Source organism: Oncorhynchus keta, chromosome 13 (assembly GCF_023373465.1).
Source record: "Oncorhynchus keta strain PuntledgeMale-10-30-2019 chromosome 13, Oket_V2, whole genome shotgun sequence".
In the NCBI taxonomy this organism is placed as follows: domain Eukaryota; kingdom Metazoa; phylum Chordata; class Actinopteri; order Salmoniformes; family Salmonidae; genus Oncorhynchus; species Oncorhynchus keta.
Genome location: NC_068433.1, coordinates 41,141,986 through 41,214,074, shown reverse-complemented (window position 1 = coordinate 41,214,074; position 72,089 = coordinate 41,141,986). Strand labels below are relative to the sequence as shown.

The window sequence follows — 72,089 nt, the reverse complement described above, 5'->3', positions numbered from 1 at the left end:
CTAAATGAGCATCATCAGTGAGCTAGCGGTAATCATTGTTAAAGGATGGAGAAAGGAGGGAGGCACTTCTGTGGTCTATTAGAAAATATATAGCCTTGCTCATGTCAGATCAACTGAACATAGCTCTGGCCTCTCGAGCTCCCCACAGTACTCTCATTATTATGTACTGTAAATGAGAATATGTAGTAGTCATTTCTGTTTTCCAGGGGTTCAATTGGAATTGTTTTAATGACCTAATGAGTCATCTCAATTAAGTTGTGTCTTTAAAAGATCACAAATTCCTACTGTAGACTAGAGTGTGCTGCCTCCCGTCTTCAGGTGGGTGAAATCAGTTTCCCTTCCCAGCTACCCTCTCCGTTCCTTCCTGATTTAACCCCTGGTCGACCCTTCATTCATTACCATGTCAAGTAGACAATGCCTGTCAGGGGGTGTGGGTTGAATAGAGAGAGAGAGCTGAAAGGGTTTTAAGAGAACGTCGGGTCTGCAGTGACTGAGAAAGCTTGTGCCAGTAGTACCAACTTCCTTCCTTTTTGTGTGTATGTGTGTGTATTTGTGTATGTGTGTGTATTTCAACGTGTGTGTGTGCCCGTCACTGTATGTGTGCGTGTCACTATGCCCGCCTCTGTGTATTTGCTTGCTAGGATACAGGTCCGGCCGGCTGGTTCATTTGGACCTCTGTCTCCCACTCTTGTCGCCCCACTCAGGAAACACACTGCAGCCACACTGTCACACAGAAGCCATTGTTCCTTCAGGGCATGTGACTCAGAATGACGTATGTCACCGCCCTTGTCTTTCAGATCATCCAAGGTTAGATACTGTATTGTAGTGTAAGGGGACAAACTGTGACTACTGCAGACAGCACTCTGTTGTCTTTTAAACACTGCTTGAAAACGCTGCTAATTTGCTACTAAAAGCATACAGTATGTACGACTTGAAAATGCTTGACCTGTCACTAAATTGGATGGTTATGACAGTATCAGAATCATACGAAGCGGTTCAGTTGTGCCCATAATCCACATGTGAATCAGATATTATCGTATTATGGTCTGAGATGTCTGAGAGTACGATCTAAAGCTGTCCTTTCAGCTTTCTCTCTTGCCACTCGGGGCTCTGTCTGTGACATACAGCGCCTTGCAAACGTATTCACCCCACTTGGCGTTTTTCCTATTTTGTTGCATTAAAACCTGTAATTTAAATTCATTTTTATTTGGATTTCATATAATGGACATACACAAAATAGTCCAAATTGCTGAAGTGAATTTTGAAGTGTTTCAAAAAATTCTAAAAAATTAAAAATGGAAAAGTGGTGCATGGATATGTATTCACCCCCTTTGCTATGAAGCCCCTAAATAAAATCTGGTGCAACCAATTACCTTCAGAAGTCACATAATTAGTTAAATAAAGTCCAACTGTGTGCAATCTAAGTGTCACATGATCTGTCACATGAGCTCAGTATATACAGTGTGGAGAACAAGTATTTGATACACTGCCGATTTTGCAGGTTTTCCTACTTACAAAGCATGTAGAGTTCTGTAAGTTATATCATAGGTACACTTCAACTGTGAGAGACAGAATCTAAAAATCCAGAAAATCACATTGTATGATTTTTAAGTCATTAATTTGCATTTTATTGCATGACATAAGTATTTGATACATCAGAAAAGAAGAACTTAATATTTGGTAAAAAAAACGTTGTTTTCAATTACAGAGATCATGTGTTTCCTGTAGTTCTTGACCAGGTTTGCACACACTGCAGCAGGTATTTCGGGCCCACTCCTCCATACAGACCTTCTCCAAATCCTTCAGGTTTCGGGGCTGTCGCTGGGCAATACGGACTTTCAGCTCCCTCCAAAGATTTTCTATTGGGTTCAGGTCTGGAGACTGGCTAGGCCACTCCAGGACCTTGAGATGCTTCTTACGGAGCCACTCCTTAGTTGCCCTGGCTGTGTGTTTCAGGTCATTGTCACGCTGGAAGACCCAACCACGACCCATCTTCAATGCTCTTACTTAGGCAAGGAGGTTGTTGGTCAAGTTCTCGCGATACATGGCCCCATCCAGTCGTCATGTCCCCTTTGCAGAAAAGCATCCCCAAAGAATGATGTTTCCACCTCCATGCTTCACGGTTGGGATGGTGTTCTTGGGGTTGTACTCATCCTTCTTCTTCCTCCAAACACGGCGAGTGGAGTTTAGACCAAAAAGCTCTATTTTTGTCTCATCCGACCACATGACCTTCTCCCATTCCTCCTCTGGATCATCCAGATGGTCATTGGCAAAATTCAGACGGGCCTGGACATGCGCTGGCTTGAGCAGGGGGACCTTGCATGCGCTGCAGAATTTTAATCCATGATGGCGTAGTGTGTTACTGATGGTTTTCTTTGAGTCTGTGGACCCAGCTCTCTTCAGGTCATTGACCAGGTCCTGCCGTGTAGTTCTGGGCTGATCCCTCACCGTCCTCATGATCATTGACGCCCCACGAGGTGAGATCTTGCATGGAGCCCCAGACCGAGGGTGATTGACAGTCATCTTGAACTTCTTCCATTTTCTAATAATTGCGCCAACAGTTTTGCCTTCTCACCAAGCTGCTTGCCTATTGTCCTGTAGCCCATCCCAGCCTTGTGCAGGTCTACATTTTTATTCCTGATGTCCTTACACAGCTCTCTGGTCTTGGCCATTGTGGAGAGGTTGGAGTCTGTTTGATTGAGTGTGTGGAAAGGTGTCTTTTATACAGGTAACAAGTTCAAACAGGTGCAGTTAATACAGGTAATGAGTGGAGATCAGGAGGGCTTCTTAAAGAAAAACTAACAGGTATGTGAGAGCCGGAATTCTTACTGGTTGGAGGTGATCAAATACTTACGTCATGCAATAAAATGCATATTCATTACTTAAAAATCATACAATGTGATTTTCTGGATTTTTGTTTTAGATTACTCAAATACTTGTTCTCCCCACTGTATACACCTGTTCTGAAAGGCTCCAGAGTCTGCAACACAACTAAGCAAGGGGCACCACCAAGCAAGCGGCACCATGAAGACCAAGGAGCTCTCCAAACAGGTCAGTGACAAAGTTGTGGAGAAGTACAGATCAGGGTTGGCTTTTAAGTAAATATCTGAATCTTTGAACATCCCACGGAGCACCATTAAATCCATTATTGAAAAAATGGAAAGAATATGGCACCACAACAAACCTGCCAAGAGAGGGCCGTCCACCAAAACTCACAGACCAGACAAGGAGGGCATTAATCAGAGAGGCAACGAAGAGACCAAAGATAACCCTGAAGTAGCTGCAAAGCTCCACAGCGGAGATTGGAGTATCTGTCCATAGGACCACTTTAAGCCGTACACTCCACAGAGCGGGGCTTTACGGAAGAGTGGCCAGAAAAAAAGCCATTGCTTTAAGAATAAAATAAGCAAACACGTTTGGTATTCGCCAAAAGGCCTGTGGGAGACTCCCCAAACATATGGAAGAAGGTCAGATAACACTAAAATTGAGCTTTTTGGCCATCAAGGAAAATGCTATGTCTGGCGCAAACCCAACACCTCTCATCACTCCGAGAACAGTATCCCCACAGTGAAGCATGGTGGTGGCAGCATCATGCTGTGGGGGTGTTTTTCATCGGCAGGGACTGGGAAACTGGTCAGAGTTGAAGGATGGCACTAAATACAGGGAAATTATTGAGGGAAACCTGTTTCAGTCTTCCAGAGATTTGAGAGGTTCACCTTCCAGCGGGACAATGACCCTAAGCAGACTGCTAAAGCAACACTTGAGTTGTTTAAGGGGAAACACTTCAATTTATTGGAATGGCCTAGTCCAAGCCCAGACCTCAATCCAATTGAGAATCTGTGGTATGACTTAAAAATGGCTGTACACCAGCGGAACCTATCCAACTTGAATTAGCTGGAGCAGGTTTGCTTTAAAGAACGGGCAAAAATCCCAGACGTGCCAAGCTTATAGAGACATACCCCATGAGTCTTGCAGTTGTAATTGCTGCAAAAGGTGCCTCTGCAAAGTATTGATTTTGGGGGGTGAATAGTTATGCACTCTCAAGTTTTCAGTTGTTATGTCTTATTTCATGTCTGTTTCACAATAAAAAATATTTTGAATCTTCAACATTTTAATTCCAGGTTGTAAGACAGCAAAATAGAAAAAATGGCAAGGGGGGTGGATACTTTCGCAAGTCACTGTAAGCACTCCCCCAGTTCTTAAGTTTGTTCCTTCAGTACAAATTCTTCCACATGCACAATGCAGTCTGTGTGAGGTCCTATACGGTTCGCATTGTGCTCCAGTGCTGTCTCCGTCATCCATAGGGAACTATTTCCCCTGCTATTCACTGGGTTGGAGTGGGTTTGTCTGCTCTGCTCTCAGCTGTTATCTATGGCCACATCAATCGCCTGTCCAACAACACATCATGTGATTCTGATACAGTGCACTCCTCTCATAAGAACCACGTACGTCAAGGGCCACTACATTTTTTTAAATTTATTCATACATCTGTGGTTCTTAGACATGGAGGGACAATCAATCAAATGTATTTATTTATAAAGCCCTTCTTACAGCAGCTAATGTCACAAAGTGCTGTACAGAAACCCAGCCTAAAACCCTAAACAGCAAGCAATGTAGGTGTAGAAGCACGGCGGCTAGGAAAAACTCCCTAGAAAGGCCAGAACCTATGAAGAAACATAGAGAGGAACCAGGCTATGAGCTGTGACCAGTCCTCTTCTGGCTGTGCCGGGTGGAGATTATAACAGAACATGGCCAAGATGTTCAAATGTTCATAGATGACCAGCAGGGTCAAATAATAATAATCACAGTGGTTGTTGAGGCTGCAAGAATATCTCTACCGCTCCTGCTGTCTCTAGAAAGTTGAAAACAGCAGTTCTGGGACAGGTAGCACGTCTGGTGAACAGGTCAGGGTTCCATAGCCGCAGGCAGAACAATTGAAACTGGAGCAGCAGCACGGCCAGGTGGACTGGGGACAGCAAGGAGTCGTCAGGCCAGGTAGTTCTGAGGCATGATCCTAGGGCTCAGGTCCTCCGAGAGAGACAAAGAAAGAAAGAGAGAAAGAAAGAAAGAGACAAAAAGAGAGAAATAATTAGAAAGAGGATACTTAAATTCAGACAGGACACCGGATAAGACAGGATAAATACTCCAGATATAACAGACTGACTCCAGCCCCCCGACACATAAACTACTGCAGCATAAATACTGGAGGCTGAGACAGGAGGGGTCAGGAGACACTGTGGCCCCGTACAACGATATCCCCCAGACATGGCCGAAAAAGCAGGATATAACCCCATCCACTTTGCCAAAGCACAGCCCCCACACCACTAGAGGGATATCTTCAACCACCAACTTACCATCCTGTGACAAGGCCGAGTATAGCCCACAAAGATCTCCGCCACGTCACAACCCAAGGGGGGGTTGTGCCAATGTACTAAGGAGTACAGCTGATCCCAGTGTCACATACTGTATGGTCTGTTTCTCATCCCCACATCATGTCATTGGGAACCATTTAGTGTCTATGGCACTGTCTGCTCTGATGCTCTAAATATAGTAGGCTAGTATTAGTATTAGACTATATGCCATATTAGCTGTTCTCATGAACTCATCTCGTGGTTCACTACACTTTCTCTTTCCCCTTTCCTTCCTCTTCATATCCCATCCCTCCATTTCTTACCTGACAACAGTGACTCACATCTCCCTACTGCCTATAGGGTAGGACTGAGCCCAGTCAGGCTCGCTAGCCCAGAAGGCTGGGCAAATAAACATGTTGTTTTTTGCTCATGAGGCAGAATTAACACAGCTGACCTTGCACTCTGCACGCAGGTAGTTCTAATCTACTGACCATCTACAGAATATCCTGGGGGATTTATGTGTGTGTGTGTGTATCAGGGCGGGGTAGGGGGAGTCGTGAGTGTGTATGCCTGTCTGTGTGCCTGCCTGACTGTCTGTGTGTCTGTCTGTGTGAGATGATAATTCAGAAGCGAAAATGGGATACAGAACTCCAGCCCCATGGGTATCTGCCATGGGTATCTGTCCTACACCTGAGAGATAGAGGCTCGCCAGTAACGCCACAGAGGAGTTGCTATGGTGATGATGATGCCTCATGGAAAGGGTAATAGAAAGGGTAGATCGAGACATTGTGTGTAGGGGTGTGTGACACAGAGAGAGAGAGAGAGAGAAAGAGAGAAAGAGAGAGAGAGAGAGAGAGAGAGAGAGAGAGAGAGAGGGGGAAGCAACAAAGAGTGTGGGAGAGACAGTATTTGAGTGTGCAGGTTTGTAGGAAAGCAGGTGTGTGAGGGTGTGGGAGTTTGTGTCTGCTTGCGTTAGTGCGTACGTGCACGCTCCCGTGCATGAATGATCCATGAAGGACTCAACTTAATGGGTGTTTTGAGACCATGATCCATTCTGAATAGCCTTGTTCCTCACAACTCCTCTACAGCAATACTAGGTCAAACAGTCTGTGATAAATCCTCATTAAATATGGATAAGCAGCATTTCATTAGCTGGTGTGTGTCTGTGTGTCTGTTCTACTAGCAGCTAGACTCAGAGGGAGGCTTTCCGCCTAACAGCTTGTCAAGGAGGAAACATGTCACACAGCCCCAAAATGTAATTCCTGCTGATGCAACACATAGCCAGTGAAATATTAGAATAATCCCTACAAAGAGAGAGAGAGAGTGTGTGTGTGTGTGTGTGTGTGTGTGTACCTGTGTGTGTGTTTCTCTGTGTGAGAGAGAGCTTAGGGAGGCAGATAATTAAAAGTGGAGGGAGAGAGAAGTTGGTCTTCTTTAGTGCTACAGCAGAATCCACCCGAGACACCCAGATGAGCTTTCACCTAAGCAGTGAACAGAGACAGACATTAGTTCATGGAGCATGAGATTTACACAGGTGATAGAACGGACGAAAGGCTAGCTCCCCTTTCAGCCCTGGTTACCTTAGTCTGCAGTATTGCTAAAAATAAAACCAACCCAAATGGCACCACATTCCCTATATAGTGCACAACATTTGACCAGAGCCCTATGAACCCTGGTCAAAAAGTAGTGCACTATAAAAAGAATATGGTGTCATTTGGACACATCCTCAGACACCTTTTGAAGATCCAGCTTCATGCATTCTCTCTCTCTCTCTCTCTCTCTCTCTCTCTCTCTCTCTCTCTCTCTCTCTCTCTCTCTCTCTCTCTCTCTCTCTCTCTCTCTCTCTCTCTCTCTCTCTCTCTGCGTCCATGAGTTTGTGTGTGTGATGCGGGGTCTCAAGGAGAATGCTTTCAGAAGCGAGAGTTCAGTTTTCATAAACAGACAAGTGGGGGTTTATAGAATAGATGGTTACACACAGAGGCTGCAACTCTCTGCAGCTCTACCTACTTCGCCCAGTAGCAGGCTGGCACACTATGACCTTCAATATCAGATGAGGAAAACCTCAGCCTCTAATGGCGGGCTACTCTATTACTTGTGTTGTTAATGTGTTATTATCGCCTGCTGTATTCATTAAGGCACACATAGCAAACATATCAAATACAAGCATTTCTTATTGGACCATTTCTGGTAGTGCCTCACAGTTTCAGTCTGTTTGACGCCTAATGAATACAACCCCGGTTACTGTATCATCTCTTCCACCTGACCGGGGAACACGTGAAGGAGCACCACAGGGCTATCAGCCCCACTGTTGCATATTCACAGATGTAATGAAACTCTCCCTGCTCTTCTTGCTCTCTCTCTCTCTCTCTCTCTCTCTCTCTCTCTCTCTCTCTCTCTCTCTCTCTCTCTCTCTCTCTCTCTCTCTCTCTCTCTCTCTCTCTCTCTCTCTCTCTCTGACCCTGGCCTGTGAAATGTCAGACAGCTACAGCTTCTCAGCTCTGCAGGCCGTCTGCTTGGTCCAAGGTGCTGCCATTTTGGGATGAGAATCTGAGATATTCGCTGACATTTCCATTGGGTGAGATAGCTCCAAGAGCTGCAGTCGTTGCTGTCTGACTCAGAAACACACACTGTCAGTGGAGGAGCCGAGTGAGGATAGACAGAATGCGACAGAGGCCAGAGGAGAGGTGGAGGGGAGATGGAGCTTTCATCAGCTACTTTTACCAGGGCGACAAGGTCAACATCCCCCATTTACAAAATGCACTACTGATATTAAGAGACACTTTAAAGGGTTGGCCCAGGTACAGGGGAATGACCCCGAAAAAGGCTACTAAAAGGGTTTTAGTTGATTAAAGATCACTCATCCAAATTAAAGTGGAATATTAGCAGTATTGTGGTGTACGGTGCCTTCGGAAAGTATTCAGACCCCGTGACTTTTTCCACATTATGTTACATTACAGCCTTATTCTGAATTGGATTAAATAAAGAATAATCATCACCAATCTACACACAATACCCAATAATGACAAAGCAAAAGCAGATTTTTTTTTTTTTTGCAAGTGTATAAAAAACTAAAACAGAAATACCTTATTTTCATAAATGTTCAGATCCTTTGCTGTGAGACTCGAAATTAAGCTCAGGGGCATTCTGTTTCCATTGATCATCCCCAAGACATTTCTACAACTTTATTGGAGTCCACCTGTGGCAAATTCAATTGGACATGATTTGGAAAGTCACACACCTGTCTATATAAGGTCCCACAGTTGACAGTGCATGTCAGAGCAAAAACCAAGCCATGAGGCCAAAGGAATAGTCCGTAGAGCTCTGAGACAGTGTCAAGGCACAGATCTGGGGAAGGGTACCAAAACATTTCTGCAGCATTGAAGGTCCCCAAGAACACATTGGTCACCATCATTAAATGGAAGAAGTTTGGAACTACCAAGACTCTTCCTAGAGCTGGCCACCAAGCCAAACTGAGCAACTGGAGGAGAAGGGCCTTGGTCAGGGGGGTGACCCAGAACCCGATGGTCACTCTGACAGAGCTCTAGAGTTCCTCTGTGGAGATGGGAGATCCTTCCACAAGGACAACCATCTCTGCAGCACTCCATCAATCAGGCATATATGGAAGAGTGGCGCGACGGAAGCCACTCCTCAGTAAGAGGCACATGCCAGCCCACTTGGAGTTTGCCAAAAGGCACCAAAAGACTCTCAGACCATGAAAAACAAGATTCTCTGGTGATGATGTATCCAAGATTAAACTCTTTTGCCTGAATGCCAAGTGTCACGTTTGGAGGAAACCTGGCACCGTCCCTACGATGAAGCATGGTGGTGGCAACATCATGCTGTGGGGATGTTTTTCAGCGGCAGGGACTGGGAGACTAGCCAGGATCGAGGCAAAGATGAACAGAGCAAAGTACAGAGAGATCCTTGATGAAAACCTGCTCCAGACCGCTCAGGACCTCAGTCTTTGGTGAAGGTTCACCTTCCAACAGAACAACGACCCTAAGCACACAGCCAAGACAATGCAAGAGTGGCTTCGGCACAAGTGTCTGAATGTCCTTGAGTGGCCCAGCCAGAGCACGCACTTGAACCCGATCGAACATCTCTGGAGAGACCTGAAAATAGCTGTGCAGCAACATTCCCCATCCAACCTGATAGAGCTTGAGAGGATCTGCAGAGAAGAATGGGAGAAACTCCCCAAATACAGTTGTGCCGAGGTGGTAGCATCATACCCAAGAAGACTCAAGGCTGTAACTGCTGCCAATGGTGCTTCAACAAAGTACCGAATAAATGGTCTGAATACTTATGTAAATGTGATATTTCAGTTTTTTTTTTCTTATAAATTAGCAAACATTTCTAAAAAACTGTTTTTGCTTTGTTATTACGGGGTATTGTGTGTAGATTGATGATGGCGAAAAACAATTTAACACATTTTAGAATAGGGCTGTAAACGTAACAACATGTGTAAAAAAGTCAAGGGGTCTGAATACTTTCCAAAGGCAATGTATATTTCACATGACTTGGCATATAGTAGAGTACATCATGTATTTTCTGTGGCTGGGTGAGGTTGTTGTTTCTTTGTTGTTTGTACTGCATCTGGGCTGGGAGCCAATTGTCTTTACACCTGACAGAATGCATGTCTTGTGCCAGGTCACTCTGGGAAAGACGGAGAGAGAGGGGTAGAGGAAGAGCAGGGGGATAACGGGAGAGAGAGAAATAAGAAAGGAGAGAGGGATTGAGATGGAGGGAATGAGAGAGAGCTCTGAACCGACAAGAGCCAGTGGCACATTGGTGACGAAGTGAAATGATGTGCTGCCAAGGTCTCCTTAGTGTTAGTCTGATGCATCCCCACAACCTCTTCAATCTGCATCACTGCAAGTGCAACACAGAGGCTGCTGATACCTTATTCACTAGCGCACTACTTGGTTGTACCTACAGAGATCCTATAATTAACTTTGTTCTATTTGATTATGTTATTACACTGGTCTGATCAAAAGTAATGCACTGTATAAGGAATACAAAAGTGCCATTTGAGAGCTGTCTACACAAACAGACAGCAGTGACTAGAATATCCCATCCTGTAGTGTCAGGGTCTTTTCTGTCAGTGCTACTGATACCATCCCTGCTGGATCTGAGTCATCCATCCACCCAGCCTTACCGCCCAGGGGAAATGACTGGCAGGTGACAGTCCAAGCTCCCAGCTCTCTTGATCTCTACAGCAGCGTGACACTTATGTTCTGTTAGAGCAGAGCTCCATGCCATCCGCATTCAGCTCCAGAGGAGGTCCCTGTCGAAGTGGAGCGGAACAATCATAAAACAACCACTGGAAGAGAGGAATATCTCTGTCTCATATAACGCACACAGACACGCACCCACGAACGCACCCACGAACGCACCCACTCACGCACGCACGCACCCACGCACGCACGCACCCACGCACGCACGCACCCACTCACGAACGCACGCACCCACCCACGCACGCACGCACGCACCCACACACACACCCACCCACGCACGCACACACGCACCCACACACACACGTGTAACAGTATAATTTTAAACCGTCCCCTCGCCCATACCCGGGCGCGACCCAGGGACCTTCTGCACACATCAACAACAGTCACCCACGAAGCATCGTTACCCATCGCTCCACAAAGCCGCGGCCCTTGCAGAGCAAGGGGAACTACTACTTCAAGGTCTCAGAGCAAGTGACGTAACCGATTGAAACGCTATTTAGCGTGCACCGCTAACTAAGCTAGCCGTTTCACATCCGTTACACTCACCCCCCTTTTGACCTTCCTCCTTTTTTCCGCAGCAACCAGTAATCCGGGTCAACAGCATCAATGTAACAGTATAATTTTAAACCGTCCCTCGCCCATACCCGGGCGCGAACCAGGGACCTTCTGCACACATCAACAACAGTCACCCACGAAGCATCGTTACCCATCGCTCCACAAAAGCCGCGGCCCTTGCAGAGCAAGGGGAACTACTACTTCAAGGTCTCAGAGCAAGTGACGTAACCGATTGAAACGCTATTTAGCGTGCACCGCTAACTAAGCTAGCCGTTTCACATCCGTTACACACGCACCCACCCACGCACGCACGCACCCACACACGCACCCACACACGCACCCACCCACGCTCACCCACGCACACACACACACACACACACACACACACACACACACACACACACACACACACACACACACACACACACACACACACACACACACACACACACACACACACACACACACACACACACACACACACACAGGACAATGCATTCTGTCATCCAGCCCGTGTGAAATCAAATCAATGTTATCTTATCAGCCAGTGATCCTCAGTTACAGCTCTGTAAAGCTAAACTCCTCCCCGGTAGATACAGTGTGTTATGTGGCTGGGTTGGACACAACAGGAGGAAGAAGGACAGGCAGTGTGCCAGGCAGCTAATAATACACCTCAGCCCACAGAGAAAGGGGACCGGGGATCCTAACTGCCTCCTCCAAATGCAGGCTTTGTGACTTCAGCAATCACCATGGAAATCACCAAGGCAACAGTGTTGAGTCGAGTTGCTTTAGTGACAGTGCTCCATTTTGCCACAGTCACCAGTGCTTAATTGTCATGGAAGATTTCAGCAGATTGTTTGATGAAATTATAGGCATTTGGGCAGAAGGCGGAGGGCATGTTTTTTTTGTTTTGATTAAGAGGTAGAAAAAAATCACTTGAAATAGGAAATTGTCACCTCTTGATGAAATCATGTTTGCTGCAGTACGACTCCTGCATACAAACAAACTCTGGTTTCAATTCAACTCTTAGAGTCACCAGATGTCTCAACCTTAAAGACTAATCAATTAATAAAAAATCTGAATTAAAGTAATTAAAAATAGGATTTGAGGAAAAGGCCCAGATTACAGATTACATTCTCAGTGGATTGAATACCACTGGGTTGAGAGAGTATACAGAATCCAACCTGGCAACTGTTATGGTCCAAATGACCACCAATCTGGCAACCCTTGAGTTGAGCCACCAATCATCTCTCCTTGCTCCCTCTCAACTCCACCCCCCTAAAAGAGGCAGCAGCAGGTGTATTTTCCCCTTTTAATCACACACGCACACACTCCTCCCCTACAAGTCACCTTAGCTCTCAGAACCCTCTTCTGAGTTGAGAGACGAGGAGGGGCAGCTCAGTGGTGTGTGTGTGTCTCTGTGTGTCTGTGTGTGTGTGTGTGTGTGTGTCTCTGTGTGTGTGTGTGTGTGTGTGTGTGTGTGTGTGTGTGTGTGTGTGTGTGTGTGTGTGCGTGCGTGCGTGCATGCGTGCGTATGTGTCCCACCGAAACTACATCACACACCTAATTCCCCTCTGCCACTGCCAGGCAGCGTAGGGAGGAGCAGAGCTGGGCTGCTCTCTTCAACACATCTGACAATCAGTGGGAGCCTCAATTAGTCAATGAGTAGAAACACTGTGGGTAGAAGAAGAGAATCACTTGAAGGGCACATGCTTTATTGTAAGACGTATGACAAATACATATTGTGCTGTTCACAATGCAATCATGAGGAAAATACTTTAAGTGTTAATAAAATTGGGTTGACATACTTTCTGGCAGCATGATGTCTCTGGTTCTTACTTAGAGAGTTGGGCAATGGAAAACATGTTAGAGACAGAACGTGAGTAATGCTACACAGTTTGGAAATGACTATAATTGTAACTGTTGGGAAACATTGCGACAAGCCAGGACTGCTTTTACAGCTCTAGCTGAAGACTCAACCCTGCCCAAACCAGCTTCTCTTCCCCCCCAAATGAGGTAAACCATTTGAATACATACATTCATAATGTACTAATTACTAGGCACTTTATGCTTGGGAAATAATAGCTTGAGAGAGAGAGGCCTGGTGGTGTGTGTTTGTTTGTGTGTGCTTGTGTGTGTGTGTGTGTGTGTGTGTGCGTGTATGTGCGTGTGTGCTTGTGTGCGTGTGTGTGTGTGTGTGTCTCCATTCCCTAACACTCACCCATCAGTGTTTATTGGGATTTGTTCTCTAAACAGTCTTTAATATATCTGCCTAGCAATGAGAGAAAAAAGTGTTTGCGATGCTAGCGCTACAATGTGTTGATGCCAGCCAGAATGCTAGCAAAGGTCAATGGGAGCGATGCTAACAACGCTGGCCAAGCCAAACAATAAGACAGTGATCTGCAGATGCCCATGACCCAAGTTTCCGCCCTGAAGAATATAACGGTTCTTTGAAGAGAATTCATCCAACATCAACAGTGCATTAACAAAACTGCAAAGGGTCATGGGAGATAGAAAGAGAGAGAAATTTATATATATATATCTCTCTCTCTCTCTCTCTCTCTCTCTCTCTCTATATATATATATATATATATATATATATATATAGAGAGAGAGAGAGAGAGAGAGAGAGAGAGAGAGAGAGAGAGAGAGAGAGAGAGAGAGAGAGAGAGAGAGAGAGAGAGAGAGAGAGAGAGAGAGAGAGAGAGAGAGAGAGAGAGAGAGAGAGAGAGAGAGAGAGAGAGAGAGAGAGAGAATAGCAGCTGAAGCATGGCACCCTTTCAGGACAGTGAAGTGAAGGCTCTTACAAGGTCTACTGCAGCCTCTTCACCTCTCAGAGACACAGAAAGAGATTCTTCAGTGAGCACATCTTAAATGCACCCAACCATTCAGCACTGGCACTGACCTGGAAATGAATGGCTGGCCACCAAAAGCCGGAGAGACAATCACAAAAAAAAAGAAAAAACACTTACCAAATCAAATCAAACGTTATTGGTCACACACTCATATTTAGCAGATGTTATTGATGTGTAGCAAAATGCTTGTGTTCCTAGCTCCAAAAGTGCAGTAGTGTCTTGCAGTTCACAACAATACACACTAATCTAAAAGTAAAAGAATGGAATTAAGAAATATATAAATATTAGATTGAGCAATGTCGGAGTGGCTTTGACTAAAATACAGTAGAATAGAATACAGTATGTAAACATTATTTAAGCATTATTAAAGTGACTAGTGTTCCATTATTAAAGTGGCCAATGATTCCAAGGATATGTATATAGGGCAGCAGCCTCTGGTGCAGGATTACAAAACCGGGTGGAAGCCGGCTAGTGATGGCTATTTAACAGTCTGATGGCCTTGAGATAGAAGCTGTTTATCAGTCTCTCGGTCACAGCTTTGATGCACCTGTACTGACCTCACCTTCTGGATGATAACGGGGTGAACAGGCCGTGGCTCGGGTGGTTGATGTCCTTGATGATCTTTTTGTCCTTAAAGTGACATCAGGTGCTGTAGGTGTCCTGGAGTGCAGGTAGTTTGTCGCCGGTGATGCGTTGGGCAGATCGCACCACCCTCTGGAGAGCCTTGCGGTTGCGGCCGCTGCTTGTGGTTGCGGGCGCTGTTTCAGTACCAGGCGGTACAGCCCGACAGGATGCTCTCAATTGTGTATCTTTAAAAGTTTGTGACGGTTTTAGGGACCAAGCCAAATTTCTTCCCCAAGGCAGCCGATTGTTTGGTCAGTCGGCAGTATCAGATATCTGGGATGCTCATATCTACGCTTATAGAAAAGCTCTCACAGATTTAGGGCTCTATTCGATCAGATCTGCTTTAGCCGACATCCGCCCAGCGTTTGTTTTGGTCGGTGGAACTACATTAGATCGGTACAATTCACAAGCGGCTCCTGGCAATATAGGCTTGTGACAAGGCCCATATTTTTTTAGATACCCCTACCCGAGGTAGAACAAAACACAACCATGTTTTTTTAGATACCCCTACCCGAGGTAGAACAAAACACGACCATGTTTTTTTAGATACCCCTACCCGAGGTAGAACAAAACACGACCATGTTTTTTTAGATACCCCTACCCGAGGTAGAACAAAACACGACCATGTTTTTTTAGATACCCCTACCCGAGGTAGAACAAAACACGACCATGTTTTTTTAGATACCCCTACCCGAGGTAGAACAAAACACGACCATGTTTTTTTAGATACCCCTACCCGAGGTAGAACAAAACACGACCATGTTTTTTTAGATACCCCTACCCGAGGTAGAACAAAACACGACCATGTTTTTTTCACATTCCTACTGTCTCCTATATATAAAATGGATGGTTGTGTAAAAATCTTGTACCGCAAAAGTTGTTCAATTTATAGATATCGTGACACAACCTCTAAACTCAAAGTTCAGAATAATGCCTCGTTGGAGGGGTGGGGGGGCACATAAGCTCATGTAACCCAATATTGCAAGCTCTGATATTGCTAGAATTTGGAATACAAGTTGTCAGTTGTTTGCCCTACATACACAAACTAACAGCATTAGGATATCTTAATGAATATTCTAAATATATAACTGTAAACACAGAGACTCAATAAGCTTTACTTTTTGGTAGCTGATTTATAGACAACTTTGCAAGTCAAATTTGCTCACACTCAGTGCTGTATGGTCCTGCTTGACTAAAATACATTCAGTTACACATGTTATTTTATATTGTGGTTAGTGGAATATGCTCTAAGGAAATCAAGTCGGCACAGACATTGGAATTAGATGTATTTGGGTCCAGGGTTCCTTAAAAGATGTTGTATATTTTGCCCCTACCTACTCTTGTAATTAAGTCAGGGACCATCACATTTTATCTTTGGGGCCACCATGGATTTAGCCTCAAATCCAATATGGCTGCCGTAATTCCATTTGATGGAGGTTAAATCACCTGTAAATATACATTTTGTACAGAAATGTGTACAACACTCATGCCCTTAAAGACTGTTTTGGTGTAAATCAATTTGATTCGGAATCCAATATGGCCAATACACTCAAACACCTTCACCAGCATATAAATTACCCATGTTTATTTTGTATTGAATGTGTTATTCTGTCTTTAAAAGGATTTCATAAGGCTCCTGGTATATCTAGGATTATGAGTGGCACTGCCATGCCTCTGCTGTGTTTGAATACCTGAATCCAAATAGCTTTTCAATGTTTGTTCGTGTTTAAATCTCGTCCACACACTTACAGCATAGCAACAATGGACAATTTGTCACACCCTGACCATAGTTTGCTTTCTATGTTTCTATGTTTTGTTTGGTCAGGGTGTGATCTGAGTGGGCATTCTATGTTGTGTGTCTAGTTTGTCTGTTTCTGTGTTTGGCCTGATATGGTTCTCAATCAGAGGCAGGTGTTAGTCATTGTCTCTGATTGGGAAACATATTTAGGTAGCCTGTTTGGTGTTGGGTTTTGTGGGTGATTGTCTCCTGTGTCAGTGTTTGTACCACACGGGACTGGTTTGGGGGGGGGTTTTCACATTTATTGTTTTGTAGTTTGTTCATGTATAGTTTTTCTTATTAAAAAACCATGAACTTCAACCACGCTGCGTATTGGTCCGCCTCTCCTTCGACAGAAGAACCCCGTGACTCAGTTCCACGAAGAAATAATATAATAACAAGCCTTTCACAACACAAGCACATAGTAGCGTAACCAGGTTACAGGAAAGAAACATGGTATGCAACGGTCAGCTACTCTAGTAGCCTAAATGCACAGCTCTGACCTTTCCCCTCTTTTCCCCAAGTGCAAGGCTGATTGAGTGCCTTTTGAGATGGCAGGAAATAAGTGTGTTCTAAAAGGGTGAGGAGACAACGTAGCCAGTGGTGGTTGTAGTTCTGGTGACTGACCAGCTCGCACAGCTAACTGGTCATTCTGGGCAAGAGACAGTGACAAGGGCGGTATCTTTCCAGTGTGACTGGTGGGGTATTAGGGCTGTGTGGTGAGCAGGATCCAATTCTACAACAGTTGGGTGCAGACACTCAGGAGATGCTGCTTGCATGCCAACTAGACCCATTGACTAATCTCAGCCTGAACGATGCTGGGCATACTTCAGTAGTGGAATGGTTAGTTGTCTGGTTGTGAAAGAGAGTCTGTGAAAGGGCTGTCACAAACAGATCTGCCCTTAGATCTTTCCAACGCCTAATTGACCCGCGGGAGGATTTTTAAAATGTTGAATGTGGAACAAATCCTGTAGGTCAAGTGCTTCATATTCCTTTTGATAGTTGGGTAGAATGATAATTTAAAGCTGATATTAACTGTGGGTGGTTGGCTGTGATTACGGTCTGGGGCAGGCCCAGCAGGAGATGAGGTGGTGAGGAGAGTGACAGAACCGGTGAGGTTGACCTCAGGTCAACAAGAGGTTACTTAAAGTATATCTCATAGACTATGACCTAGGACAGTGGTATTTTGGCTGTTGAATGGCCTACTGACAGTCTGTATTCCAGTTCCTTGGTGTCTGTCTGTAGTTACTGCCAGAGGGGTGGACTGAAGGTGGAGGGGGCTATCATGGACCATTCTGGGAGATTCAGGATGGCATTGATATTGGAGAGCTGCAATTCCTCTGACATGTGAAGGCCCACTAAGTTGATGGCATTTCTTGTCAATGGGTGTCAGGTTGTGTTAGTTCATCGTAGTGAACACCAGCCTTATATTCTTGTCGTCATGCGTGGTTGCATTCTCCCCATACACCATAATGTCACCAAGTCAACAGATACAGCAACTCCAGGGCAGTCAACCATGACGGTGCACTTGATTTTCTGTAAAAAGCAATGTGCCAGCTCAACCTGAACAGCCGAAGAGTGCACCGCACCACGAATGCAGTGAGCCAGCGGAAGGTCATGTTGGATCCAGGCAGCCATATTGGGACTAGCTATGACTCAAAGCTCACTTCTTAATGATAAGGAGGTGACTTAAGAGCCTAATTCTGGAGGTACAAGTTATACCACAGTGGGGGCAAGTTATAGAGCTAGGGAGAGGGTGTCACGGTTGGATTCTCTTTCCTTTCGTTGGAGCCTCCCAGTTGCCTCATTGATCCTCAAAGAGGCTCGTGACTTGGAACACTATGTGTTGCCATGACAAGCAGTCTGGTTGCTGTTTCTATATCCACCAAAAGGTGTTTGAGTGTAATTACGAACAGGCATATTGTATTCCCAATATAGTTCAATTGCACAAAAATAGTCTTGAGTACAGATCATAAGAACAGTACACAAATCTAAAAGATGTCTCTCATTTAAAACATGCATATAAATCGAATAAAATTTGAAAATAAAATCACATTTTATTGGTCGCCCGGTGCAACGAAATGCCTGTGTTTCCTAGCTCCAATAGGGCAGAAAAGACAAGAACATAATCCAGAAAAGAAATGAATGAAGAAATAATCAGAACGAGCAATGCCAGAGACCGGAACATAAATATATAGACATACAATATATACTGTATACAGTGCCTTTCGGAAAGTATTCAGACCCCTTGACTTTTTCCACATGTTACTTTAGAACCTTCTTCTAAAATGTATTTAATAAAAATAAATCCTATTCAATCTACACACAATAACCCATAATGACATAGCGAAAATATATATTTTTAAATGTTTGCACATTTACTGAAAATAAAAAACAGAAATACCTAGTTTACATAAGTATTCAGACCCTTTTCTATCAGACTCAAAATTGAGCTCAGGTGCATCCTGTTTCCATTGATCATCCTTGAGATGTTTCTACAACTTGATGGGAGTCCAACTGTGGTAAATTCAATTAATTCGACATGACTTGGAAAGGCACACACCTGCCTATATAAGGCCCCACAGTTGACAGGTGAACATCCTGTGGCTCGGATGGCTGAGGTCCTTGATGATCTTCTTGGCCTTCCTGTGACACCGGGTGCTGTAGATGTCAGGCAGTGTGCCCCCAGTGATGTGTTGGGTTGACCGCACCACCCCCTGGAGAGCCCTGCGGTTGTGGATGATGCAATTACCGTACCAGGCGGTGATACAGCCTGACAGGATCCTCTCAATGGAGTATCTGTAGAAGTTTGTGAGGGTCTTTCTTCAGCCTCCTTCTTCAACACTCTGTTTGTATGAAGGGACCAATTTATCCAATATATACATACAGATGATTAAACGACCATTGGTGATTCAAATCACCATTGGAAAACCTATGGTATTGTGGCAACCAAATTGATTTTGGATTTGGAAGAGGTGGGGGGGCTTATGTAATTGCAAGAGTAGGGGCTGAACAAATAAAATCCACAAAGGAAACTATTTTTCAATTTTCAGTGTCTGAGCCCACTTGTTTTACTTAGAGCCGATTATATTACAGTAGCGACAACATCAAAAAACATATATAACTGTATGAATTTCTGTCAGGCAGGATGATACACCACTGAATAGGAGCAAATTTGACTTGTGTATAAATCAGTTACCAAAAAGTAACGCTTACATTCATCATAAATATTCGTAGTTCACATTCTCTCCTATTGTATCTCTGTGTTTACAGGTTATATATTTCCAAGATGCAGACAACTGACTACTTGTATTCCAATTTTTTGCAATATCAGAGCTTGCAATATTGGGTTACATGAGCTTATGTGCCCTATCCCCCCCCCCTTCAGCCATGCATTATTCTGCACTTTTTGAGTTTAGGGGGTGTGTCACAATATCTTTCAACTTAACCACTTTTGAAGTAAAATATTTACACAACCATCCATTTCATAAATGGGAGACATAAGAGATGTGAAAACATGGTTGTATTTTGTTCTACCTCTGGTAGGGCTGTTTCAAAAACGAAATACCTTTTCGAGCATTGGCCACTAGCCTAATGGGCTATACCTGAAGTAGACATTGCCAATGGCTGCATAGAGTCGCATTAGGGAACATCCCATGCAGCCTTGTTTACAAGTTCCAACACTGGAATGTGAAATGAAATGTAGACCATGATTAGGCTGATAGAAATCCTCATGATTTAGTTTAATGATTTTCAATTTGAGTGTCTATATAGCCCTCGATTTCTTGTTTTGAACTTCTAAGGCGAGTAGGATGGATGTAGCTTCATGACAATGACCAAGAGCAGCTGCTCACCGATGTGACAGCTCCAACGCAGTTACGCCTTCAACACATCAGCTAAGTGTGTGTCGTTAAACGCTTGATCTGATTGAATCTCGGCCTTATTCTCCTTTTCTCTATCTCTGATCTCTAGTGTGGCAGCACCCTCATCTCTTCCACCCAAATGCACACATAAGACTGTACGGTTCAGGTTCCTGTGTACATTGCCCATGATACGTATTTCAGATTGATTGTATACATACAGGGTTAGAAAAGCCCCTCAAAACCCCAATTGTGGATCAATAGAGTATGCACAGAGCAGCATGCCGTAACATCTCCCTCTCTCTCTCTCTCTCTCTCTCTCTCTCTCTCTCTCTCTCTCCCCCTCTCTCTCTCTCTCTTTCTCTCTCTCTCCCTTGGTTCCCAGTTATCAACCTAGCACTCTTGTCTAAAAACTAAACTTGTTTGCCACTTTTTCATCTCTTCTCTAGTGCATGTGTATGCTGTTCTGTACAATTGACTGCTGGTTCATTTGCCTGGGTTGAATTAGGCACCGTTCCCACTGTGCTACTGGCTGGACACATTTGAATGTGTTTGACTGGACAGATCAAAACTCACCCATTAAAATGCCTGAGGTTAGCATGCTGCAGTGAGAGAGAGAGAGAGAGTGAGAGAGAGAGTGAGAGAGAGTGAGAGAGAGAGAGAGAGAGAGAGAGAGAGAGAGAGGGGGGGTTAGAGAGGGAGAGAGAGATGGAGGTTAGAGGGAGAGCGAATACACACAGAAATACAGAATATTCCTCTACGCCTCAAGGAATATATACATTTCCTTGCAAGTGTGAGAAACACGGCCATCAAAAGGAAAATCAGGCTCCTCCAAGTACAACTCTGATTTTGTCCAATATATCTGCATCCAGAGAACTCATGGAAGACAGTAATGACTGTTGACAGCGGGAAGAATAAAGTGAGATTAGCAGCAGGAAACACAGTGTGTCAGTGGAGAGTGGGTTGACAGTGATGTGAAGACAAAGGGACAAGTGACTAGCTTTAGTTTGCAAAAAGAAATTTAAGAAGCAAGGGCTAGCTAGCGTTAGTACTGGGCTGCACTGATGTCAGTAGAAAGGGCAAGCTAGCGTTAGCGCTGGGCTACAGTGATATGAGGAGAAAGGGGCTTAGTGAATAGCTTTAGCCTAGCATTAGCGCTGGGCTGCAGTGATGGGGCTAGTTAGCGTTAGCTTTTTGCCGCAGTGATGCCGCAAGAAAGGGTCTTGTAAGCACTGGGCTGCAGAGATTTGAAGAGAGAGGGGCTAGCGTTAGCATAGCACTGGCCATGGCTAACGCTGATGTGGCGTGAAATCGTGTCAGGGCTAACGGGTAACTGTTATGATGTCACCCAGCCCAAAATATACTCATTAGAATTATTAGAGTTTTATAAGCATGGCTGCTGATAATTTAATACAGCCAGGTAGCTCAATAGATGTAGCCTACCAGTTTCCCGGACTCCGATTAAGCCTATTCCTGGCCTGAAAAGCATGAAACTCAATGGAAATCTTAAATTTAATTTCAGGCTTAATCTAGGTGTGGGAAACTGGTCCTGAGATTGAATGATAATGACAACAGCGAAATGAATAAGGAGTATTCTTCATCCTGCTCCATCAGAGACAGACAGACAAAGGCTCAGACAGACAGACAGACAGACAGACAGACAGACAGACAGACAGACAGACAGACAGACAGACAGACAGACAGACAGACAGACAGACAGAGGTGCAGATGGAGATGTACACAAGGCTGTAGCCACTGAGGCTCTGATTGAGCGTGATTGAACCACTGTGATGTCCTATTGTTTTTAGGAAAATTACCAGCATGAATGGCACAGATGCCTGTCATCCTATTTGGGACGCGACGGCGACAGCAGCCCACGATGCAGTTTGATCTCAGATGGGAAGAGAAGGAAAAGATTTAGACGATAGCCCCAATTTAGCCAGCAGGATACCACCCTGCATACCACTGCTGGCTTGCTTCTGAAGCTATGCAGTGTTGGTCCTGGTCAGTCCCTGGATGGGAGACCAGATGCTGCTGGAAGTGGTGTTGGAGGGCCAGTAGGAGGCACTCTTTCTTCTGGTCTAAAAAATGACCCTGGCCAGTGATTGGGGACACTGCCCTGTGTAGGGTGCTGTCTTTTGGATGGGATGTTAAACGGGTGTCCTGACTCTCTGCGGTCATTAAAGATCCCATGGCACTTATTGTAGGGGTGTTAACCCCGGTGTCCTGGCTAAATTCCCAATCTGGCCATCAAACCATCACGGTCACCTCATAATCCCCAGTTTACAATTGGCTCATTCATCCCCCTCCTCTCCCCTGTAACTATTTCCCAGGTCGTTGCTGCAAATGAGAATGTGTTCTCAGTCAACATACCTGGTAAAATAACGGATAAATAAAAATTGTGCACAGATCTGCAATTTTAATCAGAATGTAAATTGTGCTTTTTGATTCAGAATCTGAGAGGTGAATGACATAGATGTCGCAGTCCTGCATAAAATGGCACGAATCAATGCCAATCCTGTTGACTGTCTGTTGGAAATGAGTCGAATGTCACCCCTAATGACCATGTCTTGATAGAACGTCAGAAGACATTGATTGTCAGTAGTAATTAGAATACGTGTGTCTTGTCAGTATAATGTTAGTATGGTCCGTTCCTGCCTGTCTTTCCGAGCTGTTCTCTTACATAGACAGAAATAGCTGATCTATCTCTCTCTCTCTCTCTCTCTCTCTCACTGCGACACATCAAATAGAGGAGCGGATGTGCGGTGGTGTGAGAAAGAAAATACCACCTCCTCAGAGCAGTGGGAGTGCAGCAGTATACACAGCAGAGTCACCCAGGTGCGGAAACAGAGCTGGCTCTGCTTAGTCTTCTTATGACAGATAATTCTGTTATGGGGATAATAACCACAACATTCATCTCCCTTATCGCCGCTAACACAGACTCGCGTACACATGCCAGACGCTTCTTTGCTATCGTCACCGTTGTATAACACTGTAAAGACGTTTATAAAGGGAATCATATGCGGTGAAACATGCTGTTGATGTACGCTCTGCTCTGTCTGTGTCATCTATAGATGATGAATACGGAAGCGTCTGTGGTGTCGCGTGTAGCTGATGAATACGGAAGCGTCTGTGGTGTCGCGTGTAGCTGATGAATACGGAAGCGTCTGTGGTGTCGCGTAGCTGATGAATACGGAAGCGTCTGTGGTGTCGCGTGTAGCTGATGAATACGGAAGCGTCTGTGGTGTCGCGTAGCTGATGAATACGGAAGCGTCTGTGGTGTCGCGTAGCTGATGAATACGGAAGAGTCTGTGGTGTCGCGTAGCTGATGAATACGGAAGAGTCTGTGGTGTCGCGTAGCTGATGAATACGGAAGCGTCTGTGGTGTCGCGTAGCTGATGAATACGGAAGCGTCTGTGGTGTCGCGTGTAGCTGATGAATACGGAAGCGTCTGTGGTGTCGCGTAGCCACGGTGCGTTTGTACCCTTGTGTATGGGGAAAACATTGTGAATTCGAATTCTAATCAAGAATGATATTTTCAGGTCAGCAACACAAAGAAAGTAATACACCACTCAAAAAAATGTCTACACAGAGCTGCAGTTCTACAGTCAAGAGCAAGTTATTTTTTTTAATCAAAGGGACCGTTTTTGTTGGCTATAGAAAAGCTATTTTAGAAACCAGAAACTAGACTGAAGACCGTGTGCGCTTACATCTTCTGGTATCAAATACAGACAGAGTGAACAAGATACTCACAAGGTTCAATAAAACGGTTTACAAGAATCACTGACTTCATCAAGAGTTTTAATCACAACACTGTACACTTGGCCATTTACGACAAGTTACTGTCAGAAAAGACACAGAGACGGAGGGGCCCTGACTCTGACACTAACAGGAGGGAACGACAGAGTATGAAAGCAAGGAAAGGTGTTTGGCAGTGCAGAGTTGTATGCAGAAATCAACCACGACGATTACAGTAATATTAATGTGCATTAAAAGAAAAACAATCACAATATGCTCGTAATATCCTCATATTCCTCCTCCATATCCTTCCTTCTTTCCTTCTCTATATATCTTTCCTTCACTAGAGTGATAGAGTATGTAGTATACAGTATGTACAGTCCAGTGTGCGAGTAAGGCGTGTGTGTGAACAGAATCGCGAGTGCAGAGTTTGAGTGAGGGGTGACGTGAGTATGTCCGGTCCAGCCCAGTCCACTCCAGTCAACTATTCAGAGTCCACTCCAGCCCAGCCAACCCCTAGTCCACTCCACTGAGTCCCTTTCAGCTCAACCACAGTCCAGTATAGTCTGGTGTCGAGTGTCTGGCTTTGTCCGTTCATGTCTGGTCCCAGCTCAGACCACTGGGTTTGTGTACTGGGTTGGAGCACAGTATGTGTATTGGGAGTTGTAGTGCAGTTGTCTCGGCAGTATGGCTGTTCAGATGTTACTTGCTCCCTGCGTATGTATAGTGTGTAGTCCTGACACTTTTTCCCTGCTAGTGTGTAGTTATATACAGTAGTTGTGTAATAGTATACTGTACAATAGTTGTGTAGCACCCAGTTTGTCAGTCGTGTAGCTAATTGTGTAGTAGCCTACTGTAGTTTTGTACAGGTATGTAATCTAAGTGTACAGGTATGTAATCTAAGCAGTTGGATCCTGCTTGTGAAATGTTGTATAGTACTATAGTTGTAAAGGTTTGCAGCCTTAGCAGTTTGACTCTGCAGGTGTGAAGTTGCACAGTTCTGTGTGCTGGTATGTTTGTATTGTCCTGCAGCTGTGTAGCTGTGTCGTCATTAAAGTTCCAATGCAGCTGTTTTTATCTAAATATCAAATCATTTCTGGGTAACAAGTAAGTAACTTACTGTGATTGTTTTCAATTAAAATGGTCAGAAAAGAAACAAAAACAGCCTCTTTGCAAAAAACAATTTCTTAAGCAACAATTTTGCCAAAATTGTCTGGGAATGGTCTGAGTGGGGAGGGGAAAACGGAAAACTAGCTGTTTTTGGCAAAGACGTTTGTAACTATCTTTCTTATTGGTCTAACTCATTTATTGCTCGGTGATGTCACCAGGCAGGCCAAAAACTTCTTCCCACCAAAACTGGCTGAATTTCAGGCAGTCTTTTCAAAAGGCTCTGATACTAAAGGGGCATTATCATAATTTTCACAGTATTATACCAACCTCATAGTGTGGAAATATACACTGAATATAAAACATAGGAAAATCATGTTTTTGACTACACTGGACCTTTAACAGTAGTCAACAGTGGTTTTAACAGTTGGACCCTGCGGGAGTGTAGTTGCTGAGCTCTCTGCGTATGGTGCTGAAGGGCGACAGCTCCAGCTCTGTGGTACACTCATGCTCATTATCATCACTAGCCGTGCCTGAGGAGTGGGCATGGTTACAGCAGCAGCAACAACAACAGTCCAGGAAGGCTCTGCCTAGCGGGCGACATAATAACAGGAGCAAAACAGGCGTCACTGCCGCCCGGCAGAACAACAACAGCTGTGACAGGAGGTGTAAGACCGCCATGGTCCGCTCCGGCACGCCCGCCGCCATGTATGCCGACACGATGTTACAGATGTTCTCCGGGACCACGCAGGCGCCGTAGACGATGGCGAGCGCCACGACGGTGCAGTTCATCTGGCTTTCGAGGCGTATCTGCTTCTTGTTGCCGCGGACGGAGGCCTGCTCGGCGCGGCGGATCTTGCGGGCGGTGACGAGGGAACAGCCGATGGTGAAGAGCGTAGGGAGGCAGAAGTAACAGCCGAAGCACCACCAGAGCCGCGCGCCCTCGTAGGTTAGGCCCAGGACGTAGAGCGTATCTGGGAGCGATGTCGAGATGCGCACCACGCAGCGCTCCGTAGGGGGGTCATCTGGGAGGGCGGGGTCCTCTGTGACCAGCTGGCGGATCAGGAGCTCAGGGAGAGCCAATAGGAGAGCTCCGATCCAGATGACGGCGAGCTTGGCTGTAGTGGAGGTGCAGTTCTCGATCATCTCGTAATACATCTGGACATTTGTGGCTGCGCGGAAACGGTCAATGCACAGAGCGCACAGGGTGAACGTGGTCACACCTAGAGATGCCACCTGGGGACAAATACAGGGAGAAATGGTTAATGGTTTATCACAAAGACAAATGGTTTATCAGAATGTTGAATCATCTGACAGTATACACCAAATAGACCTTTTTAAATTTTACTTTCACAAAGACGACAACACCCCTCTTAGAAATCTGACAGAGGAGTCTTTCCTTGAATTGAAAGACTGCATCAAACTGAAAAAAGGTGCCAAATTCTAAGCCTCTCAAAGCTTCGAAAACACATCATTCAGAACCAAGTCTCTGCTCTGCTTCGGTTTGAGTCTGAAAGACTGAGACACAGCAAGGAACCTGGAACATGTTCCTCTCCAGCTGGAATCACTGCAGTTACTACAGGGAAAACTAACTGTAGCCAGACCCAGACCCAGCTGCTATAGTCTGTACGGTCCTGCCCTGTGATTACTGCTGCTGCAGTTTACTACATAAACAGTAAAGCTGTGGAGGTTTCTCTCTATCACCCACTCCCTCTTCTCATTACCTCACTCTCCTTCTCTCATCTCTCACTCATGCACTCTCTCTCTTTCTCTCTGTCCTCTCTCTCTTGCTCTCTGCCCTCTCTCCTTCCCCACTCCCTCTCCCCTCTCCTTCTCTCTATCTGTTAATTAGACTAGTGTTTCCCAGACGTCCCTGGGAGGCCACAGAGGCTACAGCCTTCTAAACAGTAACATCCTGCAGAGATCGAGATAGAGAGGAGAGCCACACATGAACTATGGATCTCTGCCAAAGCTGCTACTGTTCTGATGAAGTAGAGCCAAAGGAGAACAACACTGGGTCAGCCATTAGAGAGAAAGGAAAGTAAATACCTGCATGCTATTGTACAGCATGCTCCGGTAGACTTCAAAGAGGTGTGATAGTGTGTAGGGTATTCCTAATCCTTTTATGAGACATTTTGATACCTTGCACCTGGTACATACTCATGTACACTTCAAAGGAGCATAACATGATCCCCCCCCCTGTTAAGTTGGTGAAACATTGATTTAACCAAAAACGTGTATCTTCTAAACAAGATCCCTCTTCCATGGTGACTACTAGTGACCTTCAGCCTGTGCATGTCGTACAGTGTGATTGGTTGCTTTAATTACACCTAGAGGGCTTCCTGCATCCTGGCCAACCGTGCACCTTCGCATCTGTGTGCCAGGTATCTGCCTTCGAGCCCTACTCTGCTTTGTACACTCACACAGGTGCCAACATGGTGAATAGAGCCTGAACACTAGGCTGGAGACAAGTCAAACTAAACACTCTCACATAGACAGGGGTGATTTCTTTGATCAGATCTCACAGAGCAGGAGAGAGAGGGCGGGAGGGACAGAATAGGACAAGCCCAGCTTTGTACAGATATGTAGATCAACGATATGGGCCAATGGCCATGGTGCTGGAGCTAGTGTGGAGCTAACGTTGCTTAAACTGAAAGCTGTGTGTGTGTTTGTGTGAGTGTGTGTATGCGTGATTATTCCTTTCGCTAGCCTAATTATTCATACAACGGCCTGACATCTTTATAATGATTAACAGGCCAATTTGGCAAATACCCTCTCTGTGTAAATGACCCCTGTCACGTCTGCCATGTCTGTGGTCATGCTGACAGGCTGTACAGCACCATTGTGTCTTAGTTACTTGTAATTGTGCAGCAGGTAATAGAGATATTTCCCCTGTTGCTGGTTTAATAATGGCCCACAAATTCCCTGATTAAGCTCCTCTGAGCAGTTGCCTTCAAAACCCATGTTATTAATTGGAGTTCAATGGCAACTGAGTGACTTGATGACCCGCGGCGGGCGGCCATGTTGGATCCTAAGCGGCTGTCGTGGTAATGACTCTTATCTATTGATAAATGGTGCAATGCTCACGAATGCACACACACATACACATGCAGACACAGAAACACACACACTGAGCACATGAATAAGCTGAAGACAAAGGCTATTACAGTTCAGATCTGTTACAGGCTGACTGCGTCTGTCCCTCCCTCCCTCCCTCTCTTTCTCCTTCCCCAGACCATAACTCCAACAGGAGAAGCCTAGTCCCCCGGCTGCCACTCTGCCACGGGGATCATCAGTCTCCTCTGTACAGTCAAGGAATGGATCATCACAGAGACAGGCTGGCAGACAGGGCTAGATCTGGACCTGAGCGTCATGAAGTCACTACTCTTTGGGACTCCATGACGTAGCCTCTGAACTGTAACCCTGATTCAATGTTCACTGTTTTAGCTCTGTGTGTGATACGGTTACCCTGGGTTACTGTTGAGATGAAGCTCATGGTAAATGTCTATTTACAAGTGGACATTACAGTTCTATTCTATTCTACACTGGCTGTGCATACACATGGTTCACACAGTTATAAATTAGTCAATATTTCATTTCTGCTTCTATAATCATTTAGTTAATTTTTGTTAGATTCTCTCTGGGTTGTGATGTTGTTATGTATCTACGTGGTCTATCTCTCAGCAAAGTAAGCATCTACTCATCCTGTAGCTACAAATAGCCTGAATGGGATAATTATCACCCATCATCCATTATTTACAAATACTAATTATATACACTGAATCATTAACATAGCCGGTCAGACCGCATGAGTAATGAGTAATAGAGGGGCAGACAATGTGCTGTTGGGCGGAGTGGTGTGTGTGTGTGTGTGTGTATATGTGTGTTGGAAGAAGTGTATACGTGTATGTGGGAGTGTGTGGTGTGTATGTGGGAGTGTGTGTGTGTATATGTGTATGTGTGTGTGAGAGTCCTTCCCCTAATCACAGTGAGCACGTGCAGAGAGAGGATCGCCGTGGGTAACGATCAGTGGAGGGCAGGCCATCCCACCCATCTGGAATCTCAGCACGCCCTGCTACCGTGTGTGTGTGTATGAGTGTCTGCGTGTGTAGGTGAGTGTGCATTTGTGTGTGTGAGAGAGAGAGAGAGAGGGAGAGAGAGAGAGAGAGAGAGAGAGAGAGAGAGAGAGAGAGAGAGAGAGAGAGAGAGAGAGAGAGAGAGAGAGAGAGAGAGAGAGAGAGAGAGAGAGAGAGAGAGAGAGAGTCTAGGTGTGTGTGAGATTTAGTGTGTGTTTGAGATTCTGTGCATGTGTGTCCATAAGTGAGAGAGATTAAGCTTGTGTATGCGTGTGTGATTGAGTCTGTGCATGTGCGCGCCCACGTACATGGGTGTCAGGGTGATGAATGTCTAGCTATTAACACCAATCCCAGCACAATACAGTCCTCCACCTCCGACCTCAATGGCTCCCAGTAGAACGTCTATTCCCTGCAGCAGACTGGGATGAGTTTATCTCCCCGCAGACAGCAGCACCTCAGCCTCCCAGTCTCTCTCTGTCTGAGAACGGACAAAGCTGCTGGAGAGAACCCATCTATGCCTATCTGAGCCTCACTGTTCCCACTGAACTTAAAGAAGCAATATCTTCACTACTCACTACTGGCTGTGGCTGTTGATATAGCCTACGCTGCAGACGTTAGTCAGGGACGTGATTCACATAACACCACTCGTGACGCACAAGGGCCTCTTCCACTTGGCTTCCCTCCTTCGAAGCTCTGCACATCACTGGAGACTTGACCACATACACTTACACATACACACCACATGACCAGGCCACAGAAGCTATGCACACCACAGAGAGATCCTCCCATCAGTGTCAGAGGGACTGTCAGAGGGACTGTCCATGTCTCAGTGGAATACTGTAGCAGCTCTCCTCCTCTCCTAGCTGTCTGTATCTAATGCATTATCATCACCATGTCCGCTGGGCTCATATCTACCGTCTGGGCTCTGGGGGTTGGAATATGGGTTTATGGACGTGTATGAGTGCGTGTCTGTGTGGTCATGTATGTGCGTGTGTCTTCGTCTGTGAGTCTGTCTGATTGCGTCTGCACACACATCCGTGTGTGGGTGTGTGCGTGTGGGTCATGAGCCAGTGGGCAACGCAGCCCGAAGCTTCCTCTCCTCCCAGTGGAGTGTTCTCTCCCACATCCTGCCTGCGGAGCGACATTACTCCCCACTTAACCCACATAGAGTCACAGTGGATCAGCTCAGCACTGCACAGGGCTGAGGACACACAGGGCTGAGGACACGCACGGACACACACACATGCACACGCATGGCCGGGCGACACACATGCATGCACTGACGCATGCAGGGACTCATGGGCATGCATGCCTAAAATTCACAAACGTGCCCGCAGGCACTCACCCACACGCACGGACCCCAACCTCCACACACACACACACACATTTACATTTTACATTTAAGTCATTTAGCAGACGCTCTTATCCAGAGCGACTTACAAATTGGTGCATACACCTTATGACAACCAGTGGAACAGCCACTTGCATCTAAATCACAGGGGGTGAGAAGGATTACTTACCCACTTACACCCACACACACACACACACACACACACACACACACACACACACACACACACACACACACACACACACACACACACACACACACACACACACACACAAGCCAGACGGTCTACTGACACCTTCTTCAAGCGCTCCTCACCCTACACCTAGTGCTCTACTTCGAACTCATGTTGCTCTGCAGCAGCAACCCAAAATCCTCCGTCAGTTTCACTGCTACACTGTACAATGAGATACGGAGTTGTGGGAATACGAAACTGGTTTTAACCCAACAGCCTTACAAAGGAAAGGCATGACTGCACACACACACACACACACACACACACACACACACACACACACACACACACACACACACACACACACACACACACACACACACACACACACACACACACACACACACACACACACACACACACACACACACACAGGTTGAACATTGCATCACACTGATACCCACCCAGGGTAAAGTGAGATGGCTATAAACTGGGTGTGGTGTTTTGTGATTTACTTAGGCCCCTTGTATGTGTAGGTGAGAAAGACAGAGATATCACACTGTAGTAGATAGGCACAGAGTTGTGTGAGAGAGCAAGAGAGATAGAGAGATAGAGAAAAGGAGAGACACAGTAGTGGGACAAAAAAAAGGGAGAGATAGAGGGAAAGATTAAGTGTGTGGGTAGAGGGAGGCCACTTCTCTTCAGCAGCCAGCAGGTGTGCGTAGCAGTGTCACACTGGGTGTCACAATGAGATGAGGTGACATCTGATCTTGGTGGGAACTCATCTTGTTTATTATTGTGCCGATGGAGGCTAATCCCGTGTTAGGGTGAAATGGATTAGTGTCATGTTCACTGTGATAGGCTTTTCTATCACAAGTTGTTCTGAATATGACAATAGCGCATTATAAATACGTAATACACAATGCAATACCATTTGAAAATTGTGCCTATGCCAAGAGAAGTGTTCAGATGCCCCAAGACACATCTTCCACCAATATGAGGAGAAAATCTGTAGTAGAATAGAATAAAATAGAATAGAACATAATAGAATACCTCCAGATATGGCACGATTTTACAGGTGAATTCTCCCAGTAGCCAGGACTTAGTCAATTCATGGAAAATGACGAGGGGCAGACAAAAGAAGACGACCACAAAATCCCAGATGGCCAGGTTAGCTATGAGAGAGTTGGAGATGCTCTTCATATAGTAGTTCTGACACACGATGCACAGTATGGCTATGTTCCCTGCTATCCCAGCGAGGAAAATGATGGCAGAAACGCCCGTGATAGCATAAGCGCCAAAGGTTTCACTTGTCACAGGGTAAAATGGGTTTTTGATTTCGCGTCCAAAATCTGCTGTGTTGGGAGGGGTCATTGGAGTGGCATCCCACGGGTTTTCCTCGCGGTAAGTAAACATCTCGCTTCTCCTGGTGAAGAGGTCGAGGGGTAGGTCGGTAGAGGTGAGAGCTAGGGGCTTGGGTATTGGCTCCCATGGAGAGAGAGGGGGGCCCAGCCCGTCCACTGCGCTCTGCGCCTGAGATAAAGCCATTGAGCTTTTGTTCAACACTTTTCTCCTCCTCTCCGTCTTAAACGCCTTCTTCTGCTCGTCTTTTGTGCCTCTCTTGCGTCTGTCGCTGTCCAGTTGTCCCCCGCGTTGCTGGCCCATTGCTGGGGGCTTAGTGGTATTGTATCCACCTGCCGTCCCCATGGCAGCGGCCGCGCCAATCTCACTATTCAACTTTCTCCTCTTGTGGCGGCGCACCAGGTCCCTGTGCGGGGTGACGGAGTAATCCCCCCGTGTCAGTGTTCTGTTGGAGTGCTGTCGTTTTAATCCTACATGTCTATGCTTTGTTTCATCCTGAATTACGCGCATCCTTCTCACAGAAGTAGAATGAAAACGTTCCATCCACGTTTGAAGAGTCTGTTTGGAGTAGGACGTACCTGTAGCGTGCCCCCCGGAGCGAGTGCTGTCATAGGCTGTGTTTTGGGGACCCTCTCTGATGGCTGTGTGAGCGGTCCTGTGGGTTGTTGTAGCGTTAAGCCCATAATACCCCCCTGCTGTTTCTCTAGTCCGTATGTTTCCATGATTTCTGAGCGATAAGACATGTGCATTCCCCAACAACACACACAGCGTCCTCAGCATCAGAGTCCGCATGGTCCAGATCATAGCGCAGACAGATATATCCTCCTCAGAAAGCCATCCTTAGCTCAGTGCAGAGAATAAACTCCCATTCAGTCTACACCCATAATAACAAAACAAATTACACTAAACTTAAACCCTCAATGTAGATCCCAAACATCTTATATAGGGTTTGCAAACTTTTAGCTCATATCCAAATTCAGCGCACTGTGTTTGGTCTCCGCCGTGATGTTGTTCTGTGCAAGTCTGCCGCCACCTCCTCCTGTGAGATGTATTTTTGTCAAGTAGAAAGTGCCATGCCTTACCGAACGAGATATCCCTGCAAGGTCCCCATGGAACCACATGCCGCTAGCAAACTCATTTTTACAGCGACAACATGGTCACATGCATCTCATCTCCATAAACAGCAGATCACCGGACTTTCCTTTTTGAGCCGAATAGGCTGCACTGGCTGTGGTTGGGTCTGACTGAGACTCACAAGCGCTGCTGCTGTGTCCTGCTGTGTGTTTGTTACACAGCTGCGAGCTGAGAGAGAAGAGAGGCGCGGCTCTGGCTGGCTCTCCCTGTCCGCTCCGTGGAGCACCGAGGTGAGCTGGGTGTCTCGGGAAGGAATGTGGAAGAATGGAATCCCCTGGCGGCTAACCCTGATCTGTCACTCCGCATCCATCAGATCCTGCCTCCAGACTACCGCCGCTGGTAGCCAACCACGCCCGATGACGCGCACGCGATAAATATATTATCATCATATTACACATGGCTTTATCGCCGTATACTGACCACTTTCTTCATGGTGTAATATAATATTTGGCGTTTAAACTATTCTGATGTCTATTTGCTCGATATCAGTTATTGTGCAAAACATCTGCAGTAGCCTAGTAGCCTACAGGCTATGTATACACATCTCAGCTAGCACATACAGTTCGACAATCATATGTTTCTTAGATCTTGGTGAAAGCATGGGGGTCCAATGGTTATTTTGCAAACAACCTTTTTGGGAATGGTGCAGGATAGTTGCTTGTCTTTGGAACATTCTCAGAACATTTAAGGAACTTGACAACAACAACAAAAAAAACGTCATTTTCTTGGTATTTCATTACGTTAACAGAATGTTTCCTAAAAGTTCAAACATGGTTACATTTCATTTCAATTCTGGTAATGTTCTAGGAACGTTCTCCAACTGGTTTGACATTGGGAATGTTCTCAAATTGTTCCAAGAACCTGAAGAAACAACGTTCTTCTGTGGACATTTCAGCACTTCAGCCTAACATTTCACTCACATTTTGTAATGGTTCTATTTAAATTCATGTTCTCAAATTCTTCCCGAGATCTTTAAGAAAATGTTCCATTAAAAAAAACACAAGAAAACTTTAGTGACGTTCTCACGTTCTAACATTTTATTGAAACGCATACATTCTGTTCTCAAATGCTAAGAAAACGTTACATAAAAAAAAAACACAATAATACTTTAGTAATATTCAGAGAACGTTATAAGAATGTTATTTAAAAATATATACATTCTGTTCTCGGGATCAACAAAACTATTATTATACTACTATTATTAATCTATTATTTGTTAAGTGTATTCAAGTGTTGTGTCCGATCCCTCTAATTGGCCACGCCTGATCTTAATGTTAGTGCTCGTAGTGTTTCCTTTGAAATGGGGTCTGTTTGAATAGACTAAAACGAGCAGCTTTGTATGCGTAAAAAACACATGGCATGCTAACTCCATTCTGGTGGCGCAGTGGATTAATTCCATGAATAGACAACAGCAGTTTATAGGTTCGCACAAATCTCACAGATGCTGTGTCACAATAATACACAAAAATGTGTTTGCATGATTAATGCATAAGGATATGAATGTCCATCTGTCTTATTTGTGCTTGGAGTTCAGTGAAAGTTATAAAAAAAAATACTCAAAATAACCCATCATTTCTGTTCTCAGAGTGTTTATAGTTAGAGAACAGACTTGTTTGACAAGAGCTCTGACTCTGGGCTGACAAGAGCTCTGACTCTGGGCTGACACATTAAATGGAAACAAATTATTTGGAGTATATGGACAAGATGGAGCCTGTCGAGCCTTGCAGAAACATTTCCTGCAGTAGGAGGGAAGAGGGGAATGTTGTAACTGTTCAAACTGGCCACACACAGCAGGCTAGATACTGTATCATAATGTAATGAACTAATAGACGATTCAAGGTTTGAGGACATTAAGACCACATTGAAGACCAACTGGAGGAAGAAAAGACCGTCTAGTAACAGTCAAAACGGACCACACAGTACCCAGCTAGCACATTTGGTTCCTTGGAAAACGTGGGAATGTACGTTTTTGGTTTCCCATTGGTTCTGGGAACGAAGCCAAAAATGTCCCGATTGGTAAAACTGAATGTTTCTTTTTAAATTTCGCCTGTTCTGGGAACTACAATTTAGGTTGCAAGGAGTTTCTGAGAACGTCTTACTATGGTTCCTTTAAAGTTTTCCTGGGAGGTTTTATTAATGTTCTGAGAAGGTAAATTATAGGTTATTAAATAACATTAAATAACATGTTTCAATAAGAATTTAATAACACTGCTAGCTTAAGTTTACTGTTTTGAACTCCAACCACAGACAGGAAACATGAAAATGAATCATGCAAACACATTTTTATTGTGGCATGTTGTCTGTGAGATTCAAACCTATGATCTTCTGTTCTCTATCCATGGAATTTGTCCACTGCACCACCAGGATGGAGCTAACATGCCAACTCATACAAAGCTGTTCATTTTATTCAATTCAAACAGACCCCATTTCAAATGAAACAAGTAATCATTAATATCAGGTGTGGCCAATTAGTCGGCACGGACAAATTTATATATATTTTTGATTTATTTCACCTTTATTTAACCAGGTAGGCCAGTTGAGAACAAGTTCTCATCTACAACTGCGACCTGGCCAAGATAAAGCATAGCAGTGCGACAAAAACAACAACACAGAGTTACACATAAACAAACATACAGTCAATAACACAAAAGAAAGGAAACATAGAAAAATGATGTACAGTGTGTGCAAATGTAGAAGAGTAGGGAGGTAGGCAATAAATAGGCCCTAGAGGTGAACATAATTACAATTTAGCATTAATACTGGAGTGATAGATGTGCAGATGATGAATGTGCAAGCAGAGATACTGGGGTGCAAAAGAACAAGAGGTTAAGTAATAATATGGGGATGAGGTAGTCGGGTGTGCTATTTACAGATTGGCTGTGTACAGGTACAGTGATCGGTAAGCTGCTCTGAAAGCTGATGCTTGAAGTTAGAGAGGGAGATATAAGACTCCAGCTTCAGAGATTTTTGCAATTAGTTCCAGTCATTGGCAGCAGAGAAGGAAAGGAAGGAAGGAAAGGCGGCCAAAGGAAGTGTTGGCTTTGGGGATGACCAGTGCAATATATCTGCTAGATTGCGTGCTACAGGTGGGAGTTGCTGTGGTGACCAGTGAGCTGAGATAAGGTGGGGCTTTACCTAGCAAAGAAGTATAGATGACGTAGGTGCGGGCAGCAATCGGTTAAAGAGCATACACTTAGTTTTACTAGCATTTAAAAGCAGTTGGAGGCCACGGAAGGAGTGTTGTATGGCGTTGAAGCTCGTTTGGAGATTTGTTAGCACAGTGTCCAAAGAAGGGCCAGATGTATACAGAATGGTGTTGTCTGCATAGAGGTGGATCAGAGAATCACGAGCAGCGAGAGCGACATCATTGATACAGTGGGGAGAACAAGTATTTGATACACTGCCGATTTTGCCGATTTTCCTACTTACAAAGCATGTAGAGGTCTGTAATTGTTATCATAGGTACACTTCAACTGTGAGAGACGGAATCTAAAACAAAAATCCAGAAAATCACATTGTATGAGTCATTAAAACTAGTTTTTCAACCAATCCACAAATTTCTTGTTAACAAACTATAGTTTTGGCAAGTCGGTTAGGACATCTACTTTGTGTATGAGACAAGTAATTTTTCCAACAATTGTTTACAGACAGATTATTTCACTTATAATTAACTGTATCACAATTCCAGTGGGTCAGATGTTTACATACACTAAGTTGACTGTGCCTTTAAACAGCTTGGAAAATTGCAGAAAATGATGTCATGGCTTTAGAAGCTTCTGATAGGCTAATTGACATCATTTGAGTCAATTGGAGGTGTATCTGTGGATGTATTTCAAGACCTACCTTCAAACTCAGCGCCTCTTTGATTGACATCATAGGAAAATAAAAAAAAATCAGATATCCCAGTTAAACGAGTCCTATATCGACATAACCTCAAAGGCCGCTCAGCAAGGAAGAAGCCACTGCTCCAAAACCTCCATAAAAAAAGTCAGACTACTGTTTGCAACTGCACATTGGGACAAAGATCATACTTTTTGTAGAAATGTCCTCTGGTCTGATAAAACAAAAATAATACTGTTTGGCCATAATCACCATCGTTGTGTTAGGAGGAAAAAGTGGGAGGCTTGCAAGCCGAAGATCACCATCCCAACCGTGAAGCACAGGGGTGGCAGCATCATGTTGTGGGGGTGCTTTGCAACAGGAGGGTCTGGTGCACTTCACAAAATAGATGGCATCATGAAGAAAGAAAATTATGTGGATATATTGAAGCAACATCTCAAGACATCAGTCAGGAAGTTAAAGCTTGGTCGCAATTGATTATTTCAAATGGACAATGACCACAAGCATACTTCCAAAGTTGTGGCAAAATGGCTTAAGGACAACAAAGTCAAGGTATTGGAGTGGCCATCACAAAGCCCTGACCTTAATCCTATAGAAAATGTGTGGGCAGAACTGAAACAGCGTGTGCGAGCAAGGAGGTCTACAAACCTGACTCAGTTGCACCAGCTCTGTCAGGAAGAATGTGCCAAAATCCACCCAATTTATTGTGAGAAACTTGTGGAAGGCTACCTGAAATGTTTGACCCAAGTTAAACAATTTAAAGGCAATGCTACCAAATACTTATTGAGTGTATGTGAACTTCTGACCCACTGGGAATGTGATGAAAGAAATAAAAGCTTAAATAAATCCTTCTCTCTACTATTATACTGACATTTCACATTCTTAAAATAAAGTGGTGATCCTAACTGACCTAAGATAGGGTCTTTTTCACTAGGATTAAATGTCAGAAATGGTGATAAACATATTTGGCTAAGGTGTATGTGACCTTCCGACTTCAACTGTGTATACGAAGAAGAAAAAAACGTTATATGCAAGGGATGGGACAAGACTGTCAAAACAGACATCCCACTGCTACGTCATCTTGGAATACACCTGAACACTCTTAACGAAGAAAGAGGATAGAGAGAGTTTTGTCGACACTGAGAAGGGAATGCATCTCAAATTTCAAATCAAATTTTATTTATACAGCCCTTCGTACATCAGCTGATATCTCAAAGTGCTGTACAGAAACCCAGCCTAAAACCCCAAACAGCAAGCAATGCAGGTGTAGAAGCACGGTGGCTAAGAAAAACTCCCTAGAAAGGCCAAAACCTAGGAAGAAACCTAGAGAGGAACCAGGCTATGTGGGGTGGCCAGTCCTCTTCTGGCTGTGCCGGGTGGAGATTATAACAGAACATGGCCAAGATGTTCAAATGTTCATAAATGACCAGCATGGTCGAATAATAACAAGGCAGAACAGTTGAAACTGGAGCAGCAGCACAGTCAGGTGGACTGGGGACAGCAAGGAGTCATCATGTCAGGTCGTCCTGGGGCACGGTCCTTGGGCTCAGGTCCTCCGAGAGAGAGACAGAAAGAGAGAATTAGAGAGAGCATATGTGGGGTGGCCAGTCCTCTTCTGGCTGTGCCTGGTGGAGATTATAACAGAACATGGCCAAGATGTTCAAATGTTCATAAATGACCAGCATGGTCAAATAATAGTAAGGCAGAACAGTTGAAATTGGAGCAGTAGCATGGCCAGGTGGACTGGGGACAACATAGGAGTCATCATGTCAGGTCGTCATGTCAGGTAGTCCTGGGGCATGGTCCAAGGGCTCAGGTCAGTTGAAACTGGAGCAGCAGCATGGCCAGGTGGACTGGGGACAGCAATAACATTCTTTGAATGTTACTAATGTTTTCTTGTGGTTTTTGTGGGAAGTCTTATTAATGTTCTGGGGAATGTGACTTTAAAAAGAACCGCGAGGAAACCTGCAGAAAACGTTATGCTGAAGTACTGAAATTCCTACCGTAAGAAACATATGGTTCTCAGAACGTTATGTGCTATCTGGGTATCCTGCACCATTGCCAGAACTTTGTGGGAAGATTGTATGCAAAATGACCATAGGGCAACCAAACTCTCACCAAGCTCCAAGAAACATATGGTTCTAAGGATGCTATGTGCTAGCTTGGTAGCTACTGTGTCATGTTTTGTAATACTCAAGGTTAGATTATATTTTACCATATTGACCTTCAACATTTCTGCATGGTCATTGGCCAGCAGATCAATGACTCAAGAGGCTCGCTCGCTGATAATTAAATTATCCCATTAGTTAGGCAGCTACTGCATCTGATCGCATTAGTGTTAAGTACTGTGTTTATAGACCATACACTTGATGGGCCTCTTACTGTAGCTCGATAAAGACGTAAATCACAACCAGTGAGACTTACCGCTGTTGACTTGGCAATATGTGTGTGTGTGTGTGTGTGTGTGTGTGTGTGTGTGTGTGTGTGTGTGTGTGTGTGTGTGTGTGTGTGTGTGTGTGTGTGTGTGTGTGTGTGTGTGTGTGTGTGTGTGTGTGTGTGTGTGTGTGTGTGTGTGTGTGTGTGTGTGTGAGTGAGCGTGTGTCTGTGTGAATGTGTGCGTGTGTGGCAGGAACCATATGCAAGAGCTGAGGCATCACTGTGGGAGCTGGCAGGGGAAGTAGCATCATACTGTATCTTTGACCTTCACGATCAAGGCTGGAGCACTGGAGCCAAGTCATACTGTAGCCACCTGGGGAGGCTGGATGGAGGAGGAGACAGGCAGGACGGATGAAGGGAGGGAAAGAGAGGGGCAGTAGGTTGGAAGGAGAGAGAGGAGTGGGGTTGGAAGGAGAGGAGGGAGGTAGAGATGGAGTGAGTCAGAGCCATTGAGAGAGCCAGAGAGAGGAGAGAGAGAGAGACAAATGACTCCAAGAATTTCCATCTTCTATCTGACCTTGAGAAATTATACTGTACTACGCAGGTGGTGAAGCTGCCAGGTTTAAATCCAATTAACATGACAATCATATGTAAACTCTTCGGAGAGTCTCTCTCCCAGTAACCTTGGCATTTGTGTGTGTGGTAGGAGAGATAATGTGTGGCAGGAGACATACACACTACTGCTTGCATGCATGGAGTAATACACACACACACACACCACACACGCACGCACGCACGCACGCACGCACGCACGCACGCACGCACACACACACACACACACACACACACACACACACACACACACACACACACACTGTAACTACAACTTAATGATGAGGTTATTGGAGCGTGAGAGAGAGAGAGAGAGAGAGAGAGAGAGAGAGAGAGAGAGAGAGAGAGAGAGAGAGAGAGAGAGAGAGAGAGAGAGAGAGAGAGAGAGAGAGAGAGAGAGAGAGAGGAGAGAGAGAGAGAGAGAGAGAGAGAGAGAGAGGAAGAACATAGAATGTCCATGAAGATTTCATGTGCCTGTGTTTTCACCGTGTACCAATTAATTATAGATCCATCAGACTTGATTGGTCTCAGCCTCCAGAGGCACGCAGCTCTTTACACTTTTACTATAGTCTTCATTATTTACCCAGGCATGGTCCTGCTGCAGTATTTATCAATTTTTAAATATATATATATAAATTCAGGGGATGGAGTTTGTATGTTTCAATGCAATGCCTTGTATTAAAAGTAAAGGTACAGTAACACGTTACTTAATGCTGACAGGTACAATGCATTATGAAACCAAATCAATGTTTATTTGTTGCGAACACAGATTAGCGGATGTTAAAGCAGGTGCAGCAAAATGCTTGTGTTTTTAGCTCCAGCAGTGCAGTAAATGTGTAAGGCCTAAATTCAATCAGACCAAGCGTTAACTAGTGATAGCCAACACCCACATAGCTGATGTTTTGGCGGGAGGTGATACTGTGCTGGAGCTCTCAAATCGGTGAGCAGCTTGCTCTTGTGATCGTTGCCACTCGCCTTAGAAGTTCAGAAGGAGAAAGGGTAGGCTACAGTTCATTCAGAAAGTATTCAGACCCCTTCCTTTTTTCACATAAAATCTATTCAATATTTTTTTCCCTCGTTAATCTACACACAATGCCCCATGATGACAAAGTGAAAACAGGTTTTCAGAAATTTGAAACAGAAATACCTTCATTTACATAAGTATTCAGACCCTTTGCTATGAGACTTCGAAATTGAGCACAGGTGCATCCTGTTTCCATTGATTATTGGTTTCATCAGACCAGAGAATCTTGTTTCTCATGGTCTGATGAAACCAAGATTGAACTCTTTGGCCTGAATGCCAAGCGTCACGTCTGAAGGAAAGCTGGCACCATCCCTACGGTGAAGCATGGTGGTGGCAGCATCATGCTGTGGGGATGTTTTTCAGCGGCAGGGACAGGGAGACTCATCAGGATTGAGGGAAAGATGAACAGAGCAAAGTGCAGAGAGATTCTTGATGAAAACCTGCTCCAGAGCGCTCAGGACCTTAGGCTGGGGCGAGGGTTCACCTTCTAACAGGACAATGACAGAGCCAAGACAACACAGGAGTGGCTTCGGGACAAGTTTCTGAATGTACTTGAGTGGCCCAGCCAGAGTCTGGACTTGAACCAAATCTAACATCTCTGGAGAGACCTGAAAATAGCTGTTGTATGCTCCCCATACAACCTGACAGAGCTTGAGAGGATCTGCAAAGAATGAGAGAAACTCCCCAAATACAGGTGTGCTAAGCTTGTAGCGTCATACCCAAGAAGACTTTAGACTGTAATCGCTGCCAAAGGTGCTTCAACAAAGTACTGAGTAAAGGATCTGAATACTTATTTGAATATGATATTTCAGCTTTTGACAAATTGTTTTGCAAACATTTCTACAACCCTGTTTTGCTTTGTCATTATGGGGTATTGAGTGTAGATTAATGAACAAAATATAATGTAATACGCTTTAGGATAAGGCTGTAATATAACAAAGTGTGGAACATGTCAATGGGTCTGAACACTTTCCAAATTCACTGTATATAGAAATAATGACTCTCAAATTGAAAATCATTAAACAAAACAATTAAGATTTCTATCAGCCTAATGGAGGTGTAGATTACATCTCACATTCCAGTGTTCGAAACTTGTAAACATTGGCTTTCTGTGCCGTCATTGGCAATGTCCGCTTTAGGTATAATGCATCAGAAATGCGGATATCGGCTAAAGCGGATCTGATTGAATCTGGCCCTAGTGTTACAATCCTAATACACACACAATCTCAAGAAGAACATTTTTTTTTAAAGATGAAGAAACAAGAGATTAAGAAATGTCAGAACAAACGATATCAGAATGAGCAATGTCAGAGTCCTGAATATAAATATATGCTGTGTTGACAGTATGGACAATATACAGAATGGGGGGGGATAAAAAGCAGAACACACAACTCCATCTTGTGTGGACTAATAAACTATAATAAAATAATGTACATATAAAGTGAGTAATCAATTAGCTCAATTTTTCAGCGATCAAACTATATTTCAACAGAATAACGTTGCAGGAATGCTAATCTTATAATGTTCCTAACAACAGAAACGATTTACGAACAATGAACAATGAAGATCGTTGTAAACATAATTAAAGTGACCAGTGTTAAATTACTATGTAGTCTACATGCCGCAAGAACACTGCACACCCGCTTTTCAAGATGCCAGCAACCAGTTCTTTTTTTTCTGATCACTGTTTGGAACTGAAAAGCTTTTACTGGATTTCTGTCTCCATTTAATTCATTGGACAATAGTGAACATATTGGACAATAGTGAACACATTGGACAATAGTGAACACATTGGACAATAGTGAACACATTGGACAATAGTGCAATATTGTCTACAGAGTTTTCAAGGAGATATACTGTATAAAACAGGTCTACTTGAAACCTTTTAGGTCTACTTGGATATACCTGGGCACCCTACTCTGCACTGGGGCATTTTCTGAGCAGACACCGACCTACTGCTTCTTTCATCATTCCACTTGAGATTGTGTTTTGGATGTTTTTGAGCTACTGCCGAACTTGAACTCCACTTGGTTTAGCCTACTTGGATGGACTCTTTTTGACTCTCCCGCAGCCCGGTGTAGTGCTTGCCTCCCTCCCGGCTTCCACCAGCCTGTACTAGAAACTATATCCCCTCCAAGATGCTACTCTCCTGGCTATCATACCGGTAACACGGCCTCTGTTGCATTGCTGTTTTGACGTCACAGCTCACAGCTCTCTCCTTGCTGTTGTTATGCTGGTGAGTTTTGTACCTTGGTTTTGTTTATTATGGGTCCTAGTGCTGGCTGGTTTCTAGTCTGTGGTTGGGTTCTGGCTTGCTGCCAACTGTATAACTGTGGCGGTCCTACCAACTGTGCAATTCAATTTAACTAAATATCATACTCTGTGGATTTATTGACTTTTAGCTGATTCCTCGCCAAGCTACATCGAACCAAAGTATAAATGCATCATGCACCAATTTCAAAGATTTTACTGAGTTACAGTTCATATAAGGAAATCAGCTCCACTCTTAGATCAGATTTCGTTAGGTCAATAGAGAAGCCCACTGTGATCTGCTCACCCAGTGCTTTTAGTTTACATGTGAATTCCATAAACTTGAATACACCCTCAGTTTTCAAATCACGTAGAAAACCCATGTAAGTCCATTTATAACATTCTATTATTGGTTTCTCTGAGAGTTCCCCATATTGACATTGATTGCAGCTTCAGGCCCTATGGTGCTTACATTGGAAAAGTAATTCCAATTTCTACTCCTTCCTCTATTACTAATAGGGGTAGACCAAATGGGGAAGTTCTATGCAATTGTATAGTCATACCAACTCTATCAATATCAACCACCAGACAGGGCCTGCAGCTAACCGCCTATTGAACACGAGTTTGAGTTGGAGACTCCATGTGACTTTAAAAATCGTAAAGGACTTGGGTTGGTGCATCTGAACATTAGGAGCTTACTTCCTAAACCCGGATTACATCAAGACCTGGGCAATGCAGACGAATCCGGACATTCTGGATCTCTGGGGACATTCTGGACTCTGATATTAATATTGAGGGTTGTAATGTGTTCAGAGCTGACAGACAGGATCGAGGTGGTGGAGTGGCCATTCTTATTAAAAATCGTCTCTCTGCGTCTTTACTGAAATCCATTTCCCTTTCAGCTCCTATCTTTAAGTTGTTATGTATCCATAACTAGCTTTTTGTCTTCTTTTATTAAATCAGAAGTTATTATCCCGGTTGACCTAAATTATGATTGGGAAATGTAGGTTTCAGGGGTGGCAGGTGGCCTAGTGGTTAGAGTGTTAGACTAGTAACCAAAAGGTTGCAAGATCAAGTCCCTGAGCTGATGAGGTAAAAATCTGTTGTCCTGCCCAGGCAGTTAAACCCATTGTTTCTAGGCTGTCTTTGAAAATAAGAAATAGTTTGTTACTGACTTTCTTAGTCAAATAAAAGTGAAAATACATGTATAATGATCTAAACTTAGCCCAGCTTGTGACTAAGATTACAGGGCTTAAAATTGATTATTATTATATCCATGTTTTTACCTTTATTTAACTAGGCAAGTCAGTTAAAAGAATCTATTCCTATTTACAAAGACGTCCTACAAAGTCATCTCTGATTTTATCTTCTTTGAGGGACTACACCGGAGAAATATGTTTCCACTGGTGTCTTCGTCCAAGACATTAGTGACCATTAGAGATGTGAGAATACAAAAATCGAAGATTTGTGTCGTCGCAAAGAGGAACTTTGAAAAACTTCAATGAACAGGCTTTTTAATTTTTTTTTTTTTACATGATCTTTATTTTAGTGACCTTGATTATATTTCAGCTGTCCCTGAACATGATTTAGCTTTGAGACTTTTGTTTTGCAGATGTCTTCAATACGATTGTGAATAATAATAATGCTCCCTTCAAAAGGAATGGTTAAAGGTAGATTGAATGCCTGGTACACTCCGGAAGGATCGGAAGTCATTCATAAAAGAGATGATGCTTGTGTCAAAGGCCAGGAACACAGGCTTAGGCCCGGACTGGCAAGCTTTTAAGCAACTGAGGAATCATTGTGTAAAAGACAAATCAGAAAGGCTGATTTTGATGATTATATAACCACTGTCGGATTGTAGTGAGAACCCGGCTAAATTCTGGAAAACTGTCAAATCCTTGAAGGGTTCTACTTCCTCCTCTCTGCCACAACAAATTAATTCAGACACTGGCCTCATTATGTAAAAATCCATAATTGATGCATTTAATCACCATTTTATTTCAGAGGGCTATCGCTTTGAAATAACTTTTAATGAGCCTATTCACAATGATATTGGGCTGGATGCTGACAGGGGAAACTTGCTGAATGATTAGAGAAATGATAGTCAAAGCTTTTATTTTAGGCTATTTACAGAAAATGAAGTCCTGGATGCTTTGCTAGGAATAAAAAATAAGAAATCCACAGGGGCCGACCAATTATAATAAAATAATAATATATGCCATTTAGCAGACGCTTTTATCCAAAGCGACTTACAGTCATGTGTGCATACATTCTACGTATGGGTGGTCCCGGGAATCAAACCCACTACCCTGGCGTTACAAGCGCCATGCTCTACCAACTGAGCTACAGAAGGACCAATTGAGTCCTGGTCTGCTTAAGTGTGCTGCGCCCATCATTGTTGGCTCAATAAACCACATTTTTTATTTAACATTGTTATCAGGAAATATACCAAAAGTATGGAAATCGGCTCTTGTGCTGCCAAGAGCCGATAGTAGTGATCTTCACAATAGTAGTGATCTTAATAATTATCAGTCCGTTCCAAGGCTTCCTTGAATCCCTGTTAAATGTATAACTTTTATTTATTTTTTTTAACAGAGAAATGTATTTTAAATGTAAATCAATCAAGGTTTAGGGTTTAGACCACAATAATTAAATGTGCTGCTTAGTTTGTGGACCTGGAAGCTTTTTATAATTTTGATCATGCTATTTTATTGATCAAATTGTCCTCGAAAAGCCTGAGCTCTGTCACCTGATAATGGTTTTAGGATTATTTTAGTGACAGAACTCAGGCCATCGTCATTCATGGGGTTAAGTCTGAATTTCTTGAGATGTCCCACAGGGGTCGATTTTGGGACCTGTTTTCTTCACTATTTATTTAAACACTATTGATCAAATCGGTTAAAAATGGTAAACTTAATCTATATGCAAATTATGCTATTATGTATGCTATTGCCCTGACTGTTGATCTGGCTGTGTCAAAACTACAGTCTCATTAGATGGTTCTCCAATCGAACGTGTGTGTATGGTTTATTTCTTTGGGGGGGGGGGTTGCAACTCAATATTAGGAAGGTATCCTTAAGGCTTTCTACACTCAGTGTATATATCTGGGGCATAATGTGTATATTTATGTTGTAAAGGAGACTGTTAAATAAAAAACAACAACAACAAAAACATAAGGCAGTAGTCTGGGTACCGGGCGCTGGCCGGCTAGTGATTACTGTTTCAAATTCTGATGTCCTGGATATGTTTTTCAGTCTATCCATCCTGGCTTTGATGCACCTGTGCTGTCTCCGCCTGCTAGATGGAAGCAGGGTGAACAGACCATGGTTCTTCTTGGCCGTCCTTTGTCACCCGGTGCTGCAGATGTCCTGGCGGGTGGGCAGTGTGCCACCGATGATGCGTTGGCCTGACCGCACCACCCTCTGGAGAGCCCAGGGGTTGTAGATATAGATGCCATACCAGGTGGTGATATAGCCTGACAGAATGCTCTCGATGATGCATCAGTAGAAATTCGTGAGGGTTTTAGGGGCCAAGCCAAATTTCTTCAGCGTCGTCAGGTTGAAGAGGCGCTGTTGTTATACCTTTTTCACCACAGTGTCGGTGCGGAGGGACCATGATGCAGTTCTAATACTTGTCATGAGCATACGACCGCCTAATGTTACTGTAAAATATCGGGTTACAATCAGAGTTTTTATCAGATGCTCCCTTCATTGTGTTCCCGTTCAAACACTGGATCATCCTCAACAATGGATAGAGATATATTCCAATGTGCCTCAAATGCACCACCTGGTGACTGTGTATAGAACAGCAACAACAGAGGTGGGTGAATACAGTGAGGAGAATTTCGTGCTCAGAATGTAGGGTACCTGTTGTAAAAATACTCAAATGGGAGGAAGTAAGGAGTAAAGGATTGTCATTATCATCATTATTCAAGAGAAAGAGAGAGAGAGAAAAAGTGATTGGACAGACAACTCTGCCCCTCTATAGTCAACTATGTTACAAATGAAAATTATGCTTTTAGAGAAGCAATTACATTTGCATCATACACAACTTCTATTGGGCTCTTCAGTGGATGCTCTTTAATAATAATGAGTTGTATAACCGTTAACCCACTGCATATGTTACTCAGAGAGGGAAAAGAGACAATTGAATTATTATAAGGCAGAGGATCCAGTTGTTATAGATTGTACTAACGCACATGCATACACGGGCACACACACACATTTGTTTTAATATCCTTGTGGGGACCAAGAAATGTATTGCCATTCAAAATGTTTTTTCCCTAACACCTAAACCCTAACCTAACCTTAATCTTAAACTAACCCTAAAATGAAACCTAACTCCTAATCCTTAACCTAACCCCTAAGCCTAAAATAGCATTTTCCATTATCCATTTCCTAATTTTCCTATCCTTGTGAGGACTTCTGGTACCCACAAGGATAGTCAAACCAAACCACATGCACACAAACACACACACACACACACACACACACACACACACACACACACACACACACACACACACACACACACACACACACACACACACACACACACACACACACACACACACACACACACACACACACACACACACACACACACACACACACACACACACACACATATATACACACAAGATGGCGCTGATAGACATGGCAGCTCTTTGCAGTATGTTTTAGTGTGTGTGTTATTTCTTACATTATTAGCCCAGAATGTTTTTCTTCACTATTACAAACAATCGGAAATAACTTTTGGATATCAGAGCGGCAGTGACTCCCCAGAATTCCAAATTCCAAAACCAATACAACGACGGCCCTCAAGGAACTACACTAGACTTTGTGAAAACTGGAAAGCGCATATCCTGAGGCTGCATTTATTGTAGCAGGGGATTTTAACCAATCACATCTGAGGAAATGCTATTGAAGTTCTATCAACAATCTTCTGGGATGGCTACAAGGCCCTCGCCCGCCTTCCATTCGGCAAATCAGATCACGACTCCATTCTGCTCCTCCTTTGCTATAGGCAGAAACTCAAACAGGAAGTACCCGTGCTAAGGTATATTCAACGCTGGTCTGACCAATCGGAATCCATGCTTCAAGATTGTTTTGATCACACAGACTAGGATATGTACTGGGTTCCCTCTGAGAATAACATTGATGTATACACTGACAAGGTGACCGAGTTCATAAGGAAGTGTGTAAGGGATGTTGTTCCCACTGTGACGATTAAAACCTACCTAAACCCAAAAACGTGGATAGACGGCAGCATTTGAGCAAAATGTGAAGTGTGAACCACTGCATTTAACCATGGCAAGGTGACTGGTAATATAGTTGAGTACAAACAGTCCGTTTATAACCTCCGTAGAGCAATCAAACAGGCAAAACGTCAGTACAGAGACAAAAAGTGGAGTCGCAATTCAATGGCTCAGACACGAGACGTATGTGGCGGGGACTCCAGACAATCACGGATTACAAAGGGAAAACCAGCCACATTCCAGACATTGACATCAAGCTAAACACCTTCTTCACCCTCTTTAAAATATACTATATATATATACTGTATGTATGTATGTATGTATGTATGTATGTATGTATGTATGTATGTATGTATGTATGTATGTATGTATGTATGTATGTATGTATGTATGTATGTATGTATGTATGTATGTATGTATGTATGTATGTATGTATGTATGTATGTATGTATGTATGTATATATATATATATATATATAAATAATATACTGTATGTATGTATATATATATATATATATGTTTTATATATATATATATATATATAGAGAGAGAGAGAGAGAGAGACCTAAGACAACAACATAGCAGGGCAACACGTGAAAACACAGCATGGTAGCAACATGGTAGCAGCACAAAACATGGTACAAACATTATTAGTCACAGACAACAGCACAAAGGGCAAGAAGGTAGAGACAACAATGCATCATGCAAAGCAGCCACAACTGTCAGGAGGAGTGTCCGTGATTGAGTCTTTGAATGAAGAGATTGAGATAAAACTGTCCAGTTTGTGTGCTTGCTTCAGCTCATTCCAGTAGATCGCTGCAGCGAACTGAAAAGACAAGCGACCCAGGGATGTGTGTGCTTTGCTTTCAGATCAGATTACAGGGACTAAGTACACACCATTGAGGGGCCCAAGTTTTAAGGATCAGTGTGGTAGACATGTAGTTGCCTACTCTTACCACCTGGGGGCGGCCCTTCAGGAAGTCTAGGATCCAGTTGCAGAGGGAGATGTTTAGTTCCAGAGTCCTTAGCTTAGTGATGAGCTTCCTGGGCACTATGGTGTTTAACGCTGAGCTGTAGTCAACAAACAGCATTCTCATATCGGTGTTCCTTTTTTCCGGTTGGGAAAAGGCAGTGTGGAGTGTGATTGAGATTGTGTCTTTTGTGGATCTGTTGGGGCGGTATGCGAATTGGAGTGGGACTAGGGTGTACGGGAGGATGCTGTTGATGTGACCCATGACCAGCCTTTCAAAGCACTTCATGGCTACCAACGTGAGTGCCACGGGGCAGTAATCATTTAGGCAGGTTACCTTCTTTTCCTTGGGCACAGGGACTATGGTGGTCTGCTTGAAACATGAAGGTATTACAGACTCGGTCAGGGAGAGGTTGAAAATGTCAGTGAAGACACTTGACAGTTGGTCCGCGCATGCTTTGAGTATATGTCATGGTAATCCATCTGGCCCAGCGGCCTTGTGAATGTTGACCTGTTTAAAAGTTTTGTTCACATCGGTTACCGAGAGTGTGATAACGCAGTCATCCAGAACAGCTGGTGCTCTCGTGCATGCTTCAGTGTTGCTTGTCTCGAAGTGAGCATAAAAGGCATTTAGCTCGTCTGGTAGGCTCACGTTACTGGGCAGCTCGCGTCTGGGTTTCCCTTCGTAATCCGTAATAGTTTTCAAGCCCTGCCACATCCGACGAGCATCAGAGCCAGTGTAGTAGGATTCAATCTTAGTCCTGTATTGATGCTTTGCTTGTTTGATGGTTCGTCTGAGGGCATAGCGAGATCTCTTATAAGCGTCCGGATTAGTCTCCCGCTCCTTGAAAGCGGCAGCTCTAGCCTTTAGCTCGATGCGGTTGTTGCCTGCAATCCATGGCTTCTGGTCGGGATATGTACGTATAGTCACTGTGGGGACGACGTCATCGATGCACTTATTGATGAAGCCGATGACTGAGGTGCTGTACTCCTCAATGCCATTGGATGAATCCCGGAACATATTCCAGTCTGTGCTAGCAAAACAGTCCTGTAGTGTAGCATCCGTGTCATCTGACCACTACCGTATTGAGCGCGTCACTGGTACTTCCAGTGCTTTAGTTTTTGCTTGTAAACAGGAATTAGGAGGATAGAATTATGGTCAGATTTGCCAAATACCTGACACCCTAGACCCACTGCAATTTGCATAACCACCCCAATAGATCCATGGACGATGCAATCACCATCGCACTGCACTATCATCGCCATCACACCTATCACACCTATCCCATCTGGACAAGTAAGAATGATGTTCATTGACTACATCTCAGCCTTCAAAACCATAGTCCCCTCCAAGCTCATCATTAAACTTGGGGCCCTGGGTCTGAACCTCGCCCCGGTCAACTAGGTCCTGGACTTCCTGGCGGGGTGCCCCCAGGTCCTGAATGTAGGAAACAACACCTATACTTCGCAGAGGGTTGTGTGGTCTGCCCATTGGATCACCGGGGCACACTCCAGGACATCTACAGGACCCTATGTCACAGAAAGGTCACAGGAAGGCCAAAAATATAATCAAGGACAACAACCACCCGTTCCACTGCCTGTTCACCCCGCTATCAACCTGAAGGCGACCACTGTCACTAATTGACTACCACCCGGTTACTCTAGAATGCACATTAGAGACTGCTGCCTTATGTACATAGACATGGTCACTTTAGTTTAATAATGTTTACACACTGTTTTACTCATTTCATATCTATATACTTTATTCTGGTCAAGGCCATCCTATTAAATTATATCTGTATATATATATATATATATATATATATATATATATATATATATATATATATATATATATATATATACTTTTCTGTCCTACGTATTCTACAGATATACTAAATATTCTATCCACATATTGTCCATAATATCTACACATCCTATCATATATGTATGTTTACTAAAAATAAAGATAAACTGGTACTGTACACACACACACACACACACACACACACACACACACACACACACACACACACACACACATATATATATATATATATATATATATATATATATATATATATATATATATGTGTGTGTGTATATACAGTACCAGAAGAGGCTGACTTGGGCCAAGAAACATGAGCAATCGACATTAGACCGGTGGAAATCTGTCCTTTGGTCTGATGAGTCCAAATTTGACATTTTTGGTTCCAACCGCCATGTCTTTTTGAGACGCAGAGTATGTGAACGGATGATCTCCACATGTGTGGTTCTCACCGTGAAGCATGGAGGAGGAGGTGTGATGGTTTAGGGGTCCTTTGCTGGTGACACTGTCGATGTCACACACCAGCATGTCTACCCCAGAATTCTGCAGCAATACACCATCCCATATAATTAGTTTTTCAACAGGACAATGACCCAAAACAAACCTCCAAGTGATATTTGAGCAAGAAGGAGGGTGATGGAGTGCTGCATCAGATGACCTAGCCTCCACAATCACCTGACCTCAACCCAATAGAGATTTTTATTTTTATTTTAACCTTTATTTTACTAGGCAAGTAAAATTAGTAAAACAGTTAAGAACAAATTCTTATTTTCAATGGTGGCCTAGGAACAGTGGGTTAACTGCCTGTTCAGGGGCAGAACGACAGATAGTACCTTGTCAGCTCGGGGATTCGAACTTGCAACCTTTCGGTTACGAGTCCAACGCTCTAACCTGCCGCTTATGGCTAACCTGCCGCCCCAGATGGTATGGGATGAGTTGGACCACAGAGTGAAGCAAAAGCAGCCAACAATTGTTCTGCATATGTGGGAACTCCTTCAAGACTGTTGGAAAAGCATTCCAGGCTAAGCTGGTTGAGAGAATTCCAAGTGTGTGCAAAGCTGTCATTAAGGCATGTTATATATTATATATTCCTTAATTCCATTCTTGTACTTGTACATGTGTGTGTATTGTTGTAAATTGTTAGATATTACTGCACTGTTGAAGCTAGAAACACAAGAATTTCGCTACACACGCAATAACATCTGCAAAATATGTGTATGCGATCAATTTGATTTGATACACACACACACACACACACACACACACACACACACACACACACACACACACACACACACACACACACACACACACACACACACACACACACACACACACACACACACACACACACACACAGCTTGTATTTAGTGTGAAAAGCTTCTTCATGTTAAAAGCCTTTAAGTGCATATGAACGACACCCAGTTCCTAGCTGTTCCACATTTTCCCATTTCCTGCTACCCCCTTGTTACACACACACACACACACACACGCACGCACGCACGCACGCACGCACACACACACACACACACACACACACACACACACACACACACACACACACACACACACACACACACACACACACACACACACACACACACTGTGGGCCATTTGATTTCCCTCTCTCAAACATGCGCACACACATATTTTATCCACACTGTGTGTAAGTGTGTGCGATTGTGTGAGTGATGGAGACAAGGAGATTGATGGCGAGGGATATCTGACACAACCACTGAGAGATGTCGCCATAGATTACTGTCTACTCACATCCTCCATAATAAATAACGCACGCACGCACGCACACACACACACACACACACACACACACACACACACACACACACACACACACACACACACACACACACACACACACACACACACACACACACACACACACACTTTTTTCCTTCTTTTATCTATTCTATTCTACATCAATAGCAACCTTCCACTGGGTGGCAGACTAGAGCTTGTTTCAGATAGACAGGCTCTGGTTGCAGTTTCATGTACAGGTAACACCCTTCCCTTTTGGGCTCTAGTGAAAACGAATGCACTGCTAGAGAATAGGTTGTCATTAGAGACTTGGCCATCTGTCATGAGCAGGATATCACAGCTCTCTGTACTCCAGGCCAGCACAGAAATGTCTCTATCTCAACACCATTACCTGCTAGTGCTGCCATTACCTGGCTACTTCTGCGTCATAAAACAGCCATCACTCTTTCACTGTCTCCATTACCTTCTGGGAGAGGAGAGGTGCTCCTGACTTTCAGCCAGGGCTGGAGCTATGCCACAGAGAGAGAGGGAGGGCCAGGGAGGTAGAGATTCCATGCTACCCGGTTTTTAATCAAACAAGGATGCACGCTTGCACTCACGCACGTCCTTCCTGCAGACATATGAGTGTTGTTGTGACTCATGGGGTTGTTTTGTGTGTTTTCTCCACTGATTCATCGTTTATTACTTTCCCCCTCACTCTCCCCTGTCTGTCACTCTGTAACTGGAGGTGTCTGTGTGTGTATGCATGCCTGCGTCCGTGTGTGCATGCGCGTTTGTGTGCGTTTAGTTTCTGTTTGAAGAAGGGCAGTGACAGACAGAGAGGAGTAATGGCTGTTGTAATTCAGTTGAACCTGATCCGGCTTGGCTTTTCATTGTGCTTGTTGAATTCCCACTGAGACCCCAGGAAAGTCTACACTACAGCAGCTCTCCTCATAATTCAATAATCCCTGATGGATTGAATTTAGCCCGGTGTTTATGAATACACTCAGAATACCATTAGTGGCTCTGACAACAGCAACATTCACAGCTACAGAGGGGGGGGGGGGTTCTGTTGTTTTACTGTGTACCATTATTGTTTTTTATTAACTCTGTTTGAGTGGGCTGTGGGCATTTATCCATGAGGTGTCACTGTGGTACAGAGGCAGACTGGTCACAGAGTGGAAGAACGCAATTACTACAACTGCATGAGGTATCTGTTAGTGAGGCTGGCTCTGGCTCTCTGTGTGTGTGTGTGTGTGTGTGTGTGTGTGTGTGTGTGTGTGTGTGTGCGTGCGTGCATGTGTTTGTTTGTGTGTTCGTGTAGACATGGGTGCGTGCGCGTGTGGGTGTGTGTGTGTGTACTGTGTAGCAGTGATTATTAACTTCAGACGAGAGAGACACACTCCTTCTATCCTTAAGCCTCTTGCTCAATGTGTTAATCTGTTACCTGGTAATAACAACACACACCGCACACCTGCATGGTGAGAGAGTAGGAGTGTGTGTGAGACAGAGTCTGTCTGTCTCTGTGTGTATGTGTGTGTGTGTGTGTGTGTGTGTCAGTGGCGGTCGGTGAAATCATTTTTTTATGAGTATGACCTTATTTCTATTACAGCATATGGATTACAGTCATTCATATTCCATTCACCCAGCTCAATGTAACATCGACAGGTTTAGGCTACTGCATGATACTCAAATGTTCGCTATACCAATCACGAGGTTGCTACAGCCTGGCCTATGAATGAACGTTTACAGCGTATTGTAGGTGCACAGGTCGAGAGAATTGTTGTATAATTCCTTCTCACATCTACGCGCTCTCCTCTCACCTTTTCCCTTCGCTTGTGCAGGTTGTCCTGAGGTTGAAGAGGTGCTGTTTTGCCTTCTTAACCACGCTGTCTGTGTGGATGGACCATTTGAGTTTGTCCGTGATGTGTATGCCGGGGAATTTAAAACTTTCTACCTTCTCCACTACTGTCCCATCGATGTGGATAGGGGGATGCTCCCTCTGCTGTTTCCTGAAGTCCACGATCATCTCCTTTGTTTTTTTGGCTTTGAGTGAGAGGTTATTTTCCTGACACCACGTTCCGAGGGCCTTCGCCTTCTCCCTGTAGGCCGTCTCATTGTTGTTGGTAATCAGACCTCCCACTGTAGTGTCGTCTGCAACCTTGATGATTGAGTTGGAAGCGTACATGGCCACGCAGTCATGGGTGAACAGAGAGTGCATGAGAGGGCCGAGAACGCACCCTTGTGGGGCCCCAGCATTTAGGATCAGCGGGGTGGAGATGTTGTTTTTTTGCCTTCACCTCCTGGGGTGCGGCCCGTCAGAAAGTCAAGGAACAAGTTGCACAGGGCGGGGTCGAGACCCAGGGTCTCGAGCTTAAAGATGAGTTTGGAGGGTACTATGGTGTTAAATGCTGAGCTGTGACCAGGCGAACAAACCATTCCATGCCAAACCTTATTATCATAACCGCTAACCGCTACACACAGCCTACATTGTTGACACCATATTAGCTAACGTCAAGTCAACAACATAGCTGCTAGAACTTAAGCCTTAGTAAACCTGCTACAATCATGCAGTACAGAGTACAGTTTGCAAGCAGTTTAGCAATTACACCAACAGGCCCCGCTGGCAATAAATGAGTAAAACCATAAAGCCCTCTCTGTTTGAGCCAGGTGTCTGAGTAGGCTAAACGAGCTAGCTGCATTCCCTAGCTAATTAATTGAAAGTGAAATAGCTCTCTCTCCCTCTCTCTCTTTTGCTTTTCCTTTATTTTTGAATAAATTAATTTTAAATAAACTTGTCTTTCTCTCTTTTTGAGAACAAGCAAGTGTTCTCAGTCCTATGATTTGACGCAGTTCTTTCATTTGCGGTCTAATGGCGCACACAGTCACTGTTCCCTCATACGGCTATAGCTACATATAGCTACACATCACAGTGCTGGGAGCTCTCTTTGGTATGGTTGTAGAGATATTGAGAACAGTCCAGGTGAGATCAAACACAGCCAGCTGTGAGTGAAGAGGAAGGGAGCATAGGGAGCCTGGAGAAGAACACGGCATGGTTTGCTGCATCATTAATCCTGCCAAAGAGGACCCCTGGTGTGTGTGTATGTGTACTGCACGTGTGTGTGTGTTCTCCTATCTAACTGCTGACTCTACACTTCCATGCAGCACTAGAGACCCACAGTTTCCACAGCCCTGAACAGAGGCCCCCACACAGCTCCAGCTGGGTTCCTTGTCACGTCACACTCGCTCCAACCTAAACGCAGCAATATTGCAACACCAATTCACACAACATCTGCGGTCACACAGCCCCTGTGTCTCCCTCCTCCATCCATTATCTCTCTGTCTCAGCACCTCTCTGTGTTGATGGCCACGATGCCTCAGTGAGTTTAGAGCGCCGGGAGTCTATAGATGATTTAGGATGAAGGTGCTCTTCCCACATTCAAACCCCATTCTGACAGGCATCTGTTCTCTAATGAACACATTTAGAGCAACAAGAAACATAATTCAATAACAGGCCAGGGAGTTTTTTCACCGAACAGGTTTTAAACGAGGAGGAATGGAGCTCAATGAGCTTGGCTCCAACCGAGCCGAATGATTAACAAAACCACCTTATTCATCCTCGTTTTTGTTAGGCGTCTTCAGAAGGGGAACGCTTGCCTTACTCTCCCTGCCCTTAGACCCAAGACGTCAGTCCTACTGCAGAGCAGAACACTTCTGGTGTCATTTTTCTTTAAGGTAACACAGGCCATTATGAGGCAATGAACAGAAAGCATAGCTCAACATTAGCCTGGTAAAGTGTTGCATGTGAGTTATGAATATAATTTATGCAATGCGGCTCTGAACACGCGCAAGAGTGCGCAGGTATGCGCATGCACACGCACATGCACACGCACACCCCGAGATCTGCATAAATCAATCTCATCCGCCTGAAGGTAATCCAACAGGCTGCTTTTTGATCGATTTGTCTGAGGCTCATGAATTCATACATGTTCCCTCTCACCACATCACCAGTGTGTACTCCTTTCCCTCTCATCATCTCTTCTTCGTCTTTTTATCTGCATTAAAGTAAAGTTTCACTTCCTAAAGTCAAAAGGTGAAAAATATCTATAAAGACCCAAACATCAAAGTTCATTTCCCTCTGTGTTTATCTGCAAAGCATTACTTTCACATGGCCAGCGAGAGAGAGAGAGAGAGAGAGAGAGAGAGAGAGAGAGAGAGAGAGAGAGAGAGAGAGAGAGAGAGAGAGGATCTAACTGCAGGCCACAGAGAAAATAACAAGCTGAAGTGAATAGATCGGTCTACACTTATCTCATCATGACCTTCCTTCTATCCCCACAAAAAAAAGAAAGGAAATCAAACGAGTTTGCTATTGACTGGTAGACAGGCAGAGGAGAAAGAGAACACCTTGAGCCCAGGCATGGAGGTGAAAAGTGAAGATGGCTGCGATCTTTATCTCTCTCCCCCTCTGATCTAAGAGGGATTTCTCTGCCCCCCCCCCCACCCCCGAACTATGGAGCGCCAGACCCAGTAAAGCCTGTCGAGAGAGCCACCCCAGAGTGGGAGATAGATGGCTGGGGAAATTAGGTGGACTAGTCCTGGTCTGTCTGGAGGAATGCCCTTCACCTGAAGTGCTCTGTGTTATAACACTACTGTTGGGGGTGATGATTGAACCAGCAAGCCAGTGGTTACAAGGGAAGTGCGGTACTATCTGTACCATAAAAGCCCAGTAGAATCACAGTAATATCATAGTCCTGCTCCAGCCTCTCTCCTGTTCTGTCAGACAAGCAGACAGAATGTCACACAGACATAATGCCATGCAGAGCGATCCCCCAAAGTGAGAAGGCAATTTGCCTCTGCCACAGTCGACACATTGCTGTTAGGAGGTGATTGAATTTGTCAACTTGCCAGAGTGAAATGGCATAAACAACACTTTATGCCAATCAGCCCTTCATATAGAGAGACCTGAGACAAATGAGATACAATTGCGTGTTTGTCATGTTTGAGTACACACACAAAGACACACAAAGACAAGCATACATCAAAGATGGATGCAATTTGCCCAATGACTCAGTGACTTCGCACAATCTCTTGATTAACATACATATGCTCACATAGAAATGGTTCAAGACAAGCATTTCTGTCTGTCTGTACTCAAAGCAATTACTGTGTGGACTTCCAACTACATCAAAACCAAATCCATGACATCGGCAAGTCTCATCCCATATTTGGGTTGAATTAATACACACACTTATCGACAGACTCAGGGGGAGGTGGAAACACAGCACTAGGAGGAGAGATTAAGACGACCCCACTTGCACAGACGACCCAGTCCCCAGACACAGGCTGAGGTGTGTGTATATGTGTATGTGTGTGTGTATGTGTGTCTTTTGAGATGAAGTGATAGAGGTAGGTAGAGATGGATGGAGACCGAGAGAGAGAGAGAGGAGCGTGGGGCAGATCTGTAAGGGGAAGTTACTTAGACACTCACAGCTGTGTCACTGCACCCCCCCCCTACTGAGGTGATGTGTGAGTAGGGGACCCTCTACTGAGAAACTGAGTATCCGTATTCTTCCATTTCTCACATTAATATAAAACTGTCTGTCTTTTGCTAATAACCTGCTTTTCTCTGCCTCTTCTCACCCCTCTCTTTCTGTTTGGCACACTGTCACTGATGTAGAGAAAGCAACATGGAATATGGATATCTGTGGCTCAGCGAGAAGGGAATGTTTGTACGCACGTGGGGAAATCATCTGACGAGCGAGTCGTCGGCTTAAGTAAACGCAATCCTTTTTCATTTAAGGGGGAGCATTTAGATTTTCTGCAGATCAGCAAGTTCACAAATCTTTATGAGCATCGATGCTGAATAAAATGCTTTGATGAATATCAATGAGTATTCTGTTTGTGTGTCGGTCTGGTGAGAGTTTGTGGCTGCCCAGTATGTAAAATGACATTGAAAACACATATTTTAGACGTCTTTTCCAGATATTGACATCACGTGCATTTCAGGAAGAGTAAAAACAAAAACCAACAGACACTAGACCCTCCATTGAATGAGTTTGACACTCGATTTTTTACAGATGTAAAAAAATAAATATTGAAAAGACGTTTCCGGACGTTGTAAAAACATTTTATATTCAAATTTCAACTACACATACATTCCGAAATAAGCATTATACCACAATTATACCACATTATACCACAATGATACAACCAACAGACCAATTCAACTACAATGCCATTCTCAGTAACGGTTACAGATTGTTGTTGTTGTTGCTATGACTGTGATATGTCGTTATTTATCTACCCATGTTCAATGCACTGATTGTAAGTAGGTCTGGTTAAAACACTTGAAAAGCATGCTGGATTTGATTCTATTATCCAAGCATTTTGCTACACCTGCAATAACATCTGCTAAACATGTGTATGTGACCAATAAAATTAGATTTGAAAACATTTGTTTCCGCCCCCAAACAAGTACACATTTGGTCGGTGAGGACCACATCCAAATCTGAACGAATCATAGACCTCAAAGCTATGTTTAACAAGTCTGAACATCACGGTACAGTACAGGAAAATCAAGTTTTATTCAGTGGAGTGGAGTAGAGTACAGTATAGTTTAATTCAGTAGAGTACAGTTTAGTTTAGTAGAGTAAAGTAGGGTACAATACAGTACACTACTCAAGATACAGGGCCTTGCAAAAGTATTCACCCCACTTGGCGTTTTTCCTATTTTGTTGCATTACAACCTGTAATTTAATTGGATATTTATTTGAATTTAATGTAATGGATATACACAAAATAGTTCAAATTGGTGAAATGAAAAAAGATCTGGTGCAACCAATTACCTTCAGAAGTCACATAATTAGTTAAACAAAGTCCAATTGTGTGCAATCTAAGTGTCACATGATCTGTCAGATGATCTCAGTATATATATACCTGTTCTGAAAGGCCCCAGAGTCTGCAACACCACTAAGAAAGAGGCACCACCAAGCAAGCGGCACCATGAAGACCAAGGAGCTCTCCAAACAGGTCAGGGAAAAAGTTGTGGAGAAGTACAGATCAGGGTTGGGTTTTAAATAAATATCTGAAACCTTGAACATCCCACGGAGCACCATTAAAACCATTTAAAAAAATTGAAAGAATATGGCACCACAACAAACCGGCCAAGAGAGGGCCGTCCAACAAAACTCACAGACCAGACAAGGAGGGCATTAATCAGAGGCAACGAAGAGACCAAAGATAACCCTGAAGGAGCTGCAAAGCTCCACAGCGGAGGTTGGAGTATCTGTCCATAGGACCACTTTAAGCCATACACTCCACAGAGCTAGGCTTTACGGAAGAGTGACCAGAAAAAAGCCATTGCTTAAAGAATAAAATAAGCAAACACGTTTGGTGTTCGCCAAAAGGCCTGTGGGAGACTCCGCAAACATATGGAAGAAGGTACTCTGGTCAGATGAGACTAAAATGGAGCTTTTTGGCTATCAAGGAAAACGCTATGTCTGGCACAAACTCAACACCTCTCATCACCCCGAGAAACCATCCCCACAGTGAAGCATGGTGGAAGCAGCATCATGCTGTGGTGGTGTTTTCATCGGCAGGGACTGGAAAACTGCATTTCAATGAAACATGGTGATGCCCCAAAATTGCCCTCGCTAGAAGCCTGTGTTTCAGGAAGTGGATGGCTGCAAACTTTCTACTTTTAAACTCGGACAAAACAGAGATGCTTGTTCTAGGTCCAGAGAAACAAAGAGATCTTCTGTTGAATCTGACAATTAATCTTAATGGTTGTACAGTCGTCTCAAATAAAACTGTGAAGGACCTCGGTGTTACTCTGGACCCTGATATCTCTTTTGACGAACATATGAAGACTGTTTCAAGGACAGCTTTTTTTCTATCTACGTAACATTGCAAAAAACAGAAACTTTCTGTACAAAAATGATGCAGAAAAATGAATCCATGCTTTTGTTCTAGGTTAGACTACTGAATGCTCTACTTTCCGGCTACCCGGTTAAAGCACTAAATAAACTTAAGTTAGTGCTAAATACGGCTGCTAGATTCCTGACTAGAATAAAAAAATGTGATCATATTACTCCACTGCTAGCCTCCCTACACTGGCTTCCTGTCAAGGCAAGGGCTGATTTCAAGGTTTTACTGCTAACCTATAAAGCCTTACATGGGCTTGCTCCTACCTATCTCTCTGATTTGCTCCTGCCGTACATACCTACACGTACGCTACGGTCACAAGACGCAAGCCTCCTAATTGTCCCTAGAATTTCTAAGCAAACAACTGGAGGCAGGGCTTTCTCCTATAGAGCTCCATTTTTATGGAATGGTCTGCCTACCCATGTGAGAGACGTAAACTCGGTCTCAACCTTTAAGTCTTTACTGAAGACTCATCTCTTCAGTGGGTCATATGATTGAGTGTAGTCTGGCCCAGGAGTGTCAAGGTGAACGGAAAGGCTCTAGAGCAACAAACCGTCCTTGCTGTCTCTGCCTGGCCGGTTCCCCTCTTTCCACTGGGATTCTATGCCTCTAACCCTATTACAGGGGCTGAGTCACTGGCTTACTGGTGCTCTTTCATGCCGTCCCTAGGAGGGGTGCGTCACTTGAGTGGGTTGAGTCACTGATGTGATCTTCCTGTCTGGGTTGGCGCCCCCCCTTGAGTTGTGCCGTGGCGGAGATCTTTGTGGGCTATACACGGCCTTGTCTCAGGATGGTAAGTTGGTGGTTGAAGATATCCCTCTTTGGCAAAGTGGGTGGGGTTATATCCTTCCTGTTTGGCCCTGTCCGGGGGTGTCATTGGATGGGGCCACAGTGTCTCCTGACCCCTCCTGGTCATTTATGAACATTTGAACATCTTGGCCATGTTCTGTTATAATCCCCTCATTGCCTAGGATTCTTCCAAGGTTTTGGCCTTTTTAGGGAGTTTTTCCTAGCCACTGTGCTTCTACTCCTGCATTGCTTGCTGTTTGCGGTTTTAGGCTGTACAGCACATTGAGATATCAGCTGATGTACGAAGGGCTATATAAATACATTTGATTTGATATAAAATAATTACATTTAATATAGGAGTACAGGCTCATTGTAATGGCTGGAATGTAATAATTGGAACAGTGTCAAACACATTTTTGCTGTATTTGATTCCATTCCAGCCGTTACACTGAGCCCGTTCTCCTATTGCTCCTCCCACCAGCCTCCACTGGTGTGTGCGCATATGTACATGCGTGTGTGTGCTTGTGTGTGTGACTCAGCTGAATTGGAGCGTTAGGCTATCTTACATCCTGTCACCATGGTAATGGTTTATGTGTGGTGGCTTGTGAGAAAGCACTGGAGCAGAGTGATGAATGACCTATCAGTCTGCTGCCGACACACACACACACACACACACACACACACACAATGCAAGACATTTATGAAATGTACATTTTGCCATCCTACCACACCCCATCTCCATCCTCACCCCATCTCCCCAGGATGTGAAGGCCCTGTCCAATGTCCCTCTGCTGGGCTACAGTGTGGAGACCCCCCCCCCCCCTAAATGGCTGACCTCCACACTGACCCAGTCCAGGTCAATGCTGGGGGACAATGCTGGGTCACCATCCTACAGGACGCCATTAGGGGACAGGTGATATGTGTAGTCAATGGAGACTGGACTGTTGTTAATAGCCACGGGATGGTCATCAATAGCAACAGAAGTGTCACTGATAATGGCAATGGCAGTGTCGCTAATGGAAACATGATTGTCGTCAATGGCAACGAGGACGCTTGTTTGCACAGCCTTCACTCACTCACATAGTTATGCTTCCAGAATGGATAAACCTTGACACACACACACAGACGCTACTCCTCAGTGACACGACTTCCGCCGAGGTTGGCTCTCCTGCCCGTTCAGGCGGTGCTCGGCGGTCGTCGTCACCGTCCTACTAGCCACTACCGATCCCTTTTCGTGTATCTGTTGGTTTAGTCTGATTGTTTTCACCTGTGTGTTGTTTAGTTAATTAGTGTCTGTATATAATGTAGGTTGTCCCGCCCTTGTTTTGTGCGGGATTGTTTATTTTGTCATTCATTTCGTCTGTCGGTGTTATTGTGTTTCTTATTCTCCGGTTAGTCTGTTATCCTGTGTTGGATAATTTCACCCTGTGTGTATTTGGGTTGTCCGTGTTTATTTTGTTCACCGGAGAATAAACTTTATTATCGCTATCTGCTCTCTGCGCCTCATTCCACCCACCTTGATTAGACGTGACACTCAGTCTCTGGTCACTGTGTTATGCTCAACTAGCAATGAGATGTATATTTATGTGTAAAAACTCTAAAAACTATATCAGATCTATGCAATTTATAGTTTGTATTTGAAATAATTGACCCTGTGAAAACAATAAAGTGAAAGTGTTGTAAACATGGAGCAAGGTATTTATTTGAACTAGAAATGGAAAGTTTGAAACGTTACATCTTACTTTCTCTTACTTACTAACCGACATGCATTGTTTCTTATGCCAGCAGTACCAGTATGTGTTGGTGTTAAGTCCTGTATATAGATTCCTATGAAAAGGGTCGGCTGAGGACATACTTGACTGACACCGAAATCTCACCAAAGACTTCATTATGGAAACACAAAGTCCTACAAACTTTGTGGAGATAAAGAGAGAGAGAGACCTTAAAACAAACAACATGTGTGGTTCTCCCACAGCGTTTTTTTACTTGTATTTTTTTTTTTTTACAATTGCAAGTGGTACCTGAGACACGTTCAGTGTTATCTGCTTTCGACTCAGTTTGCGATCATAAAACACACTTTTTGCGAAACACTAAAACACAGTTCTCTACATTAGTACACATCATTCAAAACTAACAGGTCTTGCGTTTTGTTTGTATTTTGTTTGTCATTCCAAATGCCACACTCATTTATCTACACCCAGAGCTCACGTGTCAAGACACATATAGCTCATTTCTTCACTTAGAAATCAGAGCTTGAGCACTATAAATAGGCTTCAATTTTGGAGAGAGAGTTAGAGGAAGAGGAGTGAGAGTAAGAGGGGGGCGAGAACAAGGAGGAGGAAGACGACAAGGACAAGGAGGAGGACGAGGACAAGCACAAGGAGGAGGACGAGGACAAGGACAAGGAAAGGATGAGGAGGGGAAAGAGGATGAGGGCGAGGAAGATGACCATGTGGTCAACCATGGTTTGAGTTTCAGGGAGGATGAGCAGAGGGTCCAGCCTAACTTGAGCCGCTACACTGTAGCAAGGACATTTCCAGGACATTTCAAAATGAGAACAGTTGAGTAAACCTACCGTACTTGCAGCACTACAGTAACATTTCATTTCATACTGAAAGAAATCCTGCACCCTAACCATTCACAAGTTTTTGCAGAATTGCTAGACGACCCTTCAATGGAGGAAGAAACCAGCTGTTCACAGCAGAGCAGGGACAACACAGTGAATATGGTCATTTCAAACAACAGCACACGTTTACGACAACTGCAACACCACATCATCATTGACAACACAACATTCAGTAACATAAATAGGGTGAGTTTATCCGGACTTGGCCGTCTCCTGAAATGCCATCAGATTTGTACGAAGCAGCTCTACAGAGTACCATTTGAGCGATATTCTGACAGCGCAGTTGTTTCACTCTATGAATATGTACAAGTAAGCTATACTATCCTGTCATCGGTACTGTATTCCAGTCTACTGTGCTAGATATTGACTGCTCTATGTCTATTCATACTGTCATACAATAATGTTGTCTCTTGTCTGTTTCAGAGAGTTATGGAACTAGATACTGCTGCAGAGCATCATGAGTTCGTCTACATTGATGAGGTCGGCTTTTACCTAAACCAGACGTAGGGGAAGAAACCTCATAGGACACGGCGCTATCGTCAATGTCCCTGGACAGTGTGGTGGCAAAAATCACAACGTGTGCAGCCATTAGTCAGAACGGTGTCCATCATCATGCCACTCTTGGTCCTTACAATTACCACCCACATGATCACCTTTCTTGACACCTTGCATAATATCCTCATTCCCAACAACCAGAGGAAAGGGCCAGAGCAGTCCAGGTTTGTCGTCATCTGGGACAACGTAAGTTTCAATCGGGTTTCAAGCTGCTTTGGTCCACAATTGGTTTATTGACCATCTGCAAGTTGATACTCAACCTGCCACCATATTCTCCATTTCCAAACCCAATAGAGTTATTTTCGGTTGGAAGGTATACGATTGCCAACCACCCCAATTCATACCCCTTCTCCAGGCAATGGAGGAGGCCTGTGGTGACATAGACGAGGGGGCATGCCCTCGTTGGATACAATCAATCAATCAAATTTTATTTATATAGCCCTTCGTACATCAGCTGATATCTCAAAGTGCTGTACAGAAACCCAGCCTAAAACCCCAAACAGCAAGCAATGCAGGTGTAGAAGCACGGTGGCTAGGAAAAACTCCCTAGAAAGGCCAAAACCTAGGAAGAAACCTAGAGAGGAACCAGGCTATGTGGGGTGGCCAGTCCTCTTCTGGCTGTGCCGGGTGGAGATTATAACAGAACATGGCCAAGATGTTCAAATGTTCATAAATGACCAGCATGGTCGAATAATAACAAGGCAGAACAGTTGAAACTGGAGCAGCAGCACAGTCAGGTGGACTGGGGACAGCAAGGAGTCATCATGTCAGGTAGTCCTGGGGCATGGTCCTAGGGCTCAGGTCAGTTGAAACTGGAGCAGCAGATATGGCCAGGTGGACTGGGGACAGCAAGGAGCCATCATGTCAGGTAGTCCTGGGGCATGGTCCTAGGGCTCAGGTCCTCCGAGAGAGAGAGAAAGAAAGAAGGAGAGAATTAGAGAACGCACACTTAGACACCACTCTAGACGCTACTTCCCCCGCTGTTTAGCCAGAGAGATCATCACTTGTGATGTTGAGGTGCTGTGGCCAGACCCAAATAGGAGACAGGATGCACCCTAAATGTTTTTCGTTTTAGAAGTAACAAGCCTATTCATTTATCTTCTCCTGTATTTGTTTTCTGTTACCGTTCATCCCGAAATCTGGTTGAAAATACAATGTTTTGAGGAAGAAATACATTTGATTTTTCCCCCCTTGCATTTCTGTTTATAGTGTAAATATATACTGAATATGCATACATAATGTATATATTTGTACACATACATGCACGTGTGAGTGCTATGACAAACTGCCGTGGACTCCACTGCACACTGAACATGCAAAATACACAAGATAGTAGTGCTTTACGTGTCATGTCCATGTGTAGTTGGCGTGTATAAGAGCTAATCATTTGATGGTTTGTGTGTAGAGTGTTGATGCAAAAACACCATTTTGAGAAGAGTTCAAATAGTTTTGAATGAAGTGTTTGGTTTTGCAAGAGACGTGTGATGATTTGCATGTTGTGTGTGTGTGTTTCGGGGTTTTGTGTGTAGAGTCTAGAGAAAAGGAGCCATAGTTTCAGAAATCAGAAAGCACAAAGCAAAAACTGTAAAACAGCCTATGAGGTCAACTCACCGTGTTTTACTTGATCTGTCACATCCTGATCTGTTTCACCTGTCTTTATGCTTGTCTCCACCCCCCTCCAGGTGTTGCCCATCTTCCCATTATCCCCTGTGTATTTATACCTGTGGTCTCTCTCTGTTGCCAGTTCGTCTTGTCAGGTCTTACCAGCGTGCTTTCCCCTCTTCCATTTGCTCAAGTTCTGTTTTCTAGTTTTCCCCGGTTCTGACTATTCCTCTTACTCTGACCCCGAGCTTGCCTGCCGTCCTGTACCTGCCTGCCTCTGACCTGATCACAAACCTTTGCCTGCCCCTTTTTTTAATCATAAATAATCTGAGAACTGTACTGTCTGCATCTGGGTCATATCCTGAGTTGTGATATTATCCGTATCCCAGATTTCTTTTGGTACATATTACTTCAAAAGTATATGTTCCATTTGTCATGCATTGTCTCACTACCATTGTACGTGTATAAAGAAGGGGACAGAACCTCATACATAATTTCTGAAGAGGTGCCATTTCAGAATGAGGGGTGCTGTATTTCTGCTGGTGTTGCTGTTCTGTATGTCCGGAACATGGGCTCAGGGAGAGAGTGGAGGGTGTAGAGAGAGTTTGATCGATATCCAATGGACTGAAGCTACAGAGACGATCCATGAACAGACGAGCGGCCAGACCACTGCTGATATCTGGGATGAGCTGAGAGACATGGTGGTGGAGCTGAGGACCATGGAGACCAGTGAGAGGGAGGTGGAGGACCTGAAGACGGAAAATCATAGATCACAAATGTGTATCTCAGTGGAGGCTGGTGACTTGAAAAATTGAGGAGGATGGGAGACCCATGGTATAGGCCCAGAATGCACAAAGATATCAAAGTGAGGTTCAAAAATCAGAGGTTCAGAGGCATGACTTCAGTACAGGACTGGATTTGACTGGGAAGACAAAAAACAACAACACAACACACAGTTAGATAAAAGAGCTAAGAATGAGTTAGTCCAAGCAAGGAGTAAAATCATTGATGTGCAATAATGTGATCGTATGTGTGATTAACGCTACATACATTGATAGAGGTACTCACAGTGCTTGGAGAGGAAACATTTAATGTGCCAGTGGATGAGAGGGAACATGAGATAGCGCTTCAGTTCATGTCAGAAGAGAGTTGACAATAGTAGTGGTCATCACCTTTTCATCAGGGAACCAAATGGGGACTTAGCTGGAAATACAAATAGCAGATACCTTCCATTACAGCTGTGCCATCGTAAGGCTTGAAAAACAAGTTTCTCCATGAAACTGACATCTCAAAATTCACACAAAGTCAAACAGACTGCGCATCTCGCCCACTTGACACATCAAAGTAGCCCAGGGCTGTTTGACTTTGTGAATTACTGATTAAAGCCCTGGTCATCCACATACCTGACAACAAGCAGACTGGTGGCACCATAGGTCTCAGAGTGGGCAGGCAATTTTTACTCCCCGGGGCCCGGTGTTTTTCCTTATCTGTTAACCTAACCAGGAAAATTCTGGACCCTATAAGGTGACAGTGATTAATTAGTTGTAAAAAGGTTTTATAATGGCTATAGGACCAGTTTGTCCTATTTTCTTTTATTTATTTCACCTTTATTTAACCAGGTAGGCTAGTTGAGAACAAGTTCTCATTTGCAACTGCGATCCGACCAAGATAAAGCATAGCATTGTGAACAGACAACACAGAGTTACACATGGAGTAAACAATTAACAAGTCAATAACACAGTAGAAAAAAAGGGGGAGTCTATATACAATGTGTGCAAAAGGTATGAGGAGGTAGGCGAATAATTACAATTTTGCAGATTAACACTGGAGTGATAAATGATCAGTTGGTCATGTACAGGTAGAGATATTGGTGTGCAAAAGAGCAGAAAAGTAAATAAATAAAAACAGTGTAGCTAGATGGGGGGTGATCAATTCACAAATGGTGTCCAGGGCACAGCTGGGAGCTGAGGGGGGTCGGTAGCAGGCGGCAACAGTGAGAGACTTATTTCTGGAGAGAGTAATTTTCAAAATTAGTAGTTCGAACTGTTTGGGTATGGACCTGGAAAGTATGACATTACTTTGCAGGCTATCTCTGCAGTAGACTGCAACTCCTCCCCCTTTGGCAGTTCTATCTTGACGGAAGATGTTATAGTTGGGTATGGAAATCTCTGAATTTTTGGTGGCCTTCCTGAGCCAGGATTCAGACACGGCAAGGACATCAGGGTTAGCAGAGTGTGCTAAAGCAGTGAGTAAAACAAACTTAGGGAGGAGGCTTCTGATGTTGACATGCATGAAACCAAGGCTTTTTCGATCACAGAAGTCAACAAATGAGGGTGCCTGGGGACATGCAGGGCCTGGGTTTACCTCCACATCACCCGCGGAACAGAGAAGGAGTAGTATGAGGGTGCGGCTAAAGGCTATCAAAACTGGTCGCCTAGAGCGTTGGGGACAGAGAATAAGAGGAGCAGGTTTCTGGGCATGGTAGAATATATTCAGGGCATAATGCACAGACAGGGGTATGGTGGGGTGCGGGTACAGCGGAGGTAAGCCCAGGCACTGGGTGATGATGAGAGAGGTTGTATCTCTGGACATGCTGGTTGTAATGGGTGAGGTCACCGCATGTGTGGGAGGTGGGACAAAGGAGGTATCAGGGGTATGGGATGGAACTAGGGGCTCCATTGTGAACTAAAACAATGATAACTAACCTGAGCAACAGTATACAAGGCATATTGACATTTGAGAGAGACATACAGCGAGGCATACTGTAATCACAGGTGTTGAATTGGGAAAGCTAGCTAAAACAGTAGGTGAGACAACAACAGCTAATCAGCTAGCACAACAACAGCAGGTAAATTGGTGTTGACTAGGCAACAGGGCCGACAGATAAAACAAACAAGCAGAATGGAGTACGGTGATTAATGGACAGTCCAGCGTGCATCAGCTATGGAGCCAAGTGATCAGTGTCCAGGGGGCAGCGGTGGAAGGGGCAGGGAAGCTGGACTGGCGAGTGTTATCCAGGTTAAAAAACTAACAATGACTAAATAGCTTGTAGCTAGTTAGCTGGTTAGCTTCTGGGGGTTCTTGAGTGTGTTCTAAAAATAAAAAATAATAGCGATTCCGTATCACATTGGGTGAGGCAGGTTTCCGGAAGGTATAAACAAATTATAAATCGGAAAGAGATAGAAAGTACATATGGGTCCAGTGAGTCTTTGGGACGTGGCGATGCAGACGGTTAGCAGGCCTGTGCTAACAAGCTAACAGTTAGCAGGCCGGGGTAAACAAGGTAGCAGTTAGCGGACCAGGGCTAAACAAGCTACCAGTTACCAGGCCGAATTAGCAAGCAATGAGATAGCAAGGGCTAGAGAGTTAGCCTTTGGGGGACGTCGCGATGGGGTGAGTCTGTTTATTCCTCTTCATGCGGTGACATCGATAGACCGGTCGTGGGCCCGGGTATTGTAGCCCAGGAGTATGCTACGGTGGTAAGCACAGGTGCTCTGGCCTGGCTAGCTTCAAGCTAAATGGGTGGAAACGCTATCCAGGAGTAATCATCCGGGGTTGCGGTTTAGCTGGATAGCTAGTTGTGAAGATCCAGCTGAAAAATGTTCCGTTTGCGGTGGGAATCCGGGGATAAAAAATAAATAGGTCCTTTATGCTCTGGTTAGCGTCGCGTTGTTCGAACTGGCGAGAGCTTTCCGGGCTAAAGGTTAGCTGATGACCGGTTAGCTGAAGATCGCTAGCATAGCTGGTGGTTAGCTGGCTAGCTTCAGTTGAGGGGTTCCGGTTCCGAAGTATAAATACTTTAGGAAAAAGTAGCTACATTGGGTGAGGCGGGTTGCAGGAGAGTATTTGGAAGCTTAGGTTTAGCAAAATGTTTTTAAAGATATGCAAAGAAAAATATGTAAAAACGAAAAACAAAAACAATATATACAAGTGACACGATACGACAGGACGACTTACTGCTACGCCATCTTGGATTTTAATCAGGACACAGGGTTTAAAAAAAGCTGAAGAAAAAAAAGAACAAATTCTTATTTACAATGACGGGCTACACTGGCCAAACCCGGACGACACTAGGCCAATTGTGCGCCGCCCTGTGGGACTCCCAATCACAGTATCAGGAATCAAGGTAAGACCCAAGTGCAGACCCAAGTGCAGACTTGGTAACAAATGTGGTCTGCACCAAATAACAAATGTTTATTGGAGAGACTAGGGATAAACAGGAGCTGAGAAAAAATGCTGGTAGGCTTGAACAAACAAGACGAACTGGCAACAGACAGAAAACACAGGTATAAATACACAGGGGATAATGGGGAAGATGGGCGACACCTGGAGGGGTGTGGAGACAAGCACAGGCAACCCAGCACCTCTCCTCTGGGCCATAGCACTCCCAGTCAACCAGGTACTGGAATCCTCTGCCCAGAGTTCGAACCAAACAGGAGGTGTCTCACCATATACGCGGTCGGTCGTCGATGAAACGAGGGAGAGGAGTGCGCCTGGACATAGGAGACAAGGGGCAGTCAGACATGGTTTTAACTCTAGACACAGAAAAAGTAGGAAAACTACAGAGGATACAGGGCAACAGAAGACGAACAGTAGAGGGGCTAATAATCTTAGAGCGGGAGGAAAAGGACTCGGCTTCTGGGATAGTAGCCGCGGCACTATAGCGGTGAGCCAGCGCCTCAAGCTTTACCTTCTTGGATACCGGTCGGTGCTGCTGAAGCTAAGTGGCCCGGGCCTTACTGAACCCCTCCCAGAGGTCCTGGTACTCTGCGGAGCAGACAGAGAGGTCCGGGGCAATTTCCAAGCCCCCAGGAAGATGTCCCGGGACAGGCAGATCTGACTTCAGGCAAAGAGTGTGGCAAGACGGGCTCAAGCCCACGATGGCACCAGTAGCCCAGTCAATGGAGGGATTGTGTTCCTGGAGCCAAGCCAATTATTATATATATTAGAATCCTGTGGAGACTCAATTCCCATTGCGATCTATATGCGTCTCCCCTTAGGCTGGGTGCCCTTTGATAATTCTGATAACCACAACACTTTCAGTAGCTTTCTGTTCTTCCCTATGTGAAGGAAGCACTATATTTGATGAAATGACCTTTGATTTGTAAAGTGAACAGATCACAGACGAATAACAGAAAAAAGCGTAAAAAAGCCAGACGATTCTTTAGTCATTTACATTTGACCATCAGTGATGTATTGTGACTCTGTGGCTGTATAGCCTGCTGCCACTGACACACACACACCATCTCTGCATTTCAAGTTATTAGAGGAAAACACATTGTATCTATTATGGAAATGAGCAAATTACAAATGATATTGTTGCTGAATTGCTCTACTACCACAGAGCGAGAAATGGGATTTAATATTTCAGAGGGGAAAACAGAGAATTCTATTTGCTCGATGTCTGTCTTGATTTGTTGTGTTGACACAAAGTTCTTCCTGTGTACTTTTGAGGACAAACCGATATGAGTTGTGCATTGCTTCAC

General features: G+C 44.3%; 1 protein-coding gene across 1 annotated transcript; it reads right to left on the bottom strand.

Moving 5' to 3' along the window:
• Positions 1-23,851: 23,851 nt before the first annotated feature.
• LOC118392344 (prosaposin receptor GPR37-like) lies at positions 23,852-33,982 on the bottom strand. Its single transcript, XM_035784259.2, has 2 exons — positions 31,754-33,982; positions 23,852-26,337 (listed from the first exon to the last, which is right to left on the bottom strand). The coding sequence occupies exons 1-2, from the start codon at positions 32,864-32,866 to the stop codon at positions 25,522-25,524; spliced, it is 1,929 nt and encodes a 642-aa protein (XP_035640152.2). The 5' UTR covers positions 32,867-33,982; the 3' UTR covers positions 23,852-25,521.
• Positions 33,983-72,089: the final 38,107 nt, after the last annotated feature.

What these genes read in the sequence shown, in the direction of transcription:
- LOC118392344 (XM_035784259.2), bottom strand. Translation starts at nt 32,866, where the DNA reads ATGATCTGGACCATGCGGACTCTGATGCTGAGGACGCTGTGTGTGTTG. An exon ending in AAATCGTGCCATATCTGGAG is followed by an intron (nt 26,338 to 31,753) that starts GTATTCTATTAT and finishes ATTTGTCCCCAG; the next exon opens with GTGGCATCTCTAGGTGTGAC.